The sequence below is a fragment of the Notechis scutatus genome, chromosome Z, assembly GCF_049901735.1.
Source record: "Notechis scutatus isolate UNSWTSFEM ecotype Mainland chromosome Z, rNotScu1.2, whole genome shotgun sequence".
NCBI classification, from domain to species: Eukaryota; Metazoa; Chordata; class Lepidosauria; order Squamata; family Elapidae; genus Notechis; species Notechis scutatus.
The window spans coordinates 115,488,970-115,561,058 of NC_142025.1; the positions used below are offsets into that span (position 1 = coordinate 115,488,970).

General features: G+C 36.5%; 1 pseudogene; it reads right to left on the reverse strand.

The window, feature by feature from the left end:
• Positions 1-26,929: 26,929 nt before the first annotated feature.
• On the reverse strand, positions 26,930-27,778 carry LOC148129158 (vomeronasal type-2 receptor 116-like; annotated as a pseudogene).
• Positions 27,779-72,089: the final 44,311 nt, after the last annotated feature.

The following is a 72,089-nucleotide window of genomic DNA, read 5'->3' on the forward strand; positions in this document are numbered from 1 at the left end:
AGCCCACTGCAACTACATAGCTAAAAAGGCATTAAGAGTTGTTAACCTAATCCTACGTAGCTTTTCTCTGGTAATATCACACTACTAACCAGAGCATACCGCTAGACCAATACCGAATACAGTTCATCAGTCTGGAACCCACACTACGTATCTGATATTAGGACAATTGAGAAAGTCCAGAAATATTTCACAAGAAGAGTTCTCCACTCCTCTACTCGTTGTAGAATACCTTGCCACCAGACTTGAAATTCTAGAACTAGAAAACCTTGAATTACGCCATCTTCGAGTCTTACTTTAAGCATGGTATATAAATCATACATTGCAATGTCCTACCTGTCAATGAATACTTCAGCTTCAACCATAACAACACAAGAGCACACAATAGATACAAACTCAAAGTAAACCCACACCTCAAACTTGATTGCAGGAAATACGACTTCAGCAATAGAGTGGTCAATGTCTGAATACTCTACCCGACTCTGTAGTCTCTTCCCCAAACCCCAAAAACTTTAACCTTAGACTGTCTACTATTGACCTCACCCCTTTCCTAAGAGGCCTGTAGGGGGGCGTGCATAAGCGCACCAACGTGCCTACCGTCCCTGTCCTATTGTTTCTCTTATTCTTTTATTTTTCTTATATGTACCCATTTCATGTATTCACAACTATGTATACATATATTTATACTTATTATCTTGTAAACAATTGGCAAATAAATAAATAAATAAATAAATAAATAAATAAATAAATATCTTATGTCTATCAGTTTGCTAGAACCAGTCTGAACCTGCAGCAGCCTACCAATGGTGGTGACTAATAAAATTCTGCCTAATTTTAAATGCAGTAGAATAAAATTTAGCTACATTCATGGAGATTGAATCATGCTGATATGATAACAAATATATTCTGTTTTACCAGGTAAGGAACTATAAAAGGGATCGTTGAGCCCTTATAGAGGGTACTATATAGCATAATGTCAATTTAAGTTCAAGAATCGCTTTTCATGCATGTCTCCTTTTTAAATAAATCTCATTCTTAAAATATAATTGGTCTTTTTAGTATATCATCATCATTATATCCATCCCTTTCATTACTATGTTAAGCCCTATGAACTCAGGCTGACATTATATGAATAACCATTGAAGATGGAATAAAATATTTTAAAGCAGGCATGTCAAAATCAAGGCCACGGGCCAGATCCAGCCTATGGGGTGTTTAGATCTGCCCTCTGGGGTTGCCCTGGAAATAGTGAAGCACCAGCCCGTGATGCCCCTAATAGGAAAAATTGAGCTGGCAAGGGCTACCCTCCTGAGCTCCGTTTTTGCTGGCAGAAGGTTACAGGAAAAACTCGGGAGCCCATTTTTGCTAGCAGAGCACTCAAGCTACCACAGATTGTTCCCTACATGAATGATGTCAAGCTGGCCATGCCCATCCCAGCCTTACCCAGTTTATGTATTTCCTCGATATAGCCTTTGGTTATTTTAACCAGAAACAACCTCTGATTAGAACTGCTGAAAATTACCTGCATAGTTTGCCGTTGTTATACTCCAAAACTACTGTGTAATTAAAACACCTTCAAGGTTCTTTTCTATCATATCTCAAGACTTAAAATGGACATCTAACATCAAAAACATCATCAAAAAAGCACATTGAAGAATGTTCTTTCTGCGCCAACTCAGAAAGCTCAAATTGCCCAAAAGAGCTGCTGGTTCAATTCCACAGAGGAATTATTGAGTCTGTCATATGCACTTCTATAATGGTCTGGTTTACCTCTGCACCCCAACAAGACAGACACAGACTTCAATGGATAATTAGAACAGCAGAAAAAACAATTGCTACTAACCTGCCTTCCGTTGAGGACCTGTATACTGCATGAATCAAAAAGAGGGCTGTGAAAATATTTACAGACCCCTCACATCCTGGACATAAACTTTTTTAACTCCTACCCTCAAAATGATGCTATAGGGCACTGCACACAAGAACAACTAGACACGAAAACAGTTCTTTCCCAAATGCCATCACTGTGCTAAACAACTAATTCCCACAACACTGTCAACTTATTTACTAAGACTGTATTACTATTCTTCTTCTCATCCTTCCTGTAACCTACCTATGACTATAACCATGTTGCTTGTATCTTTACAATTTATATTTTTATTTGTTTCCTAGTATAATTTGATTGCTTATTAGTAACCTATGATTATCACTAAGTGTTGTATCTTGGTGAATGTATTTTTTTCCTTTAGGTATACTGAGAGTATATGCACCAAAGACAAATTTCTTATGTGTCCAATCACATTTGGCCAATAAAGAATACTAAATAAAGATCTATGTTAATCTATATTTTTTAAAGGAGGCAGAAACCATTAAGAAAATATTGGAATGTGCTGAAATGAGTAGATTGACATTTGAAATTAGAGAACAAGAAGATAAACAATTCTATGAAATTTGGGACCTTTTCTATCAATGGCTAGATAATAAAATATAATAATAGAATATTTAGAATTTTAGGAAACAATGAATACATATTTCTTTTTTTTCTTTGATACTATCTTTATAAAATTTTATTAAGATAGACTTGGTATGACTTTATGATTTGCTATAAAATAAATTAAGTAAACTATAGTTATCTCGTTAAAGTATGAATTAATAAAATTATAGTTAAATGATTGTTTAATAATGATATCAGGTTATATAATTGTTGATTGATAATATGAGTTATTCTGTAATATAACTACAATGGAGACTATGAAATGGATGCACACAAAAAGTGGTAAACCAACCGATACACTGTCTGTAAACTTATGAAGGAAGGGATGATGTTTTTATGTTTTATGTGTTTTTGTTTGTTGTTAAAATTAATAAAACTGTTTTCCCAAAAAAAAAAAAAAAAAAAGGAGAAAGATCCGCATGGGGAACTGGGGAAGATTGGTAAACAGATTCTTGCTAGAACTCTCTGGGGTGAGCTGTGGCAGCTGAGGCTTCCTGGGGTTAAGTACACAGACCCAGGTCTATGCAGTTCTGGGTACATTTGCCATCCTACAATACAAGGTGCAGGGTAGACAAAGAGACATAAATAGGGGAGGGGGAAGATAAGCATTTGGGGAACATTGAAGTGCTTGTGTGATTAGCGCATGTGCACACACACACACACACACACAGAGAGAGAGATATATAGAGAGATGAAGACAGAGAAACAGAGACAGAGACAGAGTGACAGAGAGAGAGACGAAGAGAGAAACACATTTTAAAGGATAATTATAACAAGGATAATAAATCCACTGGAGTTGCATTAAATGCCAATGCATTTAAAGGTATATCTATATATCTATGTATATGTGTATGTGTATATATGTATGTGCCTGCATATTTGCTCATTTTCAGCAGTAGGAAAAATCACACTGGGACTCTAGAAATATAAATAAAGTTTGTGTTTTTTGTTTGTTTGTGCTAACTGCTCTAAACCATTCTCATGTCCTCCAAGCAATTCAGCTTCCATGTCAGCAAATTCCAGAGAAAGTTGAAATTAGTTAAGCTGTATAAAGAGCTGAGCTAGTTTGTGGAAACTCTCTTGAGGACTGCAGCTCTCAAAGGCCTGGAAGTGGTCTTCTTCTCAACATTGAGGCTAAGGAAACATCTAAAGCCAAATTGCAGAGTCATTATCCTGAAAAATAAACAATGGCATAATAAATGTCTGTCGAATTGGGCATTAGTTATCCTTCTGCGACATGCTTATGGCCAGCAGATAGGAACATTCATATTCCTAGTTTCTGATTCAACCCAAGAATTAACACAAGCCCTAGCAGGACCGGTGTCAGTCAATCAGCCAGACTGTCTGTGTTAAAATTATACACCAGAGTATCACTTAATGATGTCTATGGAGATTCTCAGTCAGCCAGGTCATGGTTGTCCCGAAAGTGCTTTTTCAAATGGCATATGGAATTGCTTTTCTTGAGGAAAAACATTCCCACAAAGAAAAGTCCAGTTGTTGTTTTTTGAAAAAGCATCTTTAGCATCACTTAATGAAAGAGTTATTAGCATTCAGAGAAGAAAGGCTGAAGAAAAACTGAAATGCTCTCTTGGTAGTTCTCCTAATCTCCCCCTTCTTCATATCTAACTTTTCTGATGAGGCAATTAGTGAGCTTTTTCTGCTTTTTAAGAAAATATCTTCTCTGTGACTATATTGCAAGAATTTTCACCCTGTGGTTTTTTGAAGCATATATATATATCTCTTTGGTTATTCGGGTTTTCTCCCGCGTAAGATTCAAAGTATCTAGGCAACGTTTCAATGAAGTCTCATTCATCATCTTCAGGCTTGCTTCTTCGGCTCTGTGCTTCTCAGAGTGATGTGTGTGTGTGTGTGTGTGTGTGTGTGTGTGTATGTGTATATGTGTATATGTGTATATGTGTATATGTGTATATATGTATATGTATGTATATGTATATGTATATGTGTGTGTATATATATATATATATATATATATATATATATATATATATATATATATATATATATATATATATATATATATATATGTTTTCTGAGGTTCTCGTTGGAGGTATTTGTGTGTGGATCTTTGGTTATTCAGGTTTTCTCCCACGTAAGATTGGAAGTATCTAGGCAACGCTTCGATGAAGTCTCATTCATCTTCAGGCTTGTGTCTTCCGCTCTGTGCTTCTCAGAATTCCAATCTTACGCGAATAACCAAAGATATTATTTATATATATTTAGATATATATATATAGATTGCAAAGGAAGTAGAGCAAAAGTCAGTTTCATGTGTAGATTGAAGTCATAAGATACAAAAAGAATATTGGTTACATTAGGATACAGGTTAAATAACTTCCAGCAAAATTAACAAAATGAGTGAATTGGAAGAGACCTGGAAGATCTTCTAGTCAGTATATATAAACCCCCTGCTCAAAGAGGAAACCCTCTATACCATTTCAGATAAATGGTTTTATGTCATTTGATGTCAAAAGATTTAGGCACCCCAGTTCAGATTGTAGGTTACAATGAATCCTTAAATCAACGGAAAGGATGTAACTTGTATTTGAGATGCAGTTAAGGATTATAACTTTCATCCAATTGAACTGTATTTTTATTAGGTACAAATGGACTTTGTATATGAATGGATCTAATAAAAATTGAATCCTGATCATAACAAATGGCTCTCTTTTCCATTGTTCTGCAGCCTTGATCAGGGATTAAATTAACCCAAAATAAATATTAAGTTGGTAGCATATAATCAAAACTACCATGTTTCCCCAAAAATAAGACCCTGTTTTATTTTTTTGTCACTAAAAAGGCACCAAGTCTTATTTTTCGAGAATGTCATCTACTGACTAACCTCATTTGCTTATGCGTTAACCCTGGCCTCCTTTTCACTGTCAGAGACATTCAGGAACTTCTATGGCCAGCAAGGCTTTCCTGAAGAAGGCCTCTGCAGCCGATAACAGAGCTCCAGACAGATCCTGAGTGTTGGTATGAGCTCCAGAGGCCTTCAGGAAAGCCTTGCCAGCCTTGCTGGCTGCAGAAGAAATGGGCTGGCAAGGCAGGTGTCAGGATGTGTGAGGCCTGGCCTACAACTGTCCAAAGATAAGTAGTAGGGAAGCTCCAGCCCCCAGCCCCCCTCTATCTTAAATTTTATCTGTGCACTCTGGAGTGGGCGAAATCTGAGTTAGGGCTTATATTGAGTGCACAGTAAAAATCAAGCTAGGACTTACTTTTAGGGTAGGTTGTATTTTCAGGAAACAGGATAAGTATAACTCATACTCCTGAAAACACTGTACAAGGAACTGAAGTCTTGATTCTTCCTATGGGCTTTTAAGACATTTATGCAAGTATAGCCTGAATCCAGAAACTGTAAATGCAGAAGTGGATAGGATTATGTATCTACAAATATTTCAAAATCTTCAAAGAAATAAAATCTCAAAGCAAGCTGTAATGTGTTCTGTGACTGCATGGTCTGTCTTCTAATCCAAAAACACTACTCTTTGCCAAGCTATATTGGGTTTTTATATATATTTGATTTAGGCTTAGCTTAGACATAAAAACAATACAAATAAATATTTAGGGAGATGTGTATGGTTCAATACTATTGGATTTTAATTATAAATTTATAATCAAGGATGAAAGGAACAAGAGATTAATAATAGAATAGAATGCCAACCTTGTCCATGTCATCACAACTTTCTTCAGTAGTCAATTCTTAACATTTCAATGATTTGATTGATTGATTATGTGCCATCAAAATGTTTTCAACAAAGAGACTCCATAGATCAGCGGTCCACAACTTTTCTGGTTCCATGGACTGCTTGGGGACAGCAGCTGAGGTGGCAGGGTGGGAAGATAGTTCTGCAAACTTTGTTTCTTGGCCAACAAAGGAATTCAGAGTCTCCCTAACAGCAAAGTTCAAAAAGCATCAATACTCTTTAAAATAGCACCAGTTTGGCTTCTGTAATGTCACAGGAAACACCATGGCAAGCATGATTTGGAACTGGAAGTTTTATCTAGTTTCAAAGGATTTTGGAAATCAAGACCAACTAATCTGTAACAGATGGTTGACATCGACCATTCATCAAACATTCCTGATTTCTAGAATTAGTGCAATGTTGTAGCTTCAAACTTCCCAATTCTATTTCTCCACTATTTTCAAAACAGATTAAGCACCAGTCACTTATTATGTCACTCTAAAGAAAGAAAGTTGTTCATCACATTATGTTAAGAAAAACATCACCAGGTGGTTAGTGTTTCCATGTCAATTATGTCCCTTATAAATGACTGCAGTCATTCTATTATTTTAACTTAGACCAAAATATCAAATGTTCTGCACAGAATGGAATAGAAATTGAGAAACAATCCATATAAATATTTCAAGAGCTACCACGGGAAAGGCGGAGCCGTCGCGGCGATACGCTGCAATCTCGGGGCTCTGAGATTGCAGCTGATAAACCAATGGTCGGTCCCAATGGACCCTAAACCGTCCCGTAGAGGCGGTGATCCAAGTGAGCACACTCGTGGATCAGGACATCGCAAGTCCCTGGTTGATCCGGAGAATCCTTTGGCGGAGGCAACCTCCATAACTGCTGAAGTCGAGACAGCTCTGGAAGAAGGCTGAATGAAAGTGTGTCGGCTGGGTGAAAAAATTTCTTTCTTTTTGCTAACTCGCAAATTTGAAGGACCTCTAGTCTTGAGAAGAGCAAGTTTTTGACAAAACTGTATGGCTTGGCATTTTAAGGTCAAATTGAAACTTGATTTTTCCTCTCTTACTTTTTTTACTGGACTTTAGCGTGATTTTGTAGTTAACTGGGCAGTTTTCTCTTATATATATATATTTGCTTCTTATGCTCCTTTTTAAATACAATTTTTAGGACTCTATCACAGTTTATCTAGGTAATAAATATATATCAAATAAGTGTTTTGAAAATCTTAACATGGTTGAGAATAGATTCAAAGTATCATAAAATCACAGAACTACAGGAACATTTGTCTAATCTTCTGAAAGGTGTAGGAAGCCCAACTAAACCACCCATGAGAACAAGTAATTCAGCCTTTTTTTAATGGCCTCCAGAGATGGAAAATCCATCTTTATATCTAGGATGTTCCACTGTTGAACCAATTTTACTATCAAGAAGCTTTCTATGTATTTAAACAAAAACTACATAATACAATTTATTGCCATTTCTACTCCTTCTTTATGTGGTCATGAAAAACAGTTCTTTACCATTTTTACTGTAGCTAAGGGATGTCAAACTCAAGGATCATGGGGCTGGGCCAGAAACAATGAAGGACCATCTCGTGGTGCATCTGCCAGCAAAAACAGAGCTAGGGAGGGCCACCTGGGCCCTGTTTTTGGCCATGACAGCCTTTTGCAGCTCTCTGCCAGCAAAAAAAAGCTCAGGAAGGCCCTCCTGGGCTCTATTTTCAGTTATGATGGCCTCCTGAAGCCTTCTCCCAGTGAATACAGAGTTCGGGGATGCTGCATGAGCTGGCTATGTCCCCCTGGCCATGCCCCCCTTTCCTCCAGGTCAAACACAACCCTGACGCAGCCCTCAATGAAATTGAGTTTGATACCCCTACTGTAGCTTCCTTTTATGGATTGTACATAGTTATCATCTCTCTCTTTAGTTTCCTCTTCTTCAAAGAGAAAATCCCAAGTTCCTCCATCCTGTCCTCATATGGCATGTCCTCGAATCTTTCTATCATTTTTTTTAAAAAACAATTTTATTGGTTTTTTTTTTAAAGTAAAAGTTTTATTGATTTTAACAACAAACCAAAAAACACATAAAACATAAAACATAACATAAAAACATCATCATCCTTCATAAATTTACAGACAGTGTATCGGTTGGTTTACCACTCCTTTTTGTGCATCCATTTCATAGTCATCATAATAATTATATTACATAATAACTCATATTATCAATCAACAATTATATATCCTAATATCATTATTAAACAATCATTTGACTATAATTTAACTAATTCATACTTAAGCGAGATAACTATAGTTTAGTTAATTTATTTTCTAACGAATCATAAAATCATACCAAGTCTATCTTAATAAAATATTATAAAAGTATTATCAACCCCCCCAAAAAATGTATATTCATTATTTCCTAGGTTTCTAAATATTTTATTATTATATTGTATTATCTAACCATTGATAAAAAAAGATCCCAAACTTCATAAAATTGTTTATCTTCTTGTTCTCTAATTTCAAATGTCAATCTACTCATTTCGGCACATTCCAATATTTTCTTAATAATTTCTTCTTCTGATGGTATTTTCTCATTCTTCCAATTTTTAGCAAATACAATCCTAGCCGCTGTTAATACATTTACAATCAAATACTTTAAGTTTTTATTATATGTATCAGGTAAGATTCCCAATAAAATATATCTGGTTTCAAATCTATATGTTTCTTTGTCATTTTTTCCAACCATATGCGAATTCTAGTCCAATATTTTCTAGCATCCTCACAAGTCCACCACATATGGTAATATGAGCCAGGTATCTGTTGACATTTCCAGCACTTTTCAGATTTATTCTTGAACATTCTTGCTATTCTTGTCGGGGGGAAATGCCACCTGTAAAACATCATATACAAATTTTCTTTATATGCTGTTGACATTGTCATTTTATAATTTTCAGACCACAATTTTTGCCATTTCTCTAAATCAATCCCATATCCAAAATTCTTCCCCCAAGCAATCATTGTTTCTTTAACCTGCTCTTCCTCTAATTTAATTTTCAACAAATAATTATATAATTTTTAATCACTTTTTCATCAGTATCTGTCAAAATCCTATCTAAATCAGTCAATTTATCATAGAATCCTTCCATTTTAGAATCTTTAAGATACCTTGAATGTATTTGCGCATATGAAAACCAATTCATCTTTATGCCTTGTTCTTCTAAATTTTGCATCGTTTAAGTTCACCCTTTTCATCTAATAATTCCCCATATCTAACTGTTTGTTCCTTCTTATATGTTATAGGATAAGAAAAAGCTTCAATAGTTGATAACCAAACTGGGATTTTCAAATAACATTGTTTCTTAGTTTTCTCCCAATTCAACCATAACGATTCCCGTATATAATGCCTTCTAAAGTAACCCTGTGATTTAGTTCCCTTATACCATAAAAAAGCATGCCAACCCAATAATAAATCATGTCCTTCTAATGCCAACAATCTGGTCTTTCTTAATGTTATCCATTCTTTAGCCGACATTAAGTTTGCAGCTTGATAATACAACTCCCAATTAGGAAGGCCAAATCCTCCTCTAATTCTAGCATCCTGTAAAAGTTTTAATTTTATTCTCGCTTTCTTACCTTGCCATATATACTTCAGCACAATTTTATTCAGTTCTTCAAAGTAATCCTTACCTAACCTAATTGGTATTGTTTGGAACAAATACAAAAGTCTAGATAAAATATTCATCTTAATTGTTGAAATTCTGCCTATCAATGACAATTGTAAGTTTTCCCATTTTTTCAAATCAGATGCTATCTGCTGTTTAAGTTTAATATAGTTATTATCTGTCAGTGTAGTACATCTTGACGTCAAATATATCCCCAAATATTTAACTTTGTTCGTAACTTGAATTTTCAATAAGTCTGCCAGCTCTTCTCTTTGTCTTAACAGCATGTTCTTTGTCAAAATCTTTGTTTTGTCTTTATTTATTTTCAAGCCAGCCATCTCACCATATATCTCTATCTTTTCCAATAGTTTTAAAGCTGTCTCTAGAGGATCTTCCAAGATAAAAACCAAGTCATCTGCAAAGGCTTGCAATTTAAATTCCTCCTTTTTAACTTTCATTCCTTTTATGTTTGTATCCTCTCTAATATTTCTATTTAGCACTTCCAAAGTCAATATAAATAACAAAGGAGATAATGGGCATCCTTGTCTTGTACCTTTTTAAATATTAATAGAGTCTGTAAATTCTCCATCTATCATTACTTTTGCCGTTTGCTTATAATATATGGCTTCTATTGCTTGGATAAATTTTCTAGCAAAGCCCATCTGTTCCAATAATAATAACATAAATCTCCAAAAACATCCAGCTTTCTTTCATAAATGTTCAAGCAGTGTGTCGGTTGGTTTACCAATTTTTTGTGCATCCATTTCGTAGTCTCAATTACAGTTACATTGCATAAAAACTCATATTATCAATCAAAGATTAAATACCCTAGTATCACTATTAAACAATCATTTGACTATAATTTCATTCATTCATACTTTATGAGATAAATATAATTTATAACAATTCATATAATCCTACCAGATCTATCCTAAAAAACATTTTATAAATATGATAGCAAAAAATAAAATATATCTTTATATATTCATTATTTTCTGAGATTCTAGATATTCTATTATTGTGTAATATTATCTAACCATTGATAGAAAAGGTCCCAAATGTTATAAAACTGTTTACCCTCTTGTTCTCTAATTTCAAATGTCAATCTACTCATTTCAGCACATTCCAATATTTTCTTAATGATTTCTTCCTGTGATGGTATTTTCTCATTTTTCCAATTTTTAGCAAATACAATCCTAGCCACTGTTATACATTTACAATCAGGTATTTCAATTCTTTACTATATGTATCAGGTAAAATTCCCAATAAAAAAATCTCTGGTTTCAAGTCTATATGTTTCTTTATCATTTTTTCCAACCACATGCGAATTTTAGTCCAATATTTTCTAGCATCCTCACAAGTCCACCACATATGGTAATATGAGCCAGGTATCTGATGACATTTCCAACATTTTTCAGATTTATTCTTGAACATTCTTGCTATTCTTGTCGGGGGAAGGTGCCATCTATAAAACATGTTATACAAATTTTCTTTATATTCTGTTGACATTGTCATTTTATAATTTTGAGACCACAATTTTTGCCATTTCTCTAAATCAATCCCATGTCCAAAATTCTTCCCCCCAAGCAATCATAGTTTCTTTAACTTGTTCTTCCTCTAGTTTAATTTCCAATAAATAGCCATATAGTTTTTTAATCACCTTTTCATCAGTACCTGTCAAAATCTTATCTAAATCAGTCAATTTATCATAGAATCTTCCTGTTTTAAAATCTTCATCATACCTTGAATGTATTTGTGCATATGAAAACCAATTCATCTTTATACCTTGTTCCTCTAAATTTTGCAACGATTTAAGTTCACCCTTTTCATCCAATATTTCCCCATATCTAACTGTTTGTTCCTTCTTATATATTATAGGATAAGAAAAAGCTTCAATAGTCGAGAACCAAACTGGAATTTTCAAATAACATTGTCTTTTAATCTTCTCCCAATTTAACCACAAAGACTCCCGTATATGATGTCTTCTAAAATAGCCCTGTGTTTTAGTTCCCTTATACCATAGAAAAGCATGCCAACCCAACAACAAATCATGTCCTTCTAGTGTCAACAATCTGGTCTTTCTTAATGTTATCCATTCCTTAACCCACATCAAATTTGCAGCTTGATAGTACAACTCCCAATTAGGCAGACCAAATCCTCCTCTAGTTCTAGCATCTTGTAAAAGTTTTAACTTTATTCTTGCTTTCTTGCCTTGCCATATATACTTCAACACAATTTTATTTAAATCTTCAAAATAGTCTTTTCCAAGCCTAATTGGTATTGTTTGAAACAAATATAAGATTCTGGGTAGGATATGCATCTTGATTGTTGAGATTCTCCCTATTAATGACAATTGTAGATTTTCCCATTTCATCAAATCTAACGCTATCTGTTGTTTAAGTTTAATATAATTGTTCTCTTTTAATGTACTACATCTTGGTGTCAAGTATATCCCCAAATACTTAACCTTATTCATGACTTGAATTTTCTATAGATCTGCCAGTTCTTCTCTTTGTCTTAGTAGCATATTCTTTGTCAAAATCTTTGTTTTATCTTTGTTTATTTTCAAACCAGCCACCTCGCCATAAGTCTCTATCTTGTCCAATTATTTTGGAGCTGTTTCTAAAGGGTCTTCCAAAATAAAGGCCAAATCATCCGCAAAGGCTTGCAATTTAAATTCTTCCTTTTTAATTTTCATTCCTTTTATGCCTTTATCATCTCTAATATTTCTATTCAGCACTTCCAAAGTTAATACAAATAGCAAAGGTGATAGTGAGCATCCTTGTCTTGTACCTTTTCTTATATTGATAGAATCTGTGAATTCTCCCTCTATCATTACCTTTGCAGTTTGCTTATAGTATATGGCTTCTATTGCTTGAATAAATTTTCTGGCAAAACCCATCTGTTCCAATAATAGTAACATAAATCTCCAATTCACATTATCAAATGCCTTTTGCGCATCTAAGAATATCAAAGCCATTTGTTTTTTGGGATGTGCTTCGTAATATTCCAAAGTGTCCAGAATAACTCTCATGTTGTCTTTGATTTGTCTCTTTGGCAGAAATCCATTTTGATCTGGATGAATAAAATTATTTAAGTATTTTTTAAGTCTTTCTGCCAAAATTGAAGCAAATATTTTATAGCATTTATTTATAGCATTTATTAAAGAAATAGGTCTATAATTCTTAATTTGCAATGGATCAGCCTCTTCTTTTGGAATAAGTGTAATATAAGCTTCTGACCATGTTTTAGGTATCCTCTTCTTTAGCATAGCTTCATTCATGACTTCTAACAATGGAAGGATCAGCGATTCTTGTAGTGTTTTATAAAATTCTGCCGAAAGCCCATCTGGACCTGGTGCTTTTCCATTGTTTTGCTTCTTGAGTGCTTCAGTTAATTCCATCATTGTTATATTACTTTCCACATTTTTTCAGTCTCTTTAGGTATCTTAGGTAAATTAGCATTCTGTAGGTACTGTTTGACTCTTTCCTCATCAATATTCTCTTGCTTATATAGTTGCCCATAGAAGTCTCGAATAATTTCCTTTTTCTCTTTATTGCCATAGCAAACTTGGCCTTAGTCGTCTATTAACTGTAATATTTTCCTTGATTCTTTCTCCTTTCTCAATTTATATGCTAACGATCTACCTGGTTTATTTGCATCTTCAAAGTCCATTTATATTCATTGTAATCACTTTTTTCTCTTCAATAATTATATTTTGTAATTAGGTTTGGCAGCTCTCATAGATCTTGGTTCATGTTGTTCTTTGATCTCCACCTGTCCACCTACTGCGCCTTGTTCTTTTTCAGTCTCCATTTGGTCCTCTTGGAATTCAATTAATGAAATCTCTTTTTCTGCCTCTTCCTCTCTCCTTCCAAAAAATTCTGCCTAGAATAGTTCTGCTTTCTCAATTGAATCAATTCTACGTCTCTGTTCTTGCCATGTAAACATTAGTCCTTCTGGAATCAGCCATCTATAATTCACCTCTTTTTTTAATGACATTTTATTCAGGAATTGGTATTCTCTTCTCATCTCTCTCACTCTTCTAGGTATTTGTTTTAAAACCACAATCTCCTTGCTTTTGTATTTCAACGTTTTCTCTCTTGCCCCTTGTAATATTTGAGTTTTAATGGCTTTTTTTGTAAATCTGATGTGAACTTCTCTTGGTAGATTGTTTCTCATCGCATATCTTGTAAAGACTCGGTATACCTCATCTACTCCATCCATCATCTTCTCCTCTGTTATTTCCAAAGCTTCAGCCAGTATTTCTATCATTATCGCAGCTAGATTTTGTCCTTTTTCTTCCTCTATATTTTGAAATCTGAGATAAAATTCTGATCTGTCCATCTCCCATTTCATCATCCCACTTTTATCTTGTTCAACCACTGTTAATCTGGTACCAATGTCTCCCATCTTTTTATCTCTTTGTTTATCTTCTTCAATTTTTTGGAATCTCTCATCATACTTCACCATCAATTGTTGAATGTTCTCCACTTTTTCATCAGTTTTCTCTGTTCTCTGTTCTTTGTTCAATATTCTCTATTCTCTTTTCAATAGTGTCTGATTTTGTTTTAAGTTCTTGGATTCCTTGCATGATCATCTGTAGAGTCACATTTTCTTGTTCTTTATCTTGTTTTACATCGTCTGAATTAAACGTTGTCCTCCAGATGGTGGGGAGGCAGAAGTAGAAATTGAGGCGCCAGAAGGTATGAGTTTCCTACTCATTTTGAACGATTCAAAATCTTCTAGTTCTTTTAAACCTTAATCCAATTAGTGAAGTAACCAATTATAATCCAAGATGGGAAATAAAAATGGTAGAGAATAAAAAGCCCAGTGGTAGTAAAAAAAAGAAAAAAGGAAAGAAAAATTCTTCAGGTTCTTCTGAACCTCAATCCAATTATGAAATAGTCAATTGTAATCCAAGAAAAAAAAGATAAAAATAATAATAAGAAAAAAGCCCAATAATAATAAAAAAAAGGTGAGAGAAAAATTTCTTCAGGTTCTTCACACCTTTATCCAATTAAGAGGTCTCAAAAAAACAACAACATAAAAATAAACCAAAAGTATGGATGGAAAAAGCAAAAATCCCAATGAAAAAAGAAAAGGAAAAGATTTCGAGGCTTTCCCTTTAAAATGAAAAGCAAAAATAGAAATATTACCGTGTTTCTCATATAATAAGGCCGGGTCTTATTTTATTTTGAGCCCTGAAAAAATGGCTAGGCTATCTTTTTTGGGGTGACTTAATTCCCCCTTGCATCTTCGGGCGGGAGGCGATGGCTTGGATGTTGACCTCGGCGTTGGTGGGGCACTTCATATCGGAGTCAACGCAGGCAGCACCATATCTGGGTGTGCAACAAAAGTACTTCCTAATGGCAAGCCCCCACCATTCCCCCATTTTGCATGTTTTAATATAGGCCTTAATTTGGGGGGCGGGGCTTAATTTCATTTCATGCCTATAAAACATGCTGGGACTTCCTATTGGGGGAGGCCATATTGTTGGAGAAACAGGGTACAAAGATAAAGATTTTTTTTTAAAGGAAAAATATACAGTAGAGCTGGTAAGGAGGGGTAATACAACTAAAAATTAAAAAGAACACACTGCACTTTATTTAATTATCCAAGGCTCTTGTTATAATTCTCTTCTCCACAAACTTCAAAGCCAAACTTCAATTGTTGATAGAAATACAGAAGAACACCTGTAATAACACTCTCCCATGCTCTTCCCTCTATCTTATCAAATTGCAGTGTCCTTGAAAGGGAGTCTTTCACAGTTCTCTCAACTTCAACTAAAATGTTTTCAAGCCTCTAGTTGGCAGTGTTACAAAGTTTCACTTTTCCCCTCCTTTCCCAGACAAAACATAATAAAAGTTAAAAAAAAAAAAAAGGAGAGAGTATATATATATATAAAGGAAAAATAACTAAAGGGAGCCTCTAATCTAAAAGGTTAAAAAATCAAAAGGGGAAGAATACACACACACACACACACACACACACACACACACACACACACACACACACACACATATATATATGAAAAACCAGTCCAGTTAACAAATGCTAAGTCGCGATAGCAGTCCAGTAATAAAGAAAGTAAAAAAAGTAAAAAGCCAAGCCTCACTTTGACGTTTCCCTTTAAAAACCACCGCTTATTCAGTTCTGTCAAAACTTTTACAGATTTCTTCTTATTCTTAGTGTGTCCTTTCAAATCTCAGAATATTGGTAAAAAAAAAGTTCTCACCGAGCCGACACACTTTCTCTTTCAGTCTCTTCCATTCCGGAGCTGTCCCAACTTCAGCAGCTTTAATGGCTGCCTCTCTGCCGCTGGCAAAAGGGCTTCTCCTGAATCAACCAGGGACTTTGCGATTTCCCTGAGATCCACAGGATGTGCCCTTCACTATCACCGTCTATACGGGTTGGTTTAGGTCCGTTTGGACCGACCAGGGGCGAAGATATCGGCTGCAATCTCAGAGTCCTGAGATTGCAAGCCGTATTGTCGCAACGTCAGCTCCGCCCTCCTCCCCTCAATCTTTCTATCATTTTTATTGCTCCCGTCTCTAACTTTTCAATATTCCTCTGGATGGCAGCATTCCAGCAACCCTCCATTCCAATCAAAAACTCTGAGGCAGACATATCTCAAAGGTTCCTTTATTTGGATAGTAACTGGCACATCTATGGAATCCAGAATCCGAAAGTTTCAGGCTTCCTTGCAAAAATCAAAACTACAAATCCATCCCCCCTTAGCCATCACCTATACAAATCCATCCCCACTTAGCCATCACCAAACACTATCCAGTGTAAAGTAAGATTTCATTATGCGCCACACTCAGTGACCTTGAACCAACAAAATAATTTTATTTTGTCTAACTAGATATACTCAAATTATTTCCTCCCTCCCACTTTCTCAGGCTCAATTTTGGCAGCATGGGAGCATTGAATCTTAATGTGGCTTCCAAAGCTGACACTGGAAAGGTGGTGCCCAAAATAATACACAATATTCCATACGAGGCCTCAGCAAGTAGAAAGGAATAATGACTTCATGTGTTTTTGATGCAACGCATTTTTAATGCAGAACTGTGTTAGTGATTCTAACTGTTGTCTCCTAGCTTACATCTTTAAATGTTGAGAGTATGGCACATGAGGACTGTTAGTTCCACCATTGTGCTAAAACTTGATGTTATTCAAAATAGTTTTCTGAATAAATGAATTCTCTGAAAGTATCCATCAAATTTAGCCATTAGTGGTGGTTTTAATAAACCATGTTTAGTAAAAAGACAACAGGAGTCTCAGAGCATCTTTTTACCTCACAGTTTTTATTAAAAACCACACACGCACTTTCTCAGTAGCACAGAATACCTAAATTGATATAGGATTTAAATTGGAGTGAAGCAGGGAGAAGGGAGGACTCAATAATTTAAAATCCCTTGTGTTTGTTGAATTCTTGTTTCATTTGTCTAATCTTAGACTAACTTGACTCTACAATGATTGGATACAATGATATGGTAAGCAGAAGCCATGGTGGTGCAGTAGTTAGAATGCAGTACTGCAGGCTTACTCTGCCCACTGTGAGGAGATTGATCCTGACAGGCTCAAGGTTGACTAGGCCTTTCATCTTTTTGAGGTTGGTAAAATGAGGACCCAAATTGTTGGGGGCAATATGTAAACTGCTTATGTTAGTGTTCCAAGTAATGTATCCATAGAAATCAGAACTCCAAGGCAGGTAAATTCCTCAAAGAACAGTTTTATTGGATACATCACATTGGCACAACTGGTGAAAGCCAACTCTAAAAGTTCTGGTGGCTTTCACCTAATTAAAAGTAAAAGTTTCCTCTCCCCCCAGATTACTGATTACACTGTCCAATCCAGTTGCTTGGTTACTCCCCCGCCAACTAACTGTGAGAATGTCCTTGGTTCCCATGGGGAAATTTTTATTGCTTTGGCTACAAAACCCCATCTAACTATTTTCCCATTTCCTCTGTTGTGTGGCAATCCTGAAGCCTCCAAGATGGCCCAAGCCAGGTTCACCTCAGGGTTGACAACTTAGAGAATTCTGTGATGTATTATATAGAGGTGTATAAATGCTAAGTGCTATTGCTACTGCTATTGCTCTTCATTTCAAAATATAGCTACCCATACAGGGCCAATTCCTAAGCCAGAAGAAATGTCTAATCCATCAAATATTTTTTTCAGATAATGGAGTAGAGGATTTAAATTGAGAAAGTTCACCTGGTTGAAAAGCCTGTGCCAGCTCTTTCTATCTTGGTAAAAGCTGAAGGTCTGCCCTTCCTTGGTAGCTATCCTTCCAAATTTCACTTTCGTGAAGGAGTTGTTTGGGAATATGACCATCTTCATTATATCAAAACCAGTGGCAACCTCCATTTTATCATTAAAAGCCACTCTTTCTCCAGCTGAATTGTTGAAGGAAATGCCTTTAAGAAACTAGTGAAGCTGCGTTCCGGTTTGCGAGGCTTCGGCAGCGGCAGGGATTTGCGATCCAGCGCGATCCCTGCCGAGCTCACTGCCAAGGTTCCCCTGATCCGTTTGGATCTGGGGGATATAGCTGCCCTCCAGGGGCAGCTGAAGACAGGGGGGATCTGGAAAGGGGGCAAGGTGTGTCGCAGACCCCCTCCCCAGCCAGCAAAACCCCCTTTTCCCGAGGCGGAGGAGCGGCGGTCAGCAATGGCCGCCATGAAGAAACCTGCAAACGGATAAGATTGTGCAGGAGGAAGAAAATTGGAGAAATTGTGAGAGTTGTTTATGGACCGGGATAAAGTTGCCAAGGGATAAGAAAGTTTCCTGGGGCTTGAAAATTGCTACGGAGAAGTTGCTACATTGTTTCCAGAGAGAGTTGCAAGCGGCGCACAGAATTCTAAAAGGGAAAGCTTTTTTTTTTTCTTCACTCTCCTTCCTAACGTGACAGCGGATGGAATAACAAGAGAAATCTGAAAATCTAGGTAATTAAATACTGAAGAGATAAGGATTTCTGAATGATTTTTTTTAAAAAAAGACTTAAATTTTTTTTTTTTTTCTGTGAGTGGGAAGGGAGAGGGAAAAATTGGATTAGAATTTGAAAATAAGGAGAAGACTGCCTGGATTTTTAAAGAGCTATAAATACTAACAAGGCTTCTGAAAGATATATATTAAATGGAACTTTGTGATCAAACTCCAATCTCAGAAAGAGAAAGTGAAGGAGAAAGTGCTTAAAAGAATTAACCTACTTGGATTGCTTGGTGATTTTACTACTTTTGAGAATTATCTCTGATTAAAAGCACTTGGGTGGTTGCTTGGGAAAACTTTTTCTCTTTATAATGGCATTACTTGTGGACAGATTGAAACTTTTATATCAAAAATATGAGAAAGAAAAGCAAGAAGGGAAGGATGTTTTTGATACTCTTTTTCAGTATTTAGAAATGGCGGTTTACACTTATGTAAAATTGAATGGACAACAGGACGACTGGGACAAAGAAGAAGCCATTTTTGATGAACAAGTGACTTTGGCTGGGGAAGGAAAGGAGAAAGAAAAAAAGGAAAAAGAGACTTTAAGACCTATAAAAGCAATCAAAAAAGAGAAAAACAAGATGAAAAAGAGATATTATGTTAGAAGACAACAGAAAGGAGGAAAGCAGAGAAAAAGGGAGGTGGAGAGGCAAAGGGGTAAAGAGGACAGAGAGAAGAATAAGTAAGGGAGAAAGGGGACGAGAAGCCTCAATAGTAGACAGCAAGATGTAAAGAAACAAGAGTTTTTTAGAGATAATGGGTAAACTTTATTGATAAAGGGATTCTAAAGGTACATAAGATTGTTTTTTATATTTGTATTTAGAAATAATTTTAGAAAGTTGGAAATAATGTGTAATTTAAAGTGTGATAAAATGTTTAATATAACTTAGTGAAACTTGTCTTAAGAAAAGGGGAACATTTTATGAAATAAGGATTTGAGATATGATGGGGGGGAATAATGGTGGAAAATATAAGTATTCCCAAAAGGCATGTTATTTAATTGAAATGGATAAAATGGTTAAGATATAAAGGAGTTGGAGAGAAAGATACAAATGAATGTCAATATTAATTAGATTGTGTTATTTCAGTGGAAATTTTTTTTGAAAGAGATTTGAAGTAGGAGAAGCAGGAATACCTTAATGAAATAATGATTTAAAATATGTGACGTGGGGGGAATAATTATGGAAAGTAGGTGCTCCCACAAAAGTATGTTAATTAATTGAAAAGTAATGTGCTAAGTGTTTATGATATAAAAGAATATGAATATTAATGAATAGATTAGTATTGGTATTGATAATATTGTATAATTTTAGAATGTACCAAATAGAATCCCAATGTAAGTTAGGTATTTTATATTATTATAAATGTAGGGGAAAGAGGTAAAGGCGTCATACTCCAATTAGTGTACAGGAGAAGCCTTTTTTTTAAAGAAGAAAGATAAATCGATAGCTGGAAATAAACAGACAAAGAATAATAAATATTATGATTTGAATTGAGATGAGATAAATAAAATAAAATTAAGAGAATCTAAGAGAGAGAAGAAGCTATATATAAAATTGAAAATGGTAATAATGATATGGAATGGCATATAAAATGAATATGAATTTGAGTTGGTGTCTGTACAAAGAGTTTTGACCTGGGATTAAGCAACTTTCAGAAAAGATGTTTTTTTTTTATGTTTATATGTTTTGTGTTCTTATGTGTTTATGTTTGAATGAGTTAATAAAACCTTGGAGAAAGGTTAGAAAAGGACAATGGAGAGAAAGATAGAAGAAAATAAAGCAAGTTAGAAAGGGGAAATATGTGATTGTAAGGAAATGTGTTAATGTTGTCAAACTTTCAAATAATTTTTAGAAATTTTTATAAAAAAGGTTTTATGTTTATCTTGTATGTTTTGTATGCTTTTAAAATTAATAAAAAGTTGTTTTTTTTAAAAAAGAAACTAGTGAAGCTGTGAGAAGAAGAAAGAACAGCTAAAACATCATATATAACACAGTGGGAAAATTGACACAAGCTACAGTTCACCTAGTTGATTAACTTGTGGAAAGCCACCACCCTCTCCTAGAATGAAATATTTTGAGGAATATTAAAAAGAAGGCAGGATAAAATATTTCCCCTGAAAGAGAAATATATTTTTAAGGGACACAGAAACTCAAAGTCCCAGCTCCTTGTCCCCAAGCAGATACTGAGCTGGGGCAGCTTTTAGAAATGCAGATTTGGTAATCCATTATTCCCTCCACCAAAGTCTGAACAAAGGCAGAGTGATAGGATTAGCCCCCACTCAAGATCCAAACCAGGACAAAGCCATTAAGCCATAACAAGAATTGCCCAACACACTTTTAGAACACAAGCTTACTCACTGCATCATCTCAGCAGTCCAAACTTCAACCAAACCTGGGAACTCAGACAACCTATAGAACCAGCTATGACCCCTATATAAGCCTTACAACAATCAATAGAATACATGTTCTTGCACAGGAACAGGAAGCTCAAGTGCAAGGCTCAGAGAAGGTATAACCCACTCCCACACTCTCAGCTCCATGTGGTCAGCTGCACCAGAACTCATATGGTTCTGCTTCATCATCTTCTTTTCAATCAGCTTCCAACATTTTGTCTCCAGTGCCTTTTTCCTGGCTTGGAGTTGAACCATATTGATATTTCTTCCAACGAACTGCTACATACTTTTATCTTAACCCTCACCAATCTAAGATGAAATGCACATAGCATTTCAATCACAGATTTTACATAATGTTTCAGTCTCCAAAGCAAAACTAGTTGAGAAGTCATGTATCTCTTCATAGCAGGAAAGTCTAGATTTTGTTCTCTCCTTGGCTTGCTGGCTTGCCTTATTGATTTACTTAATAAAATTTGTTATGGCTGTCAAAATCCAATACATGATTAATACAGCTAAAACCATAAAGCAAAATGAAGCCTAGACTTAAAACAACCACATTAATAAAAACACAACAGAGCCCCCATAAACACAGGGCTGAGAGTAGAGTTAGGTTTTAAAGATTTTAAAGATTTACTGGAACCTCAACAACATAGAACACAGAATAAGAGAATTGGAAGGGACCTCGGAGATTTTCTAGTCCAACTTCCTGCTCAAGCAGGAGACCTAATATCATTTCAGACAAATGGTTGTCTAGCCTATTTTTGAAAGTTTCCAATGATGGAGCACTCACAACTTCTGAAAGCAAGTTGTTACACTGGTTAATTGTTCTCACTATTGGGAAATTACTCCTTAATTCTGGGAAGAAGAATGTAATTATTTGATGAATTCAGTGACTAGGACTGAACCAAATAAAAATTATTTTGGAAATAGTTACTCCAATTATAATACCTTAAAGGTATAAAGGAGAGAACATGAGAGAGAGTTTAGCTTATTTATTTACTCATTCCCCCTTTAATGCATCCTTAGAAATTGAAAGAATAAGTTGGTTCCAGAGGGTGGAGACAGTGACAATGTAGACATACCAACAAAGAAGGATGTTGGCATTCAAAGCTTAAGAGAAAAATATGTTCCAATTTTCTTTTGCAGTAGTCTAAGTTAAAAATGGCATTCCTTTTGAATATCCTTATTTGAAACAATTTCCCCACCCAGTCAAAATCGAATAAGCCAGGTCTCCTGGGCCAATTATAACCACAACAATAAAAAATCTCATGGATTCTTTCTGTCTCTGCTGCAGTGTAATGCTAGTTTGCCTCCTCCTTGTGGTGCACCCTGGATAGCACAGTAGTGTGAACCAAATGACTAGCAACAATTGGCAGCCAGACTATATTGAAGAATTGGCGGTTAATGACAGTTGGCAGCCAGACATCTTTGTAGAACTCCTGACTCTCTAAATACATGGCAACAGATAAACAATGGATATCAGGCCCACAAGACAGATTGGGGACATTGCCATGGGGTCTTGTCTCTACTCCTCAGTGTGACTGTGATGCTCCTCGACAAAATATCTATCACATTGTGTCCAGATGTCATCAAGAGGGCACAGGGTCTGGTTTCTTCAGTGTGGACCACCCTGTCCTTAGATGACTGCGTGGACTGGATGTTGACATTTGAACTACTGTTGGTCCATGTATTTGCAATATGCTAGATAACAAATAAATCTGTCTCAGCTAATCTTTTTTTAAAAAAAAGTTTTATTCAGTTTTCCATATTTTAATGTCTCTTTTTAGTGAACAGCATGATTACAGGTTTCACATATACATACAAATATGACCATGATTACATATTCAATTTTTGTATCCAATTCCTTATCTTAACAGTGCTTTTATACATTTTCTATTTTATTGTATTATTCCAAATATTTATCTCATTATTTAATTCACTTATGATAACTTCATAATCATTATACTTTAGTGCTTTTAACTGTCACATTTGTAACTGTCACATTTCATCTTAAATTCTGATTTAAAAAAAAGACACTTCTATAAATTGGTTTCCTCCCCTGAAATCTCAATATAAGTGTGCCACCTCTAAGTTATAAATTCATTTATTTTCACCCCTTTTAAATCTCGTTAAAACATTTAACATTATTACCTAAAACATTAAACTTAATAATCCCTTTAAAACTACATAGCATATATAAATCAGATTCTGCATGATTTTTCTCCTTTTAAATTTCATTAAATTCCCCCCCCCCCCAAAAAAGGACATATTAATCTACTCATTCAAACAATAAAACAATCCTAAGCCCTAAAATTAATTTCATTTCAGCTGTCTTCTTATATCATTTCATTTATTTCCATATATTTAATACACATATTCCATTAATTATTCCATTCATATTTAAACCAAAAAAGCCAACATTCCAATCTTAAGAATATTTCAATATATCTAATATACTTATTCCATTATTTGTTACAATTATCTCTCTAAATAAAGAGGAAGAGCTTTAGATTCCATTATCCAAAAAATAACAATTCTGTTTTTCCATCTTGTCAGTCTATATGTCCCTATTTTGTAACTATAAATGTATTTATATTACCCCTCAATACCTTGCAGAATCCCCTTTTTATATAATAATCACCCATTATCTCTGTGTCCAGTTAAGGATTTCCCCATTTTTTTACAATTCCCCTATTTATTTATTTCCAAATCCTGTTTCTTGTCCTGTCTTTCCCCCTGTCTTTTCTCCTTTGTTCTTTCACTCCAGTTTTTATCCCTCTCTCTATTTATAGCTTCCTTTCGCCCTTTGAATTTCTGCTGACTCTTTTTCCCTTTTTTAATTTTTCGGATATTCTCCTTTTTATTTAATTTCTTAAATCTCCTGTATTTATTTCCAACTCTTTTCTTCTTTCTTTCAAGAGTTCTTGGTTCTCGATGACCACTAAAGATGGTCTCTTCTATGATTTAAAGTTTATTTCCAACAGCCAACTTTTCTTCCTCTCAAGTTTTTAAGTCGCCGCTAATCCAGTGCCAAATTCATGTCAGAATCAGCAACTAATCCAAAGGCAGAATCTTCCTAATTCTTTCTTTGTTACAATGTTTCAATTTTTCAAACTTCCTGCTTTATTGTATCAATTTCCATGCAATTTCAAGAAACAAGAGTTTTTTAAAAGAAAACAAGTTGAGTTTAACTGAGATGGCACTCTTTATTATGCTAAGTCTTCACCCCCTTTTCTTTTTTCTTCTCTACTATTCAGAGCTTTTTAATCCACAATTTAACAACAAGAAAAAAATCAAATCCAGTTGATATTAAATTTCTTCTTTAACAGTCTATAGTTCAGCTTTATTAGTGCCAATATAAAATCAAAGTATACTTATCCAAGTTGATTATATAGTTCCTTCTCCAGCTTCTACTTTTTGTGGTTTCAAAGCCCCGACGCTATCAAAAGCAATTCACACAATTTTTTTTCTCTTTCTCTTCGCCGCTTAGATCCTTTCTTTTTTTTTTTGAAACAAATTTTATTAATTTTAAAGACAAACAAAGCATCATTAGACATTAAAAACATTAAACCTCTTTCCATTATAAATTCTTACAAGGCAGATAAAACACTGTTTTATACAATATACTTCTAATATATCCCATCATTATTTCTCTTTACTCTTATTCAATTACATTTCTTCTATATTTATCCATTTTATACTCATCATATTCATATTTCCCTCTGCCTTGTTTACAATTATTCTTCTCGCTTCCTCCCAAGTTTTTATTAAATCTCAATCAAACATACACACACAAAACACAAAAACATAAAATTTCTTTTTAAAAAGTAGCTTGGCCCCGGATTACTTAATTGGACTTCAATTAAATTCATGTTCAACTTATATGCCATTACCTATCTTATTTACCCTTCTATATCTTCATTATAACTTCTCCCCGCTTTCCACTCTTCTTAATTCTATTTTATTTATTTCATCTTAATTTAAATCATTATATTTGTATCTGTTGTCCATTCTTTTCCAATTATCCATTTATCTCATTCATATTAAAAAAAAAAAGATTTCTCCTGAAATCACTAATCGAAGTATGATGCCTTTCCATCGCTCCCCTAAATTAACATTTAAGGTAACACCTAGTTCCCTATCTAATTCTGCTTAGTACATTCTACTTACTAAAATAGTAAATCCATAAAGTAATTAAATATATAATTAAACATTAAATCTCATAACATGCCAATTATCTATTGCAAAAACAAATACCATAATAATAAGTTCATACAAACATCCACACAATAATCAATTAAACTCTATACTTAAACTAAATATTTTAAACATTCCTTTTAATATTTTATTAAATCTTAAAATCTATCATTATTAAACCTTTAATGTTTTAATCTTTACTTAAGTCTTATAAAATTCTAATTTTCTATTTCTAATACAAATACTACAATACTATCTTATGTACCTTGCAGAAACATTTTGAAACCAAGTTATGCATTACCCAGTATCCCTAAAAAAAGATTTCTTTTTCACATCTTGTTTTATACCTTTGTGGCTTTTTTTCCCCTTCTTCCTTCCTATCTTATCCCATCTGGTCTTTTTACCCCCCTTCGCTTCCCCTCTCTGTTAATCCTGGGGGTATCTTCCATTTGATTATATCATCCCGTTCCTCCTGCTGTTCACTTCTTTCTCTCTCTCCTGCACAATCTTATTCCAGTCTGATCTTCCCCTTCAGGGTGGCCATTTTAGACCACCGCTTCAGGCGTCTTCGGGAGGGAACAATTGCCAAGCCGGTGAGGGGATTTGTGACTCCCCTCAAACCAGCTGATGGTCTCCCCTTCCTCTGCTACCCCTACGAGGTAGCTTATGCTCTGAATCGAAAGGATTGGGGCTCTCCAATGCTGAAGCACGAACCAAAGCCGTGCACAATCGCGGTCAGTGGTCCGTCTTTGGGGAAGCTCAAAACAGGAAGTCCTGTCTCAGCTAATCTTCTGAGTGTTCTTGAACAAGGACAAAAATACATAAAATGCAAGTAGCACCAGCACTTAGACTTATATACATCTTTACAGTGCTTCACAGCCCTCTCTAAGCAGTTTACAGAGTCAGCATAATATTTTTCCCAACAATTTGGATCTTCATTTTACCTACCTTGGAAGGATGGAAGGCTGAGTCAACCTTGAGCCTGGTGAGATTCGATCTGCCAAATTGCAGGCAGCTGGCAGTCAACAGAAATAGTCTGCAGTACTGCACTCTAACCACTGCACCACCATGGCTCAAGCACAGAAATAAACAAAAACAAACAAAATAAACAAAATAAACAATTGGCATGCATTCGCTGAGAACAAAAATTGTGATTCCATTGCAACTTATCTGAAGGCTATTTCACTTACCAAAAATGTGTTCCTGATAATAAAGTTATTTTATTTTTGAGAAATTACCTAGCCCCGTCCCATTTGTATCAGAAGCACCTAAGAGGCTTCCAGGTTGAAAGAATTAGCTGTTGACATTACTGTTGCCCTGGAGATGTCTCCTTTCATGTTAATCTGTCTACTGAAGTGGTACCTATTTATCTACTAGTGATTACTCGCTTTCAAATTGCTAGGTTAGCAGGAGTTGGAGCGAATGATGGGACTTCATCCCACCACAAAGGAACACTCTGGTCTTGAATGTGAGCTTGCAAATCATGAACCCAGTATCCTAACCACAGGAGCCACCACGATCCTTATTACCTGCCAAGGTTGAAGTTCTTGATGTACAAGTCTGTTTCTTTTCACTAACATTTGCTGGAGGGACCTAAATGAAGACATGGCATGTAAAGCATGTGCCAAAATATAGACAGCATTAAAGATACTGTAGCTGTAACCAGTCATCTGCATTTCAAAAACAGCATCTGGAAGCACCTCCAACTTCTCTACCCCAGTGCATATTTTATTGTGCTCCACTGATTCTTTGGAATTTGAAAGCGTACAGTGAAAGGCTTGTTCCCAAAAATCCTATAGGAAATTGTCCCCTTGTTCTGAGCAGCATTTTAGGTTCTGAAGGTAGGTCTGAAACCCGAGTGGATCATTTGAAGGAACCTCAAACGATATGGTGCCTTGGAATAATTCTGAATCCCAGCTGGTTACAAGGCCCATGATGGTGAAATCAATCTGCGCAGTCACAATCCACAACTTTCCCATTGGTGCATTTTCCTGATGAAAAGAATCAGACTGAAACATTAAAAAATTCAGCCACATAACTGTGAGAATTTCTCCATACACAATAAATATGTTGGCTCTGTTGTCCATGACATATTGATAAGTACTTGAGGATACTTCATTGATTTGGGTTAATGATGGCAAAGGACCTTGGCTTGGGATTCTTTGTATGAAGGCTGAACAGATTCCATTCTGGAAATACAAAGGTTCCAAGATCTTCAAGAAATGATCTCCGCTCTGGTCTCTCAAAACAATGAGTCCAATCCAGGTCCATCCAAAATGCTTCAGTAATTTGACAATTCCTGCATACTGAAGGGCTTCATTTGAAACCATGCGATAAAAGGAAGGAAATCGTGCAGGGTTGTTTTGTTCAGAGGCGAAAGAACCATATGTGAGCTAAAAAAAACACCACACATATATTTACTGTAAGAAACATCTTTCAGTCTTTGTGACTGCCTTTTTAGAGCATGGAGTCTCTGATCATGATTTGAATGTCTTTTGTTCATTCTAAGTAAACAATGCTGGTCTATGGGAAAATGAAATAATTTCTACAAAAAGAATAACAAGAAATTAATCTGTTCGAACGCATTACTCTGCCTTATTTTTTGCTGTTCTTTAATTGTCAAGATCCTTTAAACCACAATAATTTGGCTTCATTTTGAATAGTCAAGAATTTGTTGCCAGTCAAATCTTTCATCCTTTTTTTCTAAGGTATAATGTTGTTCCAAAAATCAATTAAATGCTTATCTATCTCATCTTAATTCATAATCAAATCCCATCTTAATTTATAATCAAAGAAATTATGAATTATAGTGGCATGAGAGTCAGTTAAGGCATAGGATTGCAAACCAGGAGATTATGAGTTCTAGTTCTTCATTTGGCCTGAAGCTAGCTTGATTCAGACAAAATATAGACTAGAAGGGACAAAAATACATTTGAAGAACTTACCTGTGGAATTTTATAAAGGGTTAAGATGTCAGACATGTGGAAGGATATATCAGAGCCAAGTCCACCAATGATGGCCATGAGATTTTTGTGGATGTTGCATGCATAATTGGGGACAAATCTATCAAATTTGAAGAGCAGGTCCAGGGTGGTCTGATAAGTCATCTTCTCATTGTAATAACTATCATAGATGTGGAAACCAAGTGTGACATTGGGCAAGATCTGGGAATTTTGGTTGATCTCATTTACTGCAAATACCAAGCCCAAGACATGTTGATAGAACTTTGTCACTATGCTGAAAGACAGTATTATGTTCAGATTCTACAACCCATTTAACTGTTTTATTTTGTTTTTTATCAGTCTCTGGATCCATTTTACTTGCTACAAACAATCTAAAATTTGAAAAAAAAATCAATAGAAACAAAATGAAGTGTTGTTTATGTCGTTATGGAGATAAGCTGCAAAAATAGCCAGAAAGAGAGGATGAATAGCCCAAAAGATGTATAAGACAGGGAAGAATAGAAAGATCTTAGATGAATTCATGAAAGGTTGTATAACTTTGAAATCAATGTGGAGAATATAAATAGTAGATATGTTGGTATTATTTCAAAGAAATGCTTCAGAAATATTTAGTTTCATTCAAAAAATAAAATACAAGCTCATACACACATACACACACACACACACAATTAGGAAACAAATTTGGATAAGCAAAGCACCCTCCTAGTGAAGCTTTAAAGCAACCATGAGTTGCTCTTGCAGCTGCTTCAAATACTTTTCTTTTGTATGCTTTTTCCGGAGATTCCCCAAACCAAGTACAATAGATAAGCATCCAAACATGCATGCAGAAAGCTAGGGAACTGATCCTTGTTTTTATCCCATCCACAAATCACTTTATATACATAGAGGCGGACTGGTCAAAGAGATAGAATGAGGTTTGAATCAAAAGCAGATGAAAATATTAATGAAACAATTCATTGATTAATGCAAGGGTCTTCAAACTTGGCAAGTTTAAGGCTTTGGACTTCAACTCCCAGAATTCCTGAGCTAACATGACTGGAGGAGGAATTCTTGGAGTTGAAGTCCACAAGTCTTAAAGATGTCAAGTTTGAAGATCCCCTGATGATTAATGAATCAAGAGGAAAGGAAAGATTGAGTTCTGGTTTGCAGCACTTCGGCGGCAGGCAGGAATCTGCGATCGTGCGTGGTTTCTGCCTGGGCTTGTCGCTGGAGCGTCCCAATCCAGTTTGGCTTCTGGGCTAAGCCACCCTGTAGAGGTGGCAAAGAGGGGGGAGGTCCCAGCAGGGTCAAGGAAACCCGCATCTTTCCTCCCCAGTTGGCAAAACTCCCTTTCCCAAAGGTGGTAAGAGCGGCGGTCAGAAATGGTCTCCTCAAAGAAGCACTCAGCCAGAAAAGAAAGTGCAGGAGGAAGTTAAGAAGTGAAAGTTTTGGCTGACCGGAATAAGAAGCAACAACTAAGGTATCCTGGAATTTAAATTTTTAAAAAAGATACATCGTTCCCAAGGAAGATTTGGAAGCAGCGAATGAAAGTGAAAAGGGAAAGTTTTTTTTTTCACTCTCCTTCCTAACGTTGACAGCGAATAGAAATGAATGAGAAATCGGAAAAACCCTCTTTGGCATCAATAGGTAATTAAACTGGATAATTATATGTCAAGGGGATAATAAGGATTTCTGAACACTAAAAAAAAATATTTTTTTCTTACTGTAAGTGGGAAGGGAGAGGAAAAGAATAAGAGCAGGATTCGGAAGGAGGAGACTGCCTAGAATTTAAAAGAATCTGATTAAATCCTAACAAGACTTCTAAAAGATACATTTTAACTGGAATTTTGTAACTAAACGGTAACCCCAGGAAGAGAAAGTGAAAAAAAAAAGAAAGTGTCAAAAGAAACAGCTTGTGTGTATTTGGATTGCTTGGTGACTTTGGCACTTTTGGAAATTATATTTGAATGACTAAAAACACTTGGGTGGTTGTTTGAATTTTTTTTTTTATAATGGCATTACTTGTGGATGAACTGAAAATGGAATTTAAAAAATACAAAGAAAAGGAACAAGAAGGGAAGGGCTCTCTTGGCTCTCTTTTTCAATTCTTAGAAATAGCGATCTGTACCTACGAGAAACTACAAGAAAGGACTGTGCAACAAGAAGATTGGGACAAAGAAGAAGCCATCTTTAATGAACAATTAACTTTACTTGGGGAAGAAAGGGGAAAGGAGGGAAAGAAAATAGAGACTTTAAGATCTAAAAAAACCACCAAAAAAGGGCAAAAAAGGTGAAAAGTGGATATAATGTTAGAAAGGAACAGAAAGGGGGAATACAGAAGAGGGAAATGGAGGTGGAGAGACAAGGGGGTAAAAAGGGGAGAGAGAAGAAGCAAGAGAGGAAGAAAGGGAAGAGAAGTTTAAAAGGTGTGGAGCAAGATGTAAAGAAACAGGACTTATTTAGAGATAATGGGTAAAAACTTAACTGAAAAAGTGATTCTGCAAAGGTACATAAGATTGTATTGTTATATTTGTATTAGAAATAATGTTAGAAAATTGGAAACAACATGTGATTAAAAAGTGGGATAAAATACTCAGTGTAATTCAGTGAAACTTTTGTGAACAAAAGAAAGGAAATGAAATAAATGAGATAATTGAATTAGGAAGGAATGGGAACATTTTAATGACACAATGTTTTAAAATACAAGTGAAGTGGGGGGGAAATAATTATGGAAAGTTTATAAGTGTTCCCATAGAAGTATGATACTTATTTGAAAAGTAATATGTAAAATGTTTAAGATTTAAATGAATATTAATATTAATGATAGATTTGAATTGGTATGGATTGTTGTTTTAATTATATTATATATTTATAACTTTTTCTCTTTTTAAAATGTAGTGTGTAACATTAGAATGTACTAAGCAGAATCCAAATGGAAGTTATGTATTATACTAAGTGTTATAAATTTAGGGGAAAAAGATAAAGGCGTCATACTCCAATCAGTGATTACAGGAGAAATTATGTTTAATGAGAAAAGATAATAGACAGCTGGAAACAGGACAGACAAAGAATATAAGTATAATGATCTGAACTGAGATAAATAAAATAAAACTAAGAAAGTTAAAAGAGGGGAGAAGTTATATAGAAAATGTAGAATGGCAATAAGATATGGAATGGTATATAAAATAAAAAAAATTTTTTTTTTTTTTTTTTTAAAAAAAATAAACCAGAGCAAACTTTTTTAAAAAAAATATATTTTTTTTTTTTTTTTTTTTTTTTTTTTTTTTTTTTTTTTTAAATTATTTAAAATTTTTTTAAAAAAAAAAAAAAAAAAAAAAAAAAAAATAGTTCTGTTTGGAAGAAATGGATGAGATCCTCAAAAAGAGATATTTTTAACATGGAACAGGTTTTTTTTAAAAAAAATATATTAAGTTGTTAATTGAAAGATGAAAGCCTGTTAGGTGTAGGGATTAAGGAATCAGGCTGGAATCCAGCCATTTTAAGAGTTCTAGCTTTGTCTGGAGCATGAAGTCAGATATGGGTGACCTTGTGCCAGTTACTGTTGCTCAGTTCTAGGAAGAAGGCAAGGACAAATCACTTCAGAAAATGCTGCCAAGAAAATTGCAGGGAGTAGTCCAGGCAGTTGTCAGGAATGAACACTGACTTGACAGTGCAACTCTTCATGATAAACTTTTGTAAAGTATCTTGCCTTGTGTAGAACTTGCATCTTTATACTATACTATACTATACTATATATATACTATACTATACTATACTATACTATACTATACTATACTATACTATACTATACTATACTATACTATACTATTATATTATATTATATTATATTATATTATATTATATTATATTATATTATATTATATTATATTATATTATATTATATTATATTATATTATATTATATTATATTATATTATATTATATTATATTATATATTTATTATATTATATTATATTATATTATATTATATATTATTATATTATATTATATTATATTATATTATATTATATTATATTATATTATATTATATTATATTATATTATATTATATTATATTATATTATATTATATTATATTATATTATATTATATTATATTATATTATATTATATTATATTATATTATATTATATTATATTATATTATATTATATTTATTATGTTTATTATATTACATTATATTTATTACATTACATTATACATTATATTAGTAGTATATTCATACTACCAAACCGCAACAAAAGAATAATATCTCTACCAATTACCTCCCAGACTCATGCACATGTTTCAGATGTCTTGAAACCATCAATGAAACCAAAATTAACATCAAATGCCACCTATGTGACAATCAAGCCCACCCAGCCTGCTTAAACACAAACAAAAGCCTAGCTGTTATCATTAAAAAATCAGATACATTCTTTTGTCTATGTCCATCATGTTTTCCTAAGCTAAACAAACTGAGTACCCTGCCTGACAGAGTTGAAAGCATAGAATCACTCATTCAATCAATAGAATAATGCTTAGCAACACATTTTGAAACAACTATACAAGCAAGCATAATCTCTCTTGAAAAAAAAATACAGCACAGATAAGTGATTACCTATCAGCTCAAAATCAATTCCCACAACTAGCACAACCACTACCTCAACTACAATCACAATTACAACCAAAAATAACCACCAAAACACAGCCACACACAATTACTATCTCATCAAATAATTCCACAAATAATATCCCCTTACTCATCAGAGACATCATGGAACGTGATCAGAAACATCCAAATGCCATCTTATTTGGTCTTGAAGATACCAGCGAATCAGACGACATCACCAAAGTTCATGATATCATAAGCAACTCAAATACAACAAACATATCTCCTGAAGATATCATTGAAATAACCAGAGATGGCCCTGGGTACAAATACAATGATGGCTCTGTGGCCCCAAGATTTTGTACAGTTGTTTGCAAAAATGAGTCCAGCAAATGTATATTCATTCATACAATAAATGCCATTGCAAAATCCAATCCCACGCATAAAAAACTTCGCTCAAGACCAGACTTATCCATGCTGCAAAGAATCCGCTCCTGTGAACTCCGTGCAGAACTCAAAAACCATCTAGACAATGGAGAAAAGGATCTGTACATTGACTACCATGCTGATTGCATCAAAAGAAAGCCACACAACCCACAACTCTGCATCCAACCCCACCCCATCCAATCAAACACCACTCAGAATTAGGCATGCATGCCCCTAACTACCTCTATTCCAACCACAACTGGCCTTAAATGCAAGCTACTCAATGCAAGAAGCCTTGTAAATAAAATACCTGAATTTCTCCTCTTACTAAATATGGCTAAATTCGACATTATATTTGTCTGTGAAACATGGCTCAACGCATCTCTCCCTGACTCCATTACCACAGTAATAGATCATCATGTTACCAATCAGATCATGAAATCCATAGAGGAGGTGGTGTTGCTATCTTCTATAAAAAGTCCCTACATCTAAAAAACATCCAAGTTACCCAGGAGCTTGTTCTTCCTGAGACTATCGTCTGTGAACTGTCCTTAAATATCACATTTCAGTTCTTACTATGTTACAGAGCCCCTGATTATGACATGAACATACAAACAAGCTAATATACTACTAACATGGGCAGCATCCTGCCCACACACTTTTATCTTTCTTGGTGACTTCAATCTACCTCATATTAACTAGAGCCTTAATGAATGTACAACTGAACCCACACATGCAACCTTCTACAATGCTGTAACAAATCTGGGACTAGAACAACTAGTAACCAACAACACTAGACTTAACAACTGCCTCGATCTCATCTGCTGCAATAGTTTGAATTCAATTTATTGAATACAAATTAAAGAACACTTTTCCAACAGTGACCACAACACTATTGACTTTTGTCTCAACATACATCCACACAAAAATCATCACAATGACGGAATCCCCAATTATAACTTCAAAAAAGGCAACTATGATCTAATAAACAATAATCTCTCATCCCTTCATTGGCAATTTCTATTCACTGGATGCAATACTGTAGAAGACCATTACAACATATTTTTACTTGAAATCAAAAGAGTCATCAAACTATATGTACCAACAACAACTCCCAAAACCAGAAAAAAACAAATTACGCATAACAATAAGGAAGCTTCAATCCAAAAATAAATCACTTTGGCAGAAAAACAAATCTGGTCACGTTGCCAACTTCAAAAGCAGATACAAAAATTTATGCCACCAGATAAAGACTGAATGCACCAATTATCATATTAAGGAAGAGGAAAACCTTCTACGCACCAATTCCACCCGCACTTTCTACAATTTTGTAAACAACAAACTAAAAGACTCAACGTCCATCCCACCGCTGAAAGGACCTAATGGTAAAGACTGCAACAACGACACTATTAAAGCAAACCTCTTTAACACATTCTTTGGCTCAGTATTTGTAAACAGCAATGGATCAGTATTTCCTAGTCGAACCACAGACAACTACAATGATCTAATACATATCAATTTTACAGAAGACAATGTTGAAAAAGCACTATGCAATCTAAAACCATCTCTATCTATTGGACCAGACAGAATATGTGCCTACTTGTTAAAAAAGCTATCCACTGCCATAGCCGAACCTCTAAGCAATCTTTGAAAAATCTTTCAGGACCAGCTCCTTGCCAAAACTATGGTCACAAGCCACGGTCATCCCCATCTTCAAAAAGGGAGACCCCAGTCTAGTTGAAAATTACAGACCAATCTCTTTATGCTGCGTCACCTGTAAAGTCATGGAATCAATTATTAACCAATCCATTATCCTCCACTTAGAGACAAACAACCTACTCTCTAATAAACAATTTGGTTTCAGAAAAAAACTATCCTGCAATCTGCAAGTCTTACACTGCAAAAACATATGGACTACACAACTCGATCAGGGCAAAGCAATAGACGCAATCTACATAGACTTCTGTAAAGCTTTCGATTCAGTGGTACACGACAAACTACTACTAAAACTAAGATCTTATGGTATCTCTGGACACCTGCATAACTGGATAGAAGCATTCCTGTCAAACAGAAAACAAATGGTCAAAATTGGGAGTGTCCTATCAAATTCTGTACTTGTCAACAGTGGTGTCCCCCAAGGCAGTGTTTTAGGACCAACACTCTTCATACTCTACATAAATGACCTCTGTGATCATATCAAGAGCAACTGCGTTCTCTTCGCTGATGATGTAAAGCTATTCAACACCACAGAAAATACTGCTACCCTTCAAAAAGACCTCAACTATGTATCAGAATGGTCAAACAAATGGCAACTTCAACTCTCAACAAATAAATACTCTATCTTACATATTGGCAAAAAAAATAAGAAAATAAAATACAGACTGAATAGTCAAGACCTTGTTGATGATCCAAACTCTGTCAAGGATCTTGGAGTACTCATCTCTGATGATCTAAGTGCTAGTTCCCATTGTAACTACATAGCCAAAAAGGCGTTAAGAGTTGTTAACCTTATCTTACATAACTTTTTCTCTGGTAATATTACCCTACTAACTAGAGCATACAAAACATTTGCTAGACCAATACTCGAATACAGCTCATCAGTCTGGAACCCACGTTACGTATCTGATATTAACACAGTTGAGAAAGTCCAGAAATATTTCACAGGAAGAGTTCTCCACTCCTTTACTCATTGTAGAATATCTTATGCCACCAGACTTGAAATTCTAGACCTAGAAAACCTAGAACTATGCCACCTCTGGCCTGATCTAAATATAGCATATAAAATCATACATTGCAATGTCCTACCTGCAAATGAATACTTCAGCTTCAATCATAACAATACAAGAGATCCAAACTCAAGGTTAATTGCACCAAACTTGATTGCAGGAAGTACAACTTCAGCAACAGAGTGGTCAATGTCTGGAATACTCTACCTGACTCTGTGGTTTCTTCCCCAAACCCCAAAAACTTTCACCTTAGACTTTCTACTATTGACCTCAACTCTTTCCTAAGAGATGTGGGGGGGGTGCATTAGTGTACCAATGTTCCTACCATCCCTGTCCTATTGTTTCTTTTTATTTTTCTTATATGTATACATGTATTCATAACTATGTTTTTATTTATACCTATTATCTTGTAAGCAATTGACAAACCAAATAAAATAAAAAATAAAATAAATAATCACCCTGACTTCTCTTCCTCTCTTCACAGAGCTTCATCCAATGCAATTCCTTCAGCCAGTTCATTGCATTTGATAAAGTTCGTTGCACCTCTTGAAAGTTGATATCTTTCAGGATAATTTGTTACTTGTACAAGGTGCTACCAGTTACTTTCTGAGTGCCCACATGGTTCTCCTTATACAATGTGTCAAAGAGAGAGGAGAGAAGTTTAAAGAACAGACGAAAATATGTAGGGAGGTAGTAGAAACAAGAATGGTTTGTACAGATTAAAAAAAGGTATGCCAGAAGTATGGTGAATGTAATAAACTATTGTTTTATTATAAGCAGAAACTAATTTTAAATGGACGAGAAGCAAAATGTTTTCAAGAGAAAAAAAACCAAGAAAATCTAGTTGTGGTTTGGAAACGCAGCTTTGGACAACCAATCTTTAGAAGAGTTTTATAGCTCCCACTGCCTTAAGAAAGTTCAAAATATTCTTAAAGATCCACCTCATCCTGGGCACCCTTTTTAAAAACTATTACCATCTGGCAGATGGTTCAGGACAATAAAGACAAGGACAAATAAGCTGAAAAACAGCTTCTATCCCAGAGCAGTAACTATATTGAATTCTATTGTATAGTGCAATATTAATGCAATATCAGGGGTTTTCAATTCAATTACATAGAATGTGAAGGATGTGCTTTTGCTTTATTTTTTCTAGTTTTCTTATGTATAATGAACACTGAAGATGGCATTTAATTTCATTGTGCGAGGTGGAATGACAATAAAGTATTATACACAATCGGGATGATTGAGGATCTCCATAGACATACGTTTTCTTTTCCCCCCCTTCAGATGTTTAATTTATTTGACTAGATATCTCTAATTCCTGGGGAGGAAGCTATTTGTATTATGATAGATTATACCTAAAAGGTTACCTAACAACTTTCTCTCCAAATGATGAATGTTTACACTTGTATCTTTGGTATCTAATATATTGTGAGAACATAGAACATAGAATAACACAATTGTAAGGGACCAAAAGCCCTGCTAGAGCAAGAGGCCCTATACTATTTCAGAAAAGTGACTGTCCAACTTCTTCTTAAAAGCCTCCAGTGATGGGGTACCCACAACTTCTGAAGGCAAGCAATGGTTAATTGTTCTCACTATCAGGAAATTTCTCCTTAGTTCTGGGAAGAAGAATGGAATTATTGGATCAATTCAGTGACTGGGACTGAACCAAATAAGAATTATTTTGAAAGTAGTTACTCCATTTATAATGTCTTAGATGTATAAATGGAGAGAACATGAGAAAAGGGGTTAGCTTATTTATTTACTCATTTCCCCTTTAATTCGTCCTTAGAAATTGTAAGAATAAGTTTGTAAACTGCCTCCTTCATTCATCCATTCCATGTGCATATCACCAAACCTTGCAATTTACAGAGTTATCCAACCAATATCTTCTTTCATAGAAAAGAGAATGGAGTTACTCTAAAGTCAGATCCACGAGTTTCTTACATTGGAAATTGGAAGCTCAAGTCCTGTGAAGGTTGCTTGTGGAAGGAAAGTTCATGAAAGAAGTACCACATCTGAGAAGTAATCCCACCTATGAGGAAGTCACCTGGTTGATATGATTCATGAGGGATGGAAAGGGAATCAGGTGGAAAGCAGGCCCTTGCATTGATATTGTTTTCTATGTGAGGTAAAAGAAGAAATACAACTTCTAATATCATCTTCTAGGTCAGATTAGGTCCTCAATTGTCCATCAAGAACTCATCTCTAGAGCTACATTTAATTCAAGAAAGCTCTTCCAATAACATTCAACAATGTGAAAAGTCACATAGCATGTCAAGGAAAAGTTAAAAAAAAAACCCACATAGCCACATCTATTGCTTCTCTCCAGGTAGCCCAGATTTGAGTAGCAGGGGGTAAAAGGGTTTTATAACCATGTTTGAAATTACACATCAGCTGTTTTTCTTTTAACTTTGTTAAGCTGTTGGATTTTGTTTGAGAAGTAGTAATTATTATAATTTAGGTAATTGCAGGAAAGACAATGAAAGCTGCAATGTATTGTTCCTATTCTGTATCTATGGATATTCTCAGTCATCCAGGTCACTGGTTGTCCCAAAGGTGCTTTTTCAAGAGGCAGCTGAACCTTCTTTCTTTTTCCTTGAAGATGTTTCACTTCTCATCACTTCTCAGGATGATTAGGGGACTGGAGGCTAAAACATACAACAAACGGTTGCAGGAACTGGGCTTGGCTAGTCTAGTAAAGAGAAGGACCAGGGGAGACATGATAGCGGTCTTCCAATATTTGAGGGGCTGCCACAGGGAGGAGGAGGTCCAGCTATTTTCTGAAGCTCCTATAGGCCAGACAAGGAATAATGGATGGAAACTGAACAAGGAGAGATTTAACCTGGAAACAAGGAGAAACTTTCTGACAGTGAGAACAATCAACCAATGGAACAGCTTGCCCTCGGAAGTTGTGGGAGCGCCATCAGTTGAGACACTTTCAAGAAGAGATTGGACTGCCATTTGTCAGAAATGGTGTAGGGTCTCCCGCTTGGGTGGGGGGTTGGGCTAAATGACCTACAAGGTCCCTTCCAACTCTGATTATCTCTAATCTAATCATCCAAGAAGCTTCTTCAGTTCTGACTGAATGGTGGGGAATGGAAATATTTACATTTCTTGCAGCCATCTGTTTGTTATCACTCTTTCTGAGAGTGAACAGCCCTGTCTCAACAGGACAGGGGTATGACACCAGCTATCTCCTTTTACAACACAGTACTTTCAACTTTCCAAAAAGTTTCCATACCCATTTGCACTATTCAGGAGGCTCTGAGGGCACAGATAAACCTCTAAGTGGCCTCAATGACTCTCAGAAAGAGTGCCAATGACCAGATGACTGCAAGGACTATAAATCCATTCCCCACCATTCACTCAGAACTGAAGAAGCTTCTTGGATGAGAAGCAAATTGTCTTCAAGGAAAAACAAAGGAAGTCCAGTTGTCTCTTGAAAAAGCTTGGGAGTTCCTATTCTATAGTTTTAAGAAAACATAAAATAATTATCCTCCTGTTTAGCACCATGGGCTAAGTTTCCAAAGAAGGTTTAGGATGACTAAATAGATGACAGGCCTGATAAAAAGAGAATTTGGGTTTAGACAGAATCACATGAAAGATGTTAGAGGACCAGCAGTGGTAAAAATGGAAATGGTTTGGGTCTCTAATAATGGGATTGGTGGGCTGTGGAATTATTCTGTGGACAGGAGTGAAGGGACTTTTATATTAACTCAAAGATTGTGGTGATTTATGTGTGCAAACAGTATTTTCCCTTTTTTCATGCTAAGTTAATGCAGTGTGCAATTCAGATCTCAACATCAACTAAGGGGGGGGGGGGGACATAATAAATGAAAGATATGAGTGAAAGCCAGCATTTACACTTCACATCAATTAGTAGCTGCAAATGTTTTTTCTCCTTTAGAAAACAAACATTTTCTGTCTAGGATAGCGCAGGATATGTAAATGATGGTATTGTAAGTGTGAATTTACAATTTTTAACAGCTATTATGATCCTAATATATACATTATCTGGTGAGATAAGATTTAATATTCTCAAATATCAAATGAAATGTACATATGTATGTGAGTGTACACCATGAAAGAAATATGAAGATAATGAATGTGAAAAATGAATTTTCCATTTTAGATGAGATAAAAAGCTTTTCATTTAGCCAATAGATTCAGTTCTTAATGGAGTGCAGAACATTTATTTAAAACCTTTATAAATATATTACTATTGAGTCATATATAGCATGTATGCATGTATGTATTTGTTTCTTTTTCAGTTTTATTTTGTTTTTTATAATTCTGTCATCTCAAAATGTATGGGGGGGGAAATAACTTTGATAGAAGTTCCCATAGATCCAGATTTCAGAGCCATAAGTAAATCATGATGGTAAACCTTCCCTTTTAGGGAGTATAAAATACTTATATGTATTTCAAATTTTTATCTTTCTCATTCCAACTTACAAAAAAATAAAATAAAAATAAAAAGGTATTTAAACATGTCTTCTTATTAGTTGTTCCCTGTTGTTTAAATCAGGCCTCAAAACAATAATATAACACTTTGGGGAAAAGATGCAAGCAAGAAGCCCAGCACCAGAGGACAAAATGGAAAAGATCTCTACAGCCACCATGGCTTTTCCTCCGGTGCTTAGGTAGGTTGGAACAAAGGACACCCACACACTGCAGAAAGCCAGCATGCTGAAAGTGATGAACTGGGATTCATTGAAGTTGTCAGGAAGATTACAAGCCTGGAAAGCCCCAATGAAGCTGGCAAATGAAAGAAAGCCCCCAGACCCGTGAATAAGACTGATCTGCAAGCTTTCTTAGGACTGATTAACTTTTATAAACCATATAGCTCAGAACATAATAAAACATAGCAAATGACCCTTCATTGCATTGTAAAACCATTTCTCCAGGGACTGAATGCATGTCTAATTCTGGGAATGGGGGAGAGGTTGACAAATACACAATACAGATGCGTGCTTGGAACAAAGAGCAAAGAAGGACAATAGAAACAGCCAATCTTTTTCCCACCCATGTCCTCATCCGAGATCCAGGTTTGGTCACCTCGAAAGCAAGAGAAAAAAGGATGGTTTTGGCCAACACACAAGAGACAGACAATGAGAAGATGATACCAAATGTAGGCTGTCTGAGAAGACAGGTGACTCTCCCAGGTTGTCCAAGAAAGAGGAAAGGGCAGAGGAAGCAGAACAAAAGGGAGATGAGGAGGGTGAAGGTGAGATCCCAATTATTGGCTTTGACAATGGGACTGTCTCGGTGCTTAATAAATGTTCCCAACACTCACATCATGGTGAGGAAGAATAAAATAGTAACAATGACTAAACTGAGTCCTAAAACTTTTTTATAAAACAAGAAGTTAATTGTTTTCATGACACATGCATCTTTCTTATGGTTTGCATATTGATCATCAGGACATTGAAAGCAAGAAACAATATCTAAAAAGAAAAAAAATATTATGTCAACACAGATTCATAAGAATTATAATTGTTAATTTTCATTTTTATCCATACCCTGATATTTATGTCTGGTACAAATATACAACATGCACTAGGAAAATATATTTGAACATCTCCCTATGTATGGTTTGTGTGTTATTGGAATTAAGTCAAGTATTACTTTGAAAACATACAAAAGTATAGTAAATCCCAGGAAAAACTCCACCCATCTTGAATTTTTTTTTTAATGATAAAGGACTGTTCCTATGAAAGTTCATGAACATCTGAAATGAATATTTTCATATTTAAAATCATATTGATTTCACGATGACATTTCAAAATATGGTATGTAAATGAATGTTTTCACCAAGTTTCAAGTGAAAAATGAAAGATAATATGTCAAGGAAGAAATTCAAAAATATCAATATAGTATACATTTATTTCAATAAATGTATATGAAACATAATTTTCCGATACTGCAGAGAAGTATGTGTCTCCTTTTCATCTAATATTTCTATTTTTGCTTTCTTCTTTTAAAGCTTCCTTTCTTGTGTTTATCCCTTAAGGAGAATGAGTGGAAATTTAAAAAAATGATTTGAATTAGGGAATAATTTATTTATATTGTTCCTAACATCTATAATATTCTGCATTTTTGCTACAATAAATCTTTAATTAGTTTTCCCCGTTTCCCAAGAAGCAATGGTATTCAGCTTTGTTCGGGTATTTTCCCATGTCATTATACTTGTGGTTTTAAAATTGTAGTGGTGTTTACTATAGTGATGTGGGACAATACCCGAACAAAGCTGAATACCATACATGTAAGTACCCACGAAAACTTAAGAAAATAAATATCAGACCTCTATGGGGAGGAAATAAACAGCCAGACCAAAACCTATGAGAAGCTAGAAGTTAAAAGAGCAGGAATACTATGTGACCTCAAATTCCTACACAGCTGCAGAGACAACAATGCAACACCAACCTGCTTCAAATTAACATTTCATCACAGCACAGCAGCTACTAAACGTATCCTGAAAAGAACTGAAATGGCTCTACTCAGGAATGAGCTCCACAGAAAGAGATTCCAATTGGATCAGTTAAACAAAGATTTGCTAGCACTACACCCAGGTGTAGTGCTGCAAATCTTGGAATTGAGCAGCAAAATCCACCCTCTACTTTGGGACAAGATAAAACAACTTACAACTTGGAGAGCTGAAACTGAAACCACTTACAAAAATGACAAACTCTTGAAGAAACTAACGAAATTAGAACATGACAAGAAAACCCCCAACAACTCACAACAACACCTGAAACAATTAGTATATAACATTTCCAACAGAGAACTCACCAAAACAGAAACAGATGTCCAAACAAAGGATTCAATTATGCTATAGCACCCCAAAAAATCCCCACAGAATCCATCGTATGTGCAACAGAATCCAGCCTAACTAAATTAAATACAGATGAAGCAGATAGAATAAGACACCAAGTTACTAACATCCTATGCACAAGCAAACCACCCAAAAGCAACTTGCACAAAGAAGAACTAAAAGCCCTGCAAGCTCTAAAAAAGGATAGCAGCATAATCAGACTTCCAGCAGACAAAGGGAATGCCACAGTAGTAATGGATAGAAAAGACTACAAAACAAAATTGACAGACCTACTCCAAGACTCCACATACAAACCCATAAATATGGACCCAACCACATATCTGGGAAAATTAATCAAGAAGAAAATTATAACCAGCCACATGAGCAAAGAGATCCAACAGACGATCATCCCAAGAGAAAAATCTTCCAGATGCCCCAAACTATAAGGCCTCCCAAAAATACACAAAGAAGGCATACCTCTCAGACCCATAGTCAGCTCCAGAGGAGCACCACTACAAAACCTAGATAAACACTTAGCAAAACAGCTACAGCCCCATGCTGAAACAGCAGCTTCACATGTACAAAACTCATACCACTTATTGGAAATGATCAAAGATCTACATGTGGAGCAGGAAGATCTGCTTGTAAGCTTTGACGTGGTTTCACTATTCACTCAAGTCCTGATAAAAGAAACTCTTGAGATGGCGGCGCCCAACTAGGAAGGTGAGGCTCTCTCTCCTGGAGCACTATCACCCTATAAAGCCACCGCCTGCACCAGAAATCACCTTCAAAGCTGCCACCTGCGCCAGAAACCGTGAGTAAACTGGAGCCCACCCCAAAAATAAAAATAAAAATAAAAAACGCTGGATTCCGAAGCCCTGGAGCCCTAATCACGCCAGCGGAGCTCCTGCTAGCAGGAGCGCTGAATTCAAAAACGTAACAACACTGAATTCGGAGCCCTCCCCAGAGAAGCAGAGCTCCTTCCCTCGATCCCTATTAACCACACCGGTGGAACTCAAGCGAGCTGGAGCCAGTGGAGCACAAACAACGCACCTTCATTTAAATCCCACACACAGCTACTCGGAGAATCTTCCACGCCAGACAACGTGTCTCATTTCAAATCCCCCAGACAAGTTTCCCCGGAGCCAGTGGATAGCTGGCAGGGACAAACAAAGAGGGAGGAGAGAGAGACCAAGACTTGAGGAGAAGCGGAGAGAGATAAGAGCCTGGACGAGCTGTAATTTATGAGTGTGTGATTCGGACACTTACAGAGAGACTGATTCTGAGCCATTCAATGAGCTGTGACTGGTGGACAGTGTGATTTTAAGCTGCAGAGAAAGAGACGGAACTGACAGAGGGTGTGATTCTGAACGGCTGTGAATTATGGAGAACTGAGGTCCATTTAACGATCTGGAGTTACTACCAGATTTAGTTGGAAGTAAATGACAAATCGGATAAGTTAACCCAAGCCACGTGACTGTATTTTCTTCTACTACTCAACTTGAACAGCTTACGAAAGTTTTACACTATTTCAAAAACTCTTTGAGCATCGTATTACAGTCTTTTGTTTACAGAGTAATAGCAATCTACTATTACAAAGAGCAATAATTTCCTCTCAGTCAACAACAGCATTAACCCTTTCCTTGCAGACTCTTATTACTACCGCATTACTTTAATCAAACACTGATTAACTCATTACCTCAAAACTTACAACTTTTCTACATCATCACCTATATCAACGGTTAGATAATCAATTTCTATAAAATATTTTATTAATGGTTCAATTGATTTATCGTCCTAATTGATTAGTGTGACTAGAGTGTTTAGTGCAAATAGTGTGATTACTGACTAGTTGAAAAGTTCAAGATTCATGTAATTTAACTGAATAGTAAAATCAATGATTTAGTGAATTTAAATGAACAGTGTGATTAATGATTAGTGTAATTAATTGATTAGTGTTTAAAATATTTAATTGATTAGGCTGATTGTTGCCCAGAAATATTATCTGACTAGAGAGATTACTGCAATTGAGTGGTTGGTGTGATATTAGCTATATAGATTACCTTAAACTGTTTCTTTAATTAATTCAATCAACATACTATCTTACCATGCCAAAAAAAAAAAATATCCAATGCCAAACCACAACCTAAAGAGAACATAATCCCCACCAATGATCCACAAGACTCCTGCACATGCCTTAAATGCTACAAAAATCTAAAGAATAATGAAAACTCCATCAAATGTTCTCTGTGTAAGAAATACACTCATCATGACTGCTTGGGATTAACAAAGCAATTTATTCAATACCTGGAATCATCCAATGAGTTTCCATATTACTGCAAATCAGGCAAACCCAAACTGGATCTGTTGGAAAGAATTGATACCATTGAAACCATAGTAGCATCCCTGGACGCCGTAAAAGAAAGAATATCCAACCTTGAAAAAAAAAGAAACAACGCAAAAACCTGAACTTCCAATAGCTACAAACCACATCTCTACCCAACAACCACAACCCAATCCAAAACCCAATCCACAAATAAACACAACCCAGACAAATATTGATATCCCTATCCTCATCAGAGAAGCTGTTGAGCGTGAACGGAAACGTCCAAACGCCATCTTATTTGGTCTAGAGGTCACCAATAACAATGATGACATCACAACTGTCCGAAACATCGTCAGGGATTATCAAGCATCAACCATCTCCGCTGATGAAATACTTGACATTTCATGCATTGGCCGAGAGCTCAATAACAGTGACGGCTCTGGGGCCCCACGCCTGTGCAGAGTCATTTGCAAAAATGAATCAAGCAAACGTAAATTCATTTATACTATAAACTCACTCGCCAAAACCAACACCAACCATAAGAACCTCCGTTGTCGCCCTGACATAACCATACAGCAACGTGCCCGCTCCCGTGTACTCCGCATTGAACTCAAAAACCGTCTAGACAATGGAGAGAAGGACCTGTACATTGACTACCATGCTGACTGTATCAAAAGTAAGCCACGCAACCCAATACTCAGCTTTTACCCTCAACCACAACCCTACCTCAACCGATCCACCATCACCCAAGACTAGGCACGCACGCCCCCAACTACCTCAATTCCAACTACTGCTGGGCTTAAATGCAAACTACTCAATGCAAGAAGCCTCATGAATAAAATACCTGAATTTCTCATCCTCCTAAATATGGCTAACTTCGACATTATATTTGTCTGTGAAACATGGCTCAATGCATCTCTCCCCGACTCCATTACCACAGTAAGAGACTATCATTTTTACCGATCAGATTGTGAAAATCATCGAGGAGGTGGTGTTGCTATCTTCTATAAAAAATCCTTACATGTAAAAAATATCCAAGTTACCCAGGAGCTTGCTCTTCCTGAGACCATCATCTGTGAACTATCCTTAAATATCACAATTCGATTCTTACTATGTTACAGAGCACCTGATTATGACATCGAACATGTAAACAAGCTAAATACATTACTAACATGGGCTGCATCCTGCCCATACCCTTTTATCTTTCTTGGTGATTTCAATCTACCTCATATCGACTGGACCCTAAATGATTGTACAACTGAAATCATACACATAACCTTCTACAATGCTATTACAAATCTGGGACTGGAACAACTAGTAACGAACAACACTAGACTAAACAACTGCCTCGATCTCATCTTCTGCAATAGTTTGAATTTAATTTACGGAATACAAACTAAAGAACACTTTTCCAGTAGTGACCACAATATGATTGACTTTTGCCTCAACATACGTCCACTCAAAAATCACCACAATGATGTAATCCCCAATTGTAACTTCAAAAAAGGCAACTATGATCTTATAGACAACGATCTCTCATCCCTGGATTGGCAATCTCTATTCACTGGATGCAATACTGTTGAAGACCATTACAACATATTTTTACTTGAAGTCAAAAGAGTCATCAAACTATATGTACCAACAACAACTCCCAAAACAAAACAAAAAAGCAGATTACCCATAACAATAAGGAAACTTCAATCCAAAAAGAGATCACTCTGGCGGAAAAACAAATCTGGTCATGTTGCCAATTTCAAAAACTGATACAAAAATTTATGCCACCAGATAAAGACCGAATGTACCAATTATCACATTAAACAAGAGGAAAACCTTCTAAGCACCAATTCCACCCGTGCTTTTTACAATTTTGTAAACAACAAACTAAAAGACTCAAGGTCCATCCCTCCCATGATAGGACCTGATGGTAAAGACTGCAACGACGACACCATTAAAGCCAACATCTTTAACACATTCTTCGGCTCAGTATTTGTAAACAGCAATGGATCATGCCCAGTATTTCCTAGCCGTACCACAGATAACAACAATGATCTAATACATATCGATTTCACAGAAGACAATGTTGAAAAAGCACTACGCAATCTAAAACCATCCCTATCTATTGGACCGGATGGAATATGTGTCTACTTCTTAAAAAGCTATCCACTGCCATAGCCAAACCTCTAAGCATAATCTTTGAAAAATCTTTCAGGACCAGCTCCTTGCCTAACCTATGGTCACAAGCCACGGTCATCCCCATCTTCAAAAAGGAGACCCAAGCCTAGTTGAAAATTACAGGCCAATCTCCTTATGCTGCGTCACCTGTAAAGTCATGGAATCAATTATTAACCAATCCATCATCCTCCACTTAGAGACAAATAACCTACTCTCCAATAACAATTTGGTTTCAGAAAAAAACTATCCTGTAATCTGCAACTCTTACACTGCAAAAACATATGGACGACACAACTCGACCAGGGCAAAGCAATAGACGCAATCTACATAGACTTCTGTAAAGCCTTTGATTCAGTGGTATACGACAAACTACTCCTAAAAATAAAATCCTATGGTATCTCTGGACAACTGAATAACTGGATAGAAGCATTCCTGTCAAACAGACAACAAATGGTCAAAATTGGGAGCGTCCTATCAAATCCAGTACCTATCAATAGTGGTGTCCCCCAAGGCAGTGTTCTAGGACCAACTCTCTTCATACTCTACATAAATGACCTCTGTGATCATATTAAGAGCAATTGCGTTCTCTTCGCTGATGATGTAAAGCTGTTCAATACCACAGACAATACTGCTACCCTACAAAAAGATCTTGACTATGTATCAGAATGGTCAAACAAATGGCAACTTCAAATCTCAACAAATAAATGCTCTGTCTTACATATTGGCAAAAAAATATATCAGAAAATAAAATACAAGCTGAATAGTCAAGATCTTGTTGATGACCCAAGCTCTGTAAAGGACCTTGGAATACTCACCTCTAATGATCTAAGTGCTAGAGCCCACTGCAACTACATAGCCAAAAAGGCATTAAGAGTTGTTAACCTAATCCTACGTAGCTTTTTCTCTGGTAATATCATACTACTAACCAGAGCATACAAAACATTTGCTAGACCAATACTCGAATACAGTTCATCAGTCTGGAACCCACATTACGTATCTGATATTAGCACAATTGAGAAAGTCCAGAAATATTTCACAAGAAGAGTTCTCCACTCCTCTACTCGTTATAGAATACCTTATGCCACCAGACTTGAAATTCTAGAACTAGAAAACCTTGAATTACGCCGTCTTCGGTCTGATTTAAGCATGGTATATAAAATCATACATTGCAATGTCCTACCTGTCAATGAATACTTCAGCTTCAACCATAACAACACAAGAGCACACAATAGATACAAACTCAAAATTAACCGCACCAAACTTGATTGCAGGAAATATGATTCAGCAATAGAGTGGTCAATGTCTGGAATACTCTACCCGACTCTGTAGTTTCTTCCCCAAACCCCAAAAACTTTAACCTTAGACTGTTTACTATTGACCTCACCCCTTTCCTAAGAGGTCTGTAGGGGGCATGCATAAGCGCCCCAACGTGCCTACCGTCCCTGTCCTATTGTTTCTCTTATTCTTTTATTTTTCTTATATGTGCCCATTTCATGTATTCACAACTATGTATACACTTATACTTATTATCTTGTAAACAATTGGCAAATCAAATAAATAAATAAATAAAATAAATAAATAAATCATCAAAAATAAATGCCAACCAGCTAAACACCTCATGGAACTAACAGAACACTGCTTAACCAACACATATTTCATATACAAAGGACAAAGATACAAGCAAATTGAAGGAGCCCCTATGGGATCACCACTGTCACCCATCATTGCAAACCTGTTCATGGAAGAATTCAAATCCAGAGCCCTGGACAATGCCATCCACAAACCCAAACTATGGTTAAGATATATCGATGACACATTTGTGATTTGGCCCCATGGAAAAGAAAACCTAAACAATTTCCTAACACACCTAAACAGCACACACCCCAAAATCAAGTTCACCATGGAAACGGAAACAAACAAACAACTACCATTCCTAGATGTACTAATCTACAAAAAAACAGATGGCACACTAGGACACACCATATACCAGAGGAAAACACACACCAACCGCTACCTCAATGCCCAATCACACCACCACCCAGCACAAGTAAACTCTGTGGCCAAAACACTAATCACCAGAACCAAACACCTGGCAGACAAGACACACATTAAGACTGAATTATGCACCCTGACTAAAGTACTGACAGCCAACGGCTTCCACAAAAGCAAAATCACCGGCTTGATCCACAAAAACACACTGAGACATAATAGAGACCTAGAAGATGAACAGACCTATGGAACAGCTGTCCTGCCCTACATAAGAGGTACTAAAAACAAAATCAGTAAGATACTACACAGGCATCACATGACAACTGCCTTCAAAACAGACAGAAAAATAGCAGCCGTCCTTAGAAACCCCAAAGATAAAATTGACCTGGAAAAACAAGGCATATACGAAGTCCCCTGTGCATCATGCCCGGCCACATACATTGGACAGACCAATAGAAGAATAAGTACCCGCCTGGATGAACACAAAAATGCAGTCAAAAAGCTGGAACACACTTCCTCACTAGTCCAACACATGGAAGCCACAGGTCATAGCATCAACTTCAATGGCACCAAAACCCTAGCCACTATAGAAAACCCCAGCCACAGAATCATCAGAGAAGCCATAGAGATTGAAAAAAGACCAGAAAGCATGAACAGAAGAGATGATTCCACCAGACTGTCAATCATTTGGAAGCCTGCACTCATAAACAAAAAAATCTCCACACCACAAGCCAGGCAAACACCTGGGCACAAACAGATCCCCACTGATACCTCCAGCTCAAACACACCCCAACCAGGCACCCAGATGAAACCTAGCTTCCTAACTAATGATAGCCGTCCATTTACCTGGAGCCAAGCTGCACTAAAGGCCTCCAATAAAGTAACACAATGTTGCCAGCCAATCAAGATACAAAAAGAGCCAAAAAACAGACAGAAGATATTAGAAACACCAATCAAGCAGAACACAGCAAACTCCAAGACTCTCAACCAATCAGGATGAAGAAAAAACCATTCTGGCACAGCAATAGGCTGCCCCAAATTCAAATCTGAAACCACTGTAAAAGCCTGACTCACAGATGAACACTATACAGAAGCCTGATGATGGCAGATGAGATTCTGCCGAAATGTCGCTACAACTGGGGGCGTGCATAAGCGCACCAACGTGCCTACCGTCCCTGTCCTATTGTTTCTCTTATTCTTTTATTTTTCTTATATGTAACCATTTCATGTATTCACAACTATGTATACATTTATACTTATTATCTTGTAAACAATTGGCAAATCAAACAAATAAATAAAAATAAATAAATAAAACTTTAAAAGCACAACTACTATGATGTGGGAAAATACCCGAACAAAGCTGAATGCCATACATACATACATACATACATACATACATACATACATACATACATACATACATACATACATACATACATACATACATATATATATATATATATATATATATATATATATATATATATATATATATATTTGTTTTCTGAGGTTCTCGGTATTTGTATGTGGATCTTTGGTTATTCGGGTTTTTCTCCGCGTAAGATTCAAAGTATCTAGGCAACGTTTGGCGAGGTCCCACTCGCCATCTTCAGGCTGGTGCTTTCGGCTTAGTGCCAGTGCAAGCAGTGTGTGACCGGAGCTGCCATCTCTCTATATATACAAGTGGTGGGGGATGGTGTGCTGGGCTGGTTGGCTGTGCTGCAGCCTCTTGATTGGTTGATGGAGTTGATGTTGGTATAATGGGCTGTGTAATGGCCTTTTGTTGTAGAGATATCCTGGATCTTGTGCTGTCATCTCCTGGGTCGTTAGCCTCTTGTGTTTTAACGGCTTGGGTAATGGGTTGTGTGATGGGCTTGTGAGTTCTTTTGTTGTGGTATCCTGGGTCTTGCGTTGTAATCTCCTGGGTCGTTTGTGTTTTGATCTCTTTTCCATTAGCCTCCTGTGTAGTAACAGCTTGGGTAATGGGTTGTGTGATGACCTTGTGAGATTTATTGCTGTGGTATCCTTGGTCTTGTGCTGTGATATCCTGGGTCATTTGCTGTGTTGTGACTTCTTGAGTTCTTGAGGTGTAATTTCTTGAGTTTTCTGATGTGATGTCCTGAGCGGGTGGCTGTGATGTAGCATTTTGGGTTTTTAATATGGCTTTGAGTTTGGGGTCTGGGTCTGTGTTCGTTTGGCTTCGAGTTCGTGGTCGTGCCACATCTTCATGGTGGGGGTCAGTTCGCTTCATGTATGGTTCAGAGGAGTTTGAAGTGGGTAGTGATGCAGCTGCAGTGCGGCTTCTGGTCTGTGGTCGTGTCTCATCTTCTGTGTGGGTGTGAGTCTGATTTTTTACGTGGAAGTGTGGTGGTGGCATCTTGTGTGGCCCTCATGGGTGTGGGTCTGGTGTCATTTATCATGTTGGGTACTCGTCTGTTCATGAGGGCGGGTTTCCAAATGGCTGGTAAGCGGGAGGTGTCATCTCTTTTATTCATGCTGTGTGGGCGTTTTTTCTATCTCTATGGCTTCTCTGATTATTCTGCTGCTGTGGTGTTCAGTTTTGGCGATAGTTCTGGTATTTTTAAAGTCAATCTCATGTCCTGTGGCTTTGAGGTGTTGGACCAGGGAAGAGGTTGGTTCTTCTTTTTGATTGAGTTCTTATGTTCTTCAACGCGTGCACTTATTCTTCTGTTAGTTTGTCCAATGTATGTGGTGAGGCAGGCAGTGCAGGGATTTCATATACTCCTTGGTTTTCTAACTCGATTTTGTCTTTAGGGTTTCTTAGGATGGTGGATATTTTTCTGTTTGTGCAGAATGCTGTTTTAATGTTGTGTTTTTGGAGGATCTTGCTGATTTTGTCTGTAGTGCCTTTTATATATGGGAGGAGGGCTTTGCCGTTCTCTTGTTCTCTGTCTTGGATTTTGGTTGGGGTTTCTTTTTGGATTAGGTGGGTGATCTTCTTTCTTTGAAATCCATTGGCTGTTAGTACGTTGGTGAGAGTGTTTAGTTCGGTTTTTAAAAAGAACACCATAGCAGCAGAATAATCAGAGAAGCCATAGAGATAGAAAAACGCCCACACAGCATGAATAAAAGAGATGACACCTCCCGCTTACCAGCCATTTGGAAACCCGCCCTCATGAACAGACGAGTACCCAACATGATAAATGACACCAGACCCACACCCATGAGGGCCACACAAGATGCCACCACCACACTTCCACGTAAAAATCAGACTCACACCCACACAGAAGATGAGACACGACCACAGACCAGAAGCCGCACTGCAGCTGCATCACTACCCACTTCAAACTCCTCTGAACCATACATGAAGCGAACTGACCCCCACCATGAAGATGTGGCACGACCACGAACTCGAAGCCAAACGAACACAGACCCAGACCCCAAACTCAAAGCCATATTAAAAACCCAAAATGCTACATCACAGCCACCCGCTCAGGACATCACATCAGAAAACTCAAGAAATTACACCTCAAGAACTCAAGAAGTCACAACACAGCAAATGACCCAGGATATCACAGCACAAGACCAAGGATACCACAGCAATAAATCTCACAAGGTCATCACACAACCCATTACCCAAGCTGTTACTACACAGGAGGCTAATGGAAAAGAGATCAAAACACAAACGACCCAGGAGATTACAACGCAAGACCCAGGATACCACAACAAAAGAACTCACAAGCCCATCACACAACCCATTACCCAAGCCGTTAAAACACAAGAGGCTAACGACCCAGGAGATGACAGCACAAGATCCAGGATATCTCTACAACAAAAGGCCATTACACAGCCCATTATACCAACATCAACTCCATCAACCAATCAAGAGGCTGCAGCACAGCCAACCAGCCCAGCACACCATCCCCCACCACTTGTATATAGAGAGATGGCAGCTCCGGTCACACACTGCTTGCACTGGCACTAAGCCGAAAGCACCAGCCTGAAGATGGCGAGTGGGACCTCGCGAACGCGTTGCCTAGATACTTTGAATCTTACGCGGGAGAAAACCCGAATAACCAAAGATCATCTTCTATATATATTCTGAGGTTCTCGCGGGTATTTGTATGTGGATCTTTGGTTATTCGGGTTTTCTCCCGTGTAAGATTGGAAGTATCTAGGCAACGTTTCGATGAAGTCTCATTCATCATCTTCAGGCTTTTGTCTTCAGCTCTGTGCTTCTCAGAGTGATATGAGCTTGCAACTGCTTCTTCCTTTTAACTGCTAGTGGGGGTGTGACTTGATTGGGTGGGGGCTTGGCTGTGTTCTGATATTTTGTTAAGTTTTCGGGTACTTACATGTATGGCATTCGGCTTAGTTCGGGTATTTTCCCACGTCATAGTAGTTGTGCTTTTAAAGTCGAAACGTTGCTACAACTTTAAAAGTACAACTACTATGACGTGGGAAAATACCTAAACTAAGCCGAATGCCCTATCTATATATATATTCATACACAAACACTTGTGTGTGTGTGTGTGTTCTGTCTCACCTGTGGCCATAAGGAGAGAGTCCAAATGTCCAAAGGAAAAAACACGAACAGACAATATCAGGAACAACAGAGTTAACTTTCCTTTGGCTGAATTCGTCGTTGGCAGTTTTTCCAGAATCTGTCTGCAAATTCAGATAATGAGCAGCACTATAAATCAGAGCCGAACGGCAAACAGAAAACTTTTTCCAAACTGAGAGGGTGGAGCTGACGTCGCGACAGTACGGCTTGCAATCTCAGGGCTCTGATATTGCAGCTGATATCTTCGCCCCTGGTCGGTCCAAACGGACCTAAACCGTCCCGTAGAGACGGTGATATGAAGGGCACATCCTGTGGATCCTGGGACACCGCAAAGTCCCTGGTTGATTCAGGAGAAGTCCCTTTTGCTGGCGGCAGAGAGGCAGCCCCAAAGCTGCTGAAGTTGGGACAGCTCTGGAAAGGAAGAGATTGAAAGAGAAAGAGTGTCGGCTGGGTGAGAACTTTTTTTTTTACTAATATTTTGAGATTTGAAAGGACACTCTAAGAATAAGAAGAAATCTGTAAGATTCTTGACAAAATTGAATAAGCGGCGATTTTTAAACAGAGACGTCAAAGTGAGGCTTGGCTTTTTATTTCTTTACTTTTTTTACTGGACTTTTATCGCGATTTAGCAGTTGTTAACTGGACTGATTTTTCCTTTATATATATTGTTTTTTTCTCTTCTCCTTTTTGATTTTTCAACTTTTTAGATTAGAGGCTCCCTTTAGTTATTTTTCTTTATATATATATATAAGTATATACTCTCTCTCTTTTTTTTTTTTTAACTTCTATTACGTTTTCCCTGGGAAAGGTGGGGGGAGTGAGAACAAAGAAACTTTGTAACACTGCCAACTAGAGGCTTGAAAATATTTTATTTGAAGTTGAGAGAATTGTGAAAGACTCCTTTTCAAGGATATTGCAACTTGATAAGATAGAGGGAAGAGCACGGGTGAGTGTTATTACAGGTGTTCTTCTGGACTTCTATCAACAACTAAATACTTGAAGCTTGGCTTTGAAGCTTGTGGAGAAGAGAGTCATAACAAGAGCCTTGGATAATTAAATAAAGTGCAGTGTGTTTTTTTTCTTTTAGTTGCGCTACCCCTCCTTACCAGCTTTACTGTAAATTTTTATTTTTGTAATATTTTTATGTTCCCTTTTTATTTTAAATTTTTCCTTTTTCTTTTTTTATTGGGACTTTTGCTTCTTCCATCCATGTTTTTGGTTTATCCTTATGCTTTTTTTTTATTGAGATTTTTCAATTGGATTAAGGTGTGAAGAACCTGAAGAAACTTTTCTTTTATTTTTTTTTCATTCTCTTTATTTTTTCTTATTATTATTGGGCTTTTTTCTTCTTCCTATTTTTATTCATTATTTTGGATCACAATTGACTATTTTATAATTGGATTAAGGTTCAGAAGAACCTGAAGAACTTTTTCTTTTCTTTCGTTTTTTACTATTATTGGGCTTTTTACTTTTTACTATTTTTATCTTCCACTTTGGATTATAATTGACTACCTTACTAATCAGATTAAGATCTAAAAGAATTTGAAGATTTTGAAACGTTCAAAATGAGTAGGAAACTCATACCTTCTGGCGCCTCAACTTCTACTTCCGCCTCCCCACCATCTGGAGGACAACGTTTAATTCAAACAATGTTAATGCAAGATAAAGAACAAGAAAAAGTGACTCTACAGATGATTATGCAAGGAATCCAATATTTCAAAACAAAATCAGACACCATTGAAAAGAGAACAGAGAATATTGAACAAAGAATAGAGAACATTGAGCAAAGAACAGGGAAGACCAATGAAAAAATTGAAAATATCCAACAAATGATGGCGAAGTATGATGAGAGATTCCAAAAAATTGAAGAAGAAGATAAACAAAGAGAGGAGAAGATTGGAAACATTGACAGCAGACTAACAATGGTTGAACAAGACAAAAGTGGGATGCTGAAGTGGGAGATGGACAGGTCAGAATTCTATCTCAGATTTCAAAACATAGAGGAAGAAAAAGGACAAAACCTAGCTGCCATAATGATAGAAATTCTGGCTAGAGCTTTGGAAATAACAGAGGAAAAGATGATGGATGGAGTAGATGAGGTGTACCGGGCCTTTACAAGATATGCGATGAGAAACAACTTACCAAGAGAAGTTCACATCAGACTTACAAAAAAAGCCATTAAAACACAAATATTACAAGTGGCAAGAGAGAAGATATTTATTTATTTATTTATTTATTTATTTATTTATTTATTTATTTATTTATTTATTTGATTTGCCAATTGTTTACAAGATAATAAGTATAAGTGTATACATAGTTGTGAATACATGAAATGGGTACATATAAGAAAAATAAAAGAATAAGAGAAACAATAGGACAGGGACGGTAGGCACGTTGGTGCGCTTATGCATGCCCCCTACAGACCTCTTAGGAAAGGGGTGAGGTCAATAGTAGACAGTCTAAGGTTAAAGTTTTTGGGGTTTGGGGAAGAAACTACAGAGTCGGGTAGAGTATTCCAGACATTGACCACTCTATTGCTGAAGTCGTATTTCCTGCAATCAAGTTTGGTGCGGTTTACTTTGAGTTTGTAACTATTGTGTGCTCTTGTGTTGTTATGGTTGAAGCTGAAGTATTCATTGACAGGTAGGACATTGCAATGTATGATTTTATATACCATGCTTAAGTCAGACCGAAGACGGCGTAATTCAAGGTTTTCTAGTTCTAGAATTTCAAGTCTGGTGGCATAAGGTATTCTACAACGAGTAGAGGAGTGGAGAACTCTTCTTGTGAAATATTTCTGGACTTTCTCAATTGTGCTAATATCAGATACGTAATGTGGGTTCCAGACTGATGAACTGTATTCGAGTATTGGTCTAGCAAATGTTTTGTATGCTCTGGTTAGTAGTGTGATATTACCAGAGAAAAAGCTACGTAGGATTAGGTTAACAACTCTTAATGCCTTTTTGGCTATGTAGTTGCAGTGGGCTCTAGCACTTAGATCATTAGAGGTGAGTATTCCAAGGTCCTTTACAGAGCTTGGGTCATCAACAAGTTCTTGACTATTCAGCTTGTATTTTATTTTCTGATTTTTTTTGCCAATATGTAAGACAGAGCATTTATTTGTTGAGATTTGAAGTTGCCATTTGTTTGACCATTCTGATACATAGTCAAGATCTTTTTGTAGGGTAGCAGTATTGTCTGTGGTATTGAACAGCTTTACATCATCAGCGAAGAGAACGCAATTGCTCTTAATATGATCACAGAGGTCGTTTATGTAGAGTATGAAGAGAGTTGGTCCTAGAACACTGTCTTGGGGGACACCACTATTGACAGGTACTGGATTTGATAGGACGCTCCCGATTTTGACCATTTGTTGTCTGTTTGACAGGAATGCTTCTATCCAGTTATTCAGTTGTCCAGACCATAGGATAGGATTTTATTTTTAGGAGTAGTTTGTCGTGTACCACTGAATCAAAGGCTTTACAGAAGTCTATGTAGATTGCGTCTATTGCTTTGCCCTGGTCGAGTTGTGTCGTCCATATGTTTTTGCAGTGTAAGAGTTGTAGATTACAGGATAGTTTTTTTCTGAAACCAAATTGTTTATTGGAGAGTAGGTTATTTGTCTCTAAGTGGAGGATGATGGATTGGTTAATAATTGATTCCATGACTTTACAGGTGACGCAGTTTGTATTCCATAAATTAAATTCAAACTATTGCAGAAGATGAGATCGAGGCAGTTGTTTAGTCTAGTGTTGTTGGTTACTAGTTGTTCCAGTCCCAGATTTGTAATAGCATTGTAAAAGGTTGTGTGTATGATTTCAGTTGTACAATCATTTAGGGTCCAGTCAATATGAGGTAGATTGAAATCACCAAGAAGGATAAAAGGGTATGGGCAGGATGCAGCCCATGTTAGTAATGTATTTAGCTTGTTTACATGTTCAATGACATAATCAGGTGCTCTGTAACATAGTAAGAATCGAATTGTGATATTTAAGGATAGTTCACAGATGATGGTCTCAGAAAGAGCAAGCTCCTGGGTAACTTGGATATTTTTTAGATGTAAGGATTTTTTATAGAATATAGCAACACCACCTCCTCGACGATTTTCACGATCTGATCGGTAAACATGATAGTCTCTTACTGTGGTAATGGAGTCGGGGAGAGATGCATTGAGCCATGTTTCACAGACAAATATAATGTCGAAGTTAGTCATATTTAGGAGGATGAGAAATTCAGGTATTTTATTCACGAGGCTTCTTGCATTGAGTAGTTTGCATTTAAGGCCGACAGTAGTTGGAATTGAGGTAGTTGGGGGTGTGCGTGCCTAGTCTTGGGTGATGGTGGATCGGTTGAGGTAGGGTTGTGGTTGAGGGTAGAAGCTGAGTATTGGGTTGCGTGGCTTACTTTTTGAAATACATATATTGAAATATATTGAATATATTGAAATACAAAGGCAAGGAGATTGTGGTTTTAAAACAAATACCTAGAAGAGTGAGAGAGATGAGAAGAGAATATCAATTCCTGACTAAAATGTTATTGAAAAAGGAGGTGAATTATAGATGGCTGATTCCAGAAGGACTAATGTTCACATGGCAAGAACGGAGACATAGAATTGATTCAATTGAGAAAGCAGAACTTTTCTATGCAGAATTTTTTGGAAGGAGAGAGGAAGAGGCAGAAAAAGAGGTCTCACTAATTGAATTCCAAGAGGACCAAATGGGGACTGAAAAAGAAGAAGGTGCAGTAGGTGGACAGGTGGAGATCAAAGAACAACGTGAACCAAGATCTACGAGAGCTGCCAAACCTAATTACAAAATATAATCATGGAAGAGAAAAAAATGATTACAATGAATATAAATGGACTTAATTCAGCTGTTAAAAGGAGGAACATTGTTCATAAATTAGAGAAATTAAAATTTGATATAATTTGTTTACAAGAAGTACATATTAAAAAGCACTATGAACAATTGTTGGTACAGCCAAAATTAGGGGAAATATTTACTTCTTTGACTCATTGTAAGAAAAGAGGAGTGCTTTTATACATTAAAGAGACTATTCCAGCAAAATTGTTTTATACTGATGAAGATGGAAGAGTATTAATGGTGGAAATAATGGACAATAATATGAAAACACTCCTGATTGCAATTTATGCTCCGAATGATAAACAAGAAGAATTCTACAAAAAATTACATATGAAAATAATTGGATTGGACTATGTTAATATAGTTATGATGGGAGATTTTAATGGAATTGTGGACAATAAACTGGACTATACAGCAACAATAACAAAGCAAAATAGAAAGACTCTCCCTAAATCCTTTTTTAAAATGATAGATGAATTAAATTTAAAAGATATATGGAGAGAAAGAAATGCTAAAACCAAACAGTATACTTTCTATTCAAATAGACATTTATCATGGTCCAGATTAGATATGATTTGGATCTCAACAGAACTAATATCTAACATTCAAGAAACAAACATTGAAACAAGTACTTGGGCAGACCATAATCCAATGACAATTAAATGGAAAGGACAAAAGCCACGCAACCCAATACTCAGCTTCTACCCTCAACCACAACCCTACCTCAACCGATCCACCATCACCCAAGACTAGGCACGCACGCCCCCAACTACCTCAATTCCAACTACTGCCGGCCTTAAATGCAAACTACTCAATGCAAGAAGCCTCGTGAATAAAATACCTGAATTTCTCATCCTCCTAAATATGGCTAACTTCGACATTATATTTGTCTGTGAAACATGGCTCAATGCATCTCTCCCCGACTCCATTACCACAGTAAGAGACTATCATGTTTACCGATCAGATCGTGAAAATCGTCTGAGGAGGTGGTGTTGCTATATTCTATAAAAAATCCTTACATCTAAAAAATATCCAAGTTACCCAGGAGCTTGCTCTTCCTGAGACCATCATCTGTGAACTATCCTTAAATATCACAATTCGATTCTTACTATGTTACAGAGCACCTGATTATGACATCGAACATGTAAACAAGCTAAATACATTACTTACATGGGCTGCATCCTGCCCATACCCTTTTATCTTTCTTGGTGATTTCAATCTACCTCATATTGACTGGACCCTAAATGATTGTACAACTGAAATCATACACACAACCTTCTACAATGCTATTACAAATCTGGGACTGGAACAACTAGTAACCAACAACACTAGACTAAACAACTGCCTCGATCTCATCTTCTGCAATAGTTTGAATTTAATTTACGGAATACAAACTAAAGAACCCTTTTCCAGTAGTGACCGCAATATGATTGACTTTTGTCTCAACATACGTCCACTCAAAAATCACCACAATGATGTAATCCCCAATTGTAACTTCAAAAAAGGCAACTATGATCTTATAGACAACGATCTCTCATCCCTGGATTGGCAATCTCTATTCACTGGATGCAATACTGTTGAAGACCATTACAACATATTTTTACTTGAAGTCAAAAGAGTCATCAAACTATATGTACCAACAACAACTCCCAAAACAAAACAAAAAAGCAGATTACCCATATCAATAAGGAAACTTCAATCCAAAAAGAGATCACTCTGGAGGAAAAACAAATCTGGTCACGTTGCCAATTTCAAAAACTGATACAAAAATTTATGCCACCAGATAAAGACCGAATGCACCAATTATCACATTAAACAAGAGGAAAACCTTCTAAGCACCAATTCCACCCATGCTTTTTACAATTTTGTAAACAACAAACTAAAAGACTCAAGGTCCATCCCTCCCTTGATAGGACCTGATGGTAAAGACTGCAACGACGACACCATTAAAGCCAACATCTTTAACACATTCTTCGGCTCAGTATTTGTAAACAGCAATGGATCATGCCCAGTATTTCCTAGCCATACCACAGATAACAACAATGATCTAATACATATCGATTTCACAGAAGACAATGTTGAAAAAGCACTACGCAATCTAAAACCATCTCTATCTATTGGACCGGATGGAATATGTGCCTACTTCTTAAGAAAGCTATCCACTGCCATAGCCAAACCTCTAAGCATTATCTTTGAAAAATCTTTCAGGACCAGCTCCTTACCTAACCTATGGTCACAAGCCACAGTCATCCCCATCTTCAAAAAGGGAGACCCAAGCCTAGTTGAAAATTACAGGCCAATCTCCTTATGCTGCGTCACCTGTAAAATCATGGAATCAATTATTAACCAATCCATCATCCTCCACTTAGAGACAAATAACCTACTCTCCAATAAACAATTTGGTTTCAGAAAAAAACTATCCTGTAATCTACAACTCTTACACTGCAAAAACATATGGACGACACAACTCGACCAGGGCAAAGCAATAGACGCAATCTACATAGACTTCTGTAAAGCCTTTGATTCAGTGGTACACAACAAACTACTCCTAAAAATAAAATCCTATGGTATCTCTGGACAACTGAATAACTGGATAGAAGCATTCCTGTCAAACAGACAACAAATGGTCAAAATCGGAGCGCCCTATCAAATCCAGTACCTGTCAATAGTGGTGTCCCCAAGGCAGTGTTCTAGGACCAACTCTCTTCATACTCTACATAAATGACCTCTGTGATCATATTAAGAGCAATTGCGTTCTCTTCGCTGATGATGTAAAGCTGTTCAATACCACAGACAATACTGCTACCCTAAAAAAGATCTTGACTATGTATCAGAATGGTCAAACAAATGGCAACTTCAAATCTCAACAAATAAATGCTCTGTCTTACATATTGGCAAAAAAAAATCAGAAAATAAAATACAAGCTGAATAGTCAAGATCTTGTTGATGACCCAAGCTCTGTAAAGGACCTTGGAATACTCACCTCTAATGATCTAAGTGCTAGAGCCCACTGCAACTACATAGCCAAAAAGGCATTGAGAGTTGTTAACCTAATCCTACGTAGCTTTTTCTCTGGTAATATCACACTACTAACCAGAGCATACAAAACATTTGCTAGACCAATACTCGAATACAGTTCATCAGTCTGGAACCCACATTACGTATCTGATATTAGCACAATTGAGAAAGTCCAGAAATATTTCACAAGAAGAGTTCTCCACTCCTCTACTCGTTGTAGAATACCTTATGCCACCAGACTTGAAATTCTAGAACTAGAAAACCTTGAATTACGCCGTCTTCGGTCTGACTTAAGCATGGTATATAAAATCATACATTGCAATGTCCTACCTGTCAATGAATACTTCAGCTTCAACCATAACAACACAAGAGCACACAATAGTTACAAACTCAAAGTAAACCGCACCAAACTTGATTGCAGGAAATACGACTTCAGCAATAGAGTGGTCAATGTCTGGAATACTCTACCCGACTCTGTAGTTTCTTCCCCAAACCCCAAAAACTTTAACCTTAGACTGTCTACTATTGACCTCACCCCTTTCCTAAGAGGTCTGTAGGGGGCATGCATAAGCGCACCAACGTGCCTACCGTCCCTGTCCTATTGTTTCTCTTATTCTTTTATTTTTCTTATATGTACCCATTTCATGTATTCACAACTATGTATACACTTATACTTATTATCTTGTAAACAATTGGCAAATCAAATAAATAAATAAATAAATAAATAAAAAAGATCGAGATGGACGTTAAATAAGACTATCTTAAAGGAAAAAGATTTTGCATAATGAATGGAGAAAGAATTGGCCTTTTGTTTTAGAGAAAATAAAAAAGAAGGTACTTCAATACAGAATGTCTGGGACACAATGAAGGCATATGCTAGACGCTTGATTATAGACTATATAAGAAAAAAGAATATCAAGAAAAGGCAAGCCATTAAAGTTCTAGAAGATGAGCATAAAAGACTTGAAAAAGAACTACAGAAAATGCCACAGAAAAAAGATATTAAACTAAAATTGGACACAATCAAACATAAAATGGGTCTAATAGAGAAAGAAGAATTGGCACAGAAAGTTAGAAGTGCTAAACAGAACTATTTTGAAGATGCAAATAAACCAGGTAGATGGTTAGCATACAAATTGAGAAAGGAGAAAGAATCAAGGAAAATATCACAATTAATAGATGATCAAGGCCAAGTTTGCTATGGTAATAAAGAGAAAAAGGAAATCATTCGAGACTTCTACGGGCAACTATATAAGCAAGAGAATATTGATGAGGAAAAAGTCAAACAGTATCTACAGAATGCTAATCTACCAAGGATACCTAAAGAGACTGAAAAAATGTTAGAAAGTAATATAACAATGATGGAATTAACTGAAGCACTTAAGAAGCAAAACAATGGGAAAGCACCAGGTCCAGATGGGCTTCCGGCAGAATTTTATAAAACACTACAAGAATCATTGAGCATTCCATTGCTAGAAGTCATGAATGAAGCTATGTTAAAGAAGAGGATACCTAAAACATGGTCAGAAGCTTATATTACACTTATTCCAAAAGAAGAGGCTGATCCATTGCAAATTAAGAATTATAGACCCATTTCTTTACTAAATGCAGACTATAAAATCTTTGCTTCAATTTTGGCAGAAAGACTTAAAAATACTTAAATAACTTTATTCATCCAGATCAAAATGGATTTCTGCCAAAGAGACAAATCAAAGACAATATGAGAGTAATCCTGGACACTTTGGAATATTATGAGGCACATCCTGAAAAGCAAATGGCTTCGATATTCCTAGATGCCCAAAAGACATTTGATAATGTGAATTGGAGATTTATGTTATTACTATTGGAACAAATGGGTTTTGCCAGAAAATTTATTCAAGCAATAGAAGCCATATATCATAAGCAAATGGCAAAGGTAATGATAGAGGGAGAATTCACAGACTCTATTAATATAAGAAAAGGCACAAGACAAGGATGTCCCCTATCACCTTTGCTATTTGTATTGACTTTGGAAGTGTTGAATAGAAATATTAGAGATGATAAAAGTATAAAAGGAATGAAAATTAAAAAGGAAGAATTTAAATTGCAAGCCTTTGCGTATGATCTGGCCTTTATTTTGGAAGACCCTTTAGAAACAGCTCCAAAATTATTTGAAAAGATAGAGACATATGGTGAGGTGGCAGGTTTGAAAATAACCACCTGGCTTTGAGGTGGTCCAACACCTCAAAGCCACAGGACATGAGATTGACTTTAAAAATACCAGAACTATCGCCAAAACCGAACACTTCAACAACAGAATAATCAGAGAAGCCATAGAGATAGAAAAACGCCCACACAGCATGAATAAAAGAGATGACACCTCCCGCCTACCAGCCATTTGGAAACCCGCCCACATGAACAGACGAGTACCTAACATGAAGAATGACACCAGACCCACACCCACGAGGGCCACACGAGATGCCACCACCACACTTCCATGTAAAAAGCAGACTCGCACCCACACAGAAGATGAGACACGACCACGGACCAGAAGCCGCACTGCAGCTGCATCACTACCCACTTCAAACCCCTCCGAACCATACATGAAGCGAACTGACCCCCACCATGAAGATGTGGCACGACCACGAACTCGAAGCCAAACAGCAAGATCACAGCTCACCAGCTCAAATCCCCCAGCAACTAAGACTAACCTGAGCACAACCAAGCCCCAACCGGAACAGAACACACCTCCAGCCAATCAGAACACAGCCAACCCCCAACCAATCAGAACACAGCCAAACCCCCAACCAATCAGAACACACCCCCACCCAATCAGAACACAGCCAAGCCCCCACCCAATCAAGTCACACCCCCACTAGCAGTTAAAAGGAAGCAGCAGCTGCAAGCTCACATCACTCTGAGAAGCACAGAGCAGAAGACACAAGCCTGAAGATGATGAATGAGACTTCATCGAAACGTTGCCTAGGTACTTCCAATCTCAGCTCTGTGCTTCTCAGAGTATATATTCATACACAAACACGTGTGTGTGTGTGTGTGTGTGTGTGTGTGTGTGTATCCATCAGTTCTGAATCCCTTCTTCCCCCTTCCTTCTTGCTTGCCACTTCATTCATTATAATAGCAATAGCACTTAGACTTATATACGCTTCACAGAGCTTTACAGTCCTCAACAAGTGGTTTACAGAGTCCGTATATTCCCCTCAATAATCTGGGTGCTAATTTTCCTGCTGACCTTGGAAGGAAGGAAAGCTGAGTCAAGCTTGATCAGTTAGGATCAAACTCCTGGAAGTGAGCAGAGTCAGCCTGCAATACTGCATTCTAAATATTGTGCCACAATTGCTACATAATATATAATATGCAGATATTTTAATTTTATAATCATTTTGTTTCTTATATTTTGTGTATACTTTAAAAAACAAGTTCTGAAATAATCACATTTTTTGCTCCCTGTATGCTCTCTTCATTGTTATTATTTTTCAAATCACTATTAGGATGCTTGCTTAATTATGAAGCCTAAGCCATTCCTGGACATTTTATTTAATTAATTAAAAATTGTTATAATCATTGTTATGCGGTCATCATCATCATCATCATCACTTGAAAATTCTATGGTTGTGACCTATCATTTTTAATCTAATGAATTTAACTGCATTTGCCCATTTAATTTCTGAATAAAATCTCATGAATGCACAACCAGAAAATTTAATTATCTTGTTTAATTTAATTTAACTAGTTGATTTAATTGGCACCACAAACTGTATAACAACAAAATCAGAGGATTTTGTCAACTTACCCATCTCTTTGGAGATTTTACCCTCTGGACATGGAACAAAATCATAACCGCAGAATTGTTTCCCTTCATTCTTCCTTTTTTGATAATTAGGGTACCAATAATCATTGCACAGAGAAATGGGAAGCACCTAGTTATCAATATTAAAATGTTGGCAGTAGATTTATTGTTTTGAAGAAAAATATAATAATTTCATGAATGAAGGCCAATATACATGTTCCAGGATGATGTTGCAATATCCAATCTGGGTCGGCCACTGGGGTTTTGAGATCCAGTCTCAGCCTTGGAAGCCATATTTTACTTAGAAGTTTCGAGGCTGCCACATTTTTGTTCCTGGGAATTTGGGAGTGGGAGGCTTCATAGAGAGGAGGAAAATTAGACTCAACAACATTTTTTCTCAAAAGTCAAGGACATGCCACCCTGTACTCCGAAGGAGTGTCTGGAGGAATATCTCCAGTTGGAACAATGGTTGATTGGACCATGTGATGGTGGGTGCAGGAGATGGGTTTTGATTTTCAATTGGGAAGGGAAAACCTGGAACTTTTAGATTGGGGTTTTCCCAGATGTGCCAGTGTGACTTCTTCAATAAATTCTTACTTGGATGAACTTTGTTTCTGAGTGCTGAATGAAATGGGGAGTTTCATTGGAATGCTGACACCCAGATGGAATCCTGCAAAAATAATTTCTTACACTGAAAATGAAATGCTCTCTTACATTGAAAAGAAAAGCCCCATTTGAGACTGTACATGGAGTCCTCAGCTTACAACAGTTCATTCAGTTACCATTTGAAGTTACAATGGCACTGAAAAAAATGACATGATCGTTTTCATGCTTACAACTATTGCACCATTCCCATGGTCACTTGGTCAAAATTCACCCACTTAACAAGTGGTACATATTTATGATTGTTGCAGTGTCCTGGGGTCATGTGATCTCAGTTTGTGATTTTTCTGACAAGCAAAGTCAATGGGGAAGCCAGGTTCACTTAACAACTGCAATGATTCTCTTAACAACTATGGCAAGAAAGGTCATAAAATGGAGCAAAATTCACTTAACAAATGTCTCACCTAGCAACAGAAATTTTGGGCTCAGTTGTGGTCCTTGACTGGACTAATCATATCAAAAGGTCAAGAAATAAATTGAATTTGAAAATAGGTACATTTTCAATTGCCCCTCCAATGTGAATTTGTGAGTGCAGATGATCTGGATTTCCAGTTTTTTTTTCCAATGTGCTTCATCTGAAAATTTCAACATGTGATGTATGGGTGTGGCTTTGTGGGCATGGCAGGGGAAGGATACTGTAAAATCTCCAGTCAGAGGTGATATTTTACGGTTCTCCAAACTACTCAAAATTTCTGCTACCGATTCTCCAGAACTGGTCAGAACCTACTGAATACCACTTCTGATGTTCTATCACTGGAGGTTTTTAAGAAAGGATAGGATAACTGTTTATCTGAAATGGTATGAGGTCTGCTGCTCTAGCAGGACTAGACAACTTCCAAAGCCCTTCCAATTCTGTTATGTCATTTCTTAATCCTGTTGTTCTTCATGAATTGCCCAGAAGGATAAAAGTAGATATGAACCCATCTGAGAAATGGTCATACAAACATTCCTTGAAACAATACCTGGTTAAATGATCTATGCCAGATTATCGTGTCTTCACTTATGTCTAATTCCTTTCCACTCAGAGCATCTGAATCCACTTTTCCAACCTTTCGTCTCTGGAAGGTGGAATTGGAAAAGGTCATGATGTTAATGATATCAAAAATGGTTTCACTTTTCACTCAAGTCCTGAGCTATATTATTGGGATTTTTTTAACAAAAAAAGAAACTCTTGATATCATCAAAAATAAATACCAACCAGCTAAACACCTCATGGAACTAACAGAACACTGCTTAACCAACACATATTTCACATACAAAGGACAAAGATACAAGCAAATTGAAGGAGCCCCTATGGGATCACCACAGTCACCCGTCATTGCAAACCTGTTCATGGAAGAATTTGAATCCAGAGCCCTGGCTAATGCCACCCAGAAACCCAAACTATGGTTAAGATACATCAATGAAACATTTGTGATTTGGGCCCATGGAAAAGAAAACCTAAACAATTTCCTAACACACCTAAACAGCACACACCCCAAAAACAAGTTCACTATGGAAACAGAAACAAACAAACGTACCATTCCTAGATGTACTAATCTACAAAAAAACAGATGGCACACTAGTACACAACATATACCAGAAGAAAACACATACCAACCGCCACCTCAATGCCCAATCCCACCACCACCCAGCACAAGTAATCTCCGTGGCCAAAACACTAATTACCAGAACCAAACGCCTGGCAGACAAGACACACATAAAGACTGAACTATGCACCCTGACTAAAGTACTGACAGCCAACGGCTTCCACAAAAGCAAAATCACCGGCTTGATCCACAAAAACACACTGAGACATAATAGAGACCTAAAAGATGAACAGACCTATGGAACAGCTGTCTTGCCCTGCATAAGAGGTACTACAGACAAAATCAGTAAGATACTACACAGGCATCACATCAAGACTGCCTTCAAAACAGACAGAAAAATAGCAGCCATCCTCAGAAACCCCAAAGATAAAATTGACCTGGAAAACCAAGGCATATACGAAGTCCCCTGTGCATCTTGCCCAGCCACATACATTGGAAAGACCAATAGAAGAATAAGAAGCGCAGACAAGAATAAGCATAGAAGAATTCTCTGAGAAGCACAGAGCCGAAGACACAAGCCTGAAGAGACTTCATCGAAACATCGCCTAGATACTTCCAATCTTACGCGGGAGAAAACCCGAATAACCAAAGATATATATACATGTGTGTCTGTGTGTGTGTGTATCCATCAGTTCTGAATCCCTTCTTCCCCCTTCCTTCCTGCTTGCCATTTCAGTCATTATATTAGCAATAGCACTTAGACTTATATACGCTTCACAGTGCTTTACAGCCCTCAACAAGTGGTTTACAGAGTCCGTATATTCCCCTCAATAATCTGGGTGCTAATTTTCCTGCTGACTTTGGAAGGAAGGAAGGCTGAGTCAAGCTTGATCAGGTTAAGATCAAACTCCTGGAAGTGAGCAGCGTCAGCCTGCAATACTGCATTCTAAATATTGTGCCACCATTGCTACATAATATATAATATGCAGATATTTTAATTTTATAATCATTTTGTTTCTTTTTTTTAAAAAAAAAACAAGTTTTATTAATTTCAACAACAAACAAATCATTACATATTTAAATCTTTTCCTGTATTTCCACAGAAATTTCCCCAATATTCTCATAAAACACAAACAAACACAAACAAACATATAAAAAATCTTTTAGTAAAGTACCTTGGCCCCAGTTACCTCTCTTTGTATGGGCAGCGCATTTCACTCTTCACAATTCTATCTTATTTAATCCATCTTAATTAAATCATTATATTTATATCTTTTGCCCATTCATTATCCCTCTATCTCTTCTTATAATAAAAACAATTTCTCCTGAAATCACTAATCAGAGTATGATGCCTTTCTATCCTCCCCCTAAGTTAGTAAAATTAACATTCAACATAACAAATACCCAATTCGGTTCTGCTTGGTACATTCTATCCACCAAAAATGTTTAAATACATTGTATCCTCCTTTCCTTCAATATTTTATTACATTTTAAAAATCAATCATTATTAAAGACTTCAACATTTTAATTTCTTATTAAATCTTAAACCATTCTAATTTACTATTTCAAATATAAATGTTACAATACCATCTTCTGTACCTAGCAGAATCTTTCTTGCAAAAGTTTATATTTCATCCTTTGTCCCTAAAAAAAATTTCTCTTCTCCCATCCAATTTTAAAACTTTGAGGCTTTTCTCTGCCTTTCCCCTTTCTTTCTTCCCCCACCAAATCTTCCTACCCCCTTCTTCTTCTAACCTCTGCTTTGCTAGGATCCCTTCTCTGTTGTGTTCCCTTTTTCTCTTGTTTGCTATCATTATATTTACTTTGCATCATATTTTTCTCTTTCTCAAATGTTTTTTTAGATCTTAAGTCCTTCATTTTCCTTGCTCTCTTCCTTCCTTCTTTCTTAGATAAGTTTTGAGATTCAATAAAGATGGCGTCTTCATCTTTTTCTTGTTGTTGTTCTTCTGTTTCCATCTGTTTCATTGTCTGTTGGTAATTAACCAGCGCCATTTCTAGAAATAGAAAAGCTTTTTCCATACCATCTTTGCAGGCTGCTTTTGTTTGCTCATATTCATCCCTCAGGTCCTCAGAAGGAAAAGCCATTATAAATAAATCTTTTCTTTTCTTTATTCCTCCTTCTTCTTACACCAACCAAATATTCAGAGAGAAAGATAAAACAATCCCAAAGTCCACAATCCTCAATAAATCCAAGCAAGCCAAATTTCCCCTTCCTCTTCCAGGGGTGGTATCAAACAAAAAAAGAGAGAGAGAGTCCAAATCTGTATTTTAAAGCCTTTTTAAAATTATGTTTCTGTCCTCAAATCTTCAAGGCATCTCCTCCAACAAGATCCAGATTTATATATTTTCTTTGTCCTCTCCCTTCCGGCTTAATTCCGTCGGGAGGGAGAGTAAACTTTCCTTTCAGCACCTCAAAATTGCCGCTTTTTTTCTCTTGTGGAAAAAATCATCAAAAAACCATCTTTTCCAGGAATTAAATTAGATAAATCTCAAAGCCCTGGGTCGACCAAGAATAACTTTCACTTTTAATAACTTTCTCTTCTTCCTCCTGCGCATACTTGCCCGGCTGCCGACTTCTTTGTGGCGGCCATTACGGACCGCCGCTGCACCATCCTGGTAAAGGGGGTTCTGCCGGCCAGGAGGGGGTCTGCAACACCCCCAGACCCTTCCTCCAGATCCCCTTACCTTCAGCTACCCCTGCAGGGCAGCCTTGCTCCGCACCCATCCGGATCGGAGCCCCAAAACGGCTAGCGCGGCAGGGATCGCGCAGCTTCGCGAATCCCTACCGCTCGCGAAGCCGACAAACCAGAAACCCCCAATCGTTTTGTTTCTTATATTTTGTCTATACTTTAAAAAACAGGTTCTGAAATAATCACATTTTTTGCTCCCTTTATGCTGTCTTCATTGTTATTATTTTTCAAATCGCTATTAGGATGCTTGCTTAATTATGAAGCCTAAGCCATTCCTGGACATTTTATTTAATTAATTAAAAATTGTTATAATCATTGTTATGTGGTCATCATCATTATCATCACTTGAAAATTCTATGGTTGCGACCTATTATTTTTAATCTAATGAATTTAATTGCATTTCCCCATTTAATTTCTGAATAAAATCTCATGAATGCACAACCAGAAAATTTAATTAGCTTGTTTAATTTAATTTAACTAGTTGATTTAATTCACACCACAAACTGTATAACAACAAAATCAGAGGATTTTGTCAACTTACCCATCTCTTTGGAGATTTTACCCTCTGGACATGGAACACAATCATAACAGCAGAATGGTTTCCCTTCATTCTTCCTTTTTTGATAACCAGGGTAACAATAGTCATTGCACAGAGAAATGGGAAGCACCTAGTTATCAATATTAAAATGTTGGCAGTAGATTTATTGTTTTGAAGAAAAATATAGTAATTTCATGAATGAAGGCCAATATACATGTTCCAGGATGATGTTGCAGTATCCAATCTGGGTCAGCCACTGGGGTTTTGAGATCCAGTCTCAGCCTTGGAAGCCATATTTTACTTAGAAGTTTCGAGGCTGCCACATTTTTGTGCCTGGGAATTTGGGAGTGGGAGGCTTCATAGAGAGGAGGAAAATTAGACTCAACAACATTTTTTCTCAAAAGTCAAGGACAAGCCACCCTGCACTCCAAAGGAGAGTCCTTAGGAATATCTCCAGTTGGAACAATGGTTGATTGGACCATGTGATGGTGGGTGCAGGAGATGGGTTTTGATTTTTAATTGGGAAGGGAAAACCTGGAACTTCTAGATTTGGGTTTTCCCAGATGTGCCAGTATGACTTCTTCAATATATTCTTACTTGGATGAACTTTGTTTCTGAGTGCTGAATGAAATGGGGAGTTTCATTGGAATGCTGACACCCAGATGGAATCCTGCAAAAATAATTTCTTACACTGAAAATGAAATGCTCTCTTACATTGAAAAGAAAAGCCCCATTTGAGACTGTACATGGAATCCTCAGCTTACAACAGTTCATTCAGTTACCATTTGAAGTTACAATGGCACTGAAAAAAATGACATGATCGTTTTCATGCTTACAACTATTGCACCATTCCCATGGTCACTTGGTCAAAATTCACCCACTTAACAAGTGGTACATATTTATGATTGTTGCAGTGTCCTGGGGTCATGTGATCTCAGTTTGTGATTTTTCTGACAAGCAAAGTCAATGGGGAAGCCAGGTTCACTTAACAACTGCAATG